Genomic DNA, 58208 nt, shown 5'->3' on the forward strand with positions numbered 1-58208 from the left:
GCTTACTTGCTTGATGTTGATCATGATCATTCCATGCATTCTCATTTATATAACATGCCTACATTTGAAATCAATACAATAGAAATGTCAACTTTCAATCTTGGTACGGATGAAAATCCTAAACTTATACAAATTGCTCAAGAATTAACTATTGAAGAGAGAAAAGAATTCGAGAGAATAATTAAAAAATACGAAATTGTATTCGCTTGGACATACGAAGACATGCCTGGAATCGATCAATCAATCGTAACTCACCGTATTCCAACATATCCCGAGGCGAGGCCCGTAAAGCAGAAACTCCGACGTATGAGACCCGAATGGGCAGATAAGATCAAAGAGGAGGTGAAGAAGCAGTTAGAAGCAGGATTCATCGAAGTGATCGACTATCCCCCTTGGGTCGCAAATGTAGTGCCCATTGTGAAAAAGGATGGTAAAGTGAGGATGTGCGTGGATTACAGAGATCTTAACAAGGCATGCCCCAAGGATGAGTTCGCCTTGCCTCATATCGATGTATTGATCGACAGTGCAGCGTCAAGCGTCTTACACACGAATGTGGATGGTTTCATGGGCTACATGCAAGTTCAGATGGCCGAAAAGCACAAAGCGAAAACCTCGTTCACAACAGAGTGGGGAACATACTGTTACAGAGTGATGCCATTTGGTTTGAAAAATGCCGGGGCAACCTACCAGCGAATGGCCACAGCCCTGTTCCATGACATGATACACAAGGAGGTAGAAGTCTACGTGGATGACATGATGGTCAAATCAGAGACAAGAGAAGGGCATTTTGCCGCACTCGAAAAGTTTTTGGCCCGAATTGCAGAATTCAAGCTAAGGTTAAACCCGAAGAAGTGCTTTTTCGACGTTTCGTCGGGAAAAATCTTAGGCTATGTAATCGGAAATAAGGGAATCGAGGTAGATCCTGATAAAGTAAAGGCTATATAAGAGATGTCGGCGCCGAGAAATGAGAAGGAAGTGAGAGGGTTTCTGGGGCAGGTTCAGTATATCAGCCGGTTCATAGCAAGACTCACCGCAATCTGCGAGCCAATCTTTAAGTTGCTAAGGAAAGACCAACCCGCTGTTTGGAATGATAAGTGTCAGCAAGCTTTGGAGAGCGTCAGAAACTATTTGTCTAATCCGCCAGTGCTGAGACCGCCTAAACTGGGAAAGCCGCTTCTCCTCTATGTAGTGATGGAAGAGCGATCTATTGGAGCAATGTTGGCCCAAGAGGGAGACACCGGTGTGGAGCACGCGGTGTATTATTTAAGTAAGAAGTTCCTAGAGTATGAGCTCAAATAAAACATGATCGAAAAGACATGTGTGGCAGTGGTGTGGTTGACAAAGAAACTGCGGCACTATTTCCAATCGTATAAAGTGATCATTATTTCTCGGATGGACCTCGTGAAGTATCTATACCGAACTCCATCCTTGACGGCGAAGTTAGCCAGATGGTTGTTGCTTTTGTCCGAGTTTGACATTGAATATGTGACGAAGAAGGTTATCAAAGGAAGGGCCGTGGCAGAGTTTCTGGCTAACCAACCCCTGAATGCAGCAGAGGAAGAAGTAAGCTATGATTTCCCCGATGAACATTTGAACGCAATCGAAGTCATACCATGGAAAATGTTCTTCGACGAAGCAGTTAATTCGAGTGGAGCCGGAGTAGGAGTACTACTTATCTCACCGGAAGGAGAAAGAATCCCGATGGCGAAGAAGTTATCCTTCCCCCTTACCAATAATATGGCCGAATATGAAGCGTGCATTTATGGTTTGGAGTCATTAGCAGCACTGGGAGCATCATATGTCGAAATTTGGGGTGACTCCAAGTTGATCATCGAACAGGCACAAGGGAACTGGGAAGTGAGAGAAGAAAGGCTACGTTTGTATCTAGATCAGCTAGGAGGGTTGGCATTGAGATTCAAATAATGTCGCTTCTATCACATTCCTCGAGCTCAGAACCAGGCCGCGGATGCCTTGGCCACTTTGGTGTCAGTTTGGGACAACCCCCGGAACCTTGCTTCGAAACCATTAGTATTGAGAAGATCTCACAAACCGTGCTACGAAGACGTAATGCTGTTAGGGGCAGATGAAAAACCGTGGTATTTCGATATCGTGAACTTCATGAAAAATGGAACATATCCGGCAGAGTCAGAACCTAGGGATCAAGCTGTGATTAGAAGGCTAGCTCGTCAGTTCGTCATCCATAACGACTTGCTTTACAAAAGGCACATTGACGGATTACAACTAAGATGCTTGGATGCGGGTGAAGCCCGCGAAGCGATGGAATCAGTACATTCAGGAATTTGTGGAGCCCATATGGGAGGAGCAGTACTAGCTAAGAAAATTATTAGGCAAGGCTTCTATTGGCTCACCATGGAAAGGGATTGTAACGAGTATGCGAAGAAATGTCACGATTGCCAAATCCACGGCGATTGCAGTCATCTTCCGGCCATGGAATTACACGTGCTAGCACCTATTTGGCCATTCGCTGCTTGGGGCATTGACATCATTGGCGAAGTAAGGCCTAATGCTTCAAATGGACATAAGTTTATTGCAGTCCCCATCGATTATTTCACCAAGTGGGTAGAAGCAGAGTCGTTTAGCAAACTGGGATCCAAGCAGATGAGAAAGTTCATTGAAAAACACTTGATCACCAGGTTCGGAGTGCCTCATCACATGATCACGGATAACGGAGTCCAGTTTCAGGGGGAAGTAAGGAATCTTTTCCGAGAATATGGCATTGAACATCACAGGTCTTCTCCATACCGTCCACAGGCTAATGGGGCAGTAGAAGCAGCTAATAAGAACCTTAAAAGGATCCTCGTAAAGACGGTAGAATCACATCGGAACTGGCATGAGCACCTCCCTCTCGCGTTGTGGGCTTATCGCACGACAGTCAGAACCTCGACTGGGGCAACACCATTCTCTTTGGTGTATGGCACAGAAGCAGTTTTGCCGATTGAGATTGAAAAGCGATCGTTGAGAATCGCAGTGGAAGCAGAAATTCCCGAGGCGGAATGGGTAAAGAGGCGATGCGAGCAGTTGGCTTTAGTTGATGAGAAAAGGATGGAAGCCCTTTACCATGTACAGTTGTATCAAAGAAGGATGGCTCGGGCTTTCAATAAAAAAGTCAAGACCAGCCCTATCAAAGAAGGAGATTTGGTGCTGAAACAGATCTGTGTGACGCACACCGACCCGAGGGGGAAGTTCAGGCCTAACTGGGAAGGACCATTCGTCGTGAAGAAGATACTAAGCAAAGGAGCGGTGAAGTTAACCACAATGGACGGCATGGAATTCTCCGAACCTACCAATCTGGATAGGCTTAAGAAATACTTTTCGTAAAAAAAAAAGAGAAAAATAAAGAAAAATTCCCGATAGGTCGAAAACCCGCAAAGGGCGACCTATGCAACAATAAGGGAAATCCCAATGGGTGAAAACCCGAAAGGGCACACATTTAAAAATTCCGGGATAGTAAAAGGAGAGAAGAAAAATCGCCGGGATCCGAAAACCGAAAGGCGGGTCCTGGTAACAATAGTTATGACTTGAGCAATTACAAAAACAATGTATAAGAGACTAAGTATTTCTGTTGTTTGTAAATAAATAAAGGCATGAATATATTTGACGAGAATGATTGGAATCATCATAATCTACTGAATGCATGGTAATATGAATCACGAGTTATACATTTCCTATCCTACTTTTCACAAAAAGCCTACCTACTATCCACCCCACTCCCTATACATCAGCTATACATCGGAGAAACCCTAATAAAAGCTACAAAGCAACAATGAAAGCTACGAGCCTAATACGGAGGGAAGTCCCAATAGTTCTCAAAATCTCTCAGGTGAGATGCCCGCTCCGCCGATAGTGTCTCCTCGGCAGCACGCGCTCTCTCATCAGAAGCTCGCGCTCTCTCATCAGAAACCCGTGCTCTCTCATCAGCAGCTCGTGCTCTCTCCTCTGCGGCAAGGCGTCTGATCGACTCATCACGCGCCCTCTCCTCGACGGCAAGGCGACCCTCAGTCTCCCATCGCATCATCCCCGACCAGTGGTCATTCCTCTCTTGATACACATGACCAACTCGGGCATCAGCTTCCCGCACTAGCTCACTTTGTCTCCGCTCATGGGCATGAAGATCACTCTACAAAAAAAAAAAAAAAAAAAAAGCAAAAAAAACAGATAAGAGGCAGCATAGGCAAAAACATAAATCATACATACATGCATACATTTCACTACACTAAAGTACAGTAATGATACATACCAGGTGGTCGGTGCAGCGCAAGCTGAGGCAATCTCGTAGGAAGCCGGATAGATCCACGTAGTCTGTACAGGTCTCCCTAGTGGTCAGTGAAGCGTCCGAGGGATCAAACGGGACCCTCGAGGAGAAGATAGGAGGGGCCGCCTCAAATCCCGCATAAGGTGTCCCAGACTCGTCATAGCGGATCGTAGCATAATCCCTCCCGTAGCCTGGTATAGGCACGCCTATGGACGATCTCTCCGGTCGGGCTGCGCTGGAGGACTCACCGATGAAGTAGGGCTGCTCGCGCGCTGGTGTCTGAGTCTGAGTGCCATTAAAAAAATCAGATAAGTGGGCACTCCTCCAAGATCCCTCCTGCCAAAAAAAAACACACAATAAAACCTCCGAGCATATCGTAAATAAAATGAAGGGGGAACAGAATCACTTACCGGAACCTCCTCCTGACTGAAGACTGCCGCGACAGCCTCTCTCGAAAACACGTCCGTCACCGGATCTACCTCCATCGCTGTCGCCGGGGCATCCCTCGCGCTCAGTAAAGTAGACAAGTAAGGCTCGTGGCCCCCGGCGTGAATCCACACCGCTCTACCAACATACCTACGGGTCAGGTCCCGACGAATGACCGATAAAGGCAGGGTCCGTACCGCGAACATAGAGATGGGGATCTCACCCGGCGTCCAATGAGCGTCTCTAACCCCGGTAATGCCTCGATCCCCTAAATACCACGCCCGCACACAGGGGCCGGTGAGCACACACTGCTGTTCCTGGATCATCGACACGTATGCATACTCAGGGCCGAAGTCGAGGTCATCCCACCTGAACTGAATCTAAAGCAAAATACACAAAGAGAAAGTCAGAAAGGCTCAAACCAAAATCTGGCACGATGGGGTAAAACCTACCTGACTCAGGGTCAGCGAGTCGATCCGATCCAGAAGTCGCGACACTGTCCGACTCCTCTCAGCGCTCAAGTCGAAGTCCCTCCATCGAGTCATAAATGGCGGCCTCGGCACTCTCGGTCGAGGTCGAGACCGGCTAGGAAGGATGTGTCTCTCGTATGCCCACACCTGCGGTAAAAACAAGGACTAGGAGTGTGAAAAATGCGAAAAAGATAAGACGGATAAGTCAAGAAGGCGTCACGTACCAGCAGGGCAAAGGTATAACCGCCGAAGTCCTTGCGCTTCCGGCAAGTCAGATCCAAGAACTTGTAAAGAAAGGCTAAGCCTGCCCATGCCCAATCATAAGAAGCCGCTGCATCCAGATCGCTAAGTGCCTGAATGAGACCTGCGTGTACCTTCCCGCCCTTCGTGCGGAAAATCGTCTCACTCAGAGCATATACTAAGAAACTACGAACCGCCAGGTCGGTAGCGTCAGTCTCGCAGAAATCACGTCTACTCAAGAGGCTCGCGGTAGAGACAAACTTCGCCGGAGTAGACTTGGCGCATAGAAGAACTCCCGGTCCAATCAAGGTAGCAAGCCTAGCAGGGTCGACCCGTGGTCGCATCATACCAAAGTGGAAAGGGACGGGAGTGTTGCTCCCTCGCAATCCGGTCAATAGCGAAAAATCTCGAGGCGAGATGGTCATCTCCCCAAAGGAAAGGTGGAAGGTGTGGGTCGAGTCAACCCACCGCTCACACAGGGCCCGTAGGCCAAAAGGATCACACACCCCGTTGGTGCGGGGCAGCGCTGCAATAAAGGATCCGAAGCCCAACTCCTGCACACGGGCTCTCGCCGCGGCACCTAGCCTATCATACCATGAGAGAACCTCGGCGGTGGTCCCCGAAATCTCAATGAACTAAAAAGGAACAAGATAAGAAAATTTAAATACAGCTCCTAAAGCATGCAATTGAAAAGAACGCGTTAAGACTAGGTATTCTTCCATTTTCTAACTTAGAGACATCCGGTCAGTTAGGATCAATTTTCTGCAAAAATCTCTCATGTAGGGTCCTTCACGTAAGGTTGAGTCAATTCTTTGATCCACCCTCGTCTGCGGTGACGAGGAGCATAGATTAGGTTCTACTATTCACGTGCATTAGCTAAGTTTTTACTATTCACGTGCACTATTCACGTTTTTACTATTCACGTCTACTATTCACGTGCATTAGCTAAGTTTTTACTATTCACGTGCATTCGCTAAGTTTTTACTATTCACGTCCACTATTCACGTGCACTATTCACATTTCACTATTCACGTGCATTCGCTAAGTTTTTACTATTCACGTGTACTATTCACGTGCATTAGTTAAGTTTTTACTATTCACGTGCACTATTCACGTTTTACTATTCACATGCATTAGCTAAGTTGTCACTATTCACGTGCACTATTCACGTGCGCTAGCTAAGTTTTTACTATTCACGTTGTCACTATTCACGTGCACTATTCACGTGCACTATTCACGTTTTTACTATTCACATCGTTTTTACTGTCAACATGCATAAATTCGTAGGGTACTATTCACATGCATATAGCGCGCATTCTTACAAAAACAAACAGGTGTTACGTGTAAATAAAGGAATTCACGTTTTCTAGCTAAAGTCCTCTAAGGCAATCTAAGAGTTAGCATGCAAATCATGTTCGTATAGGAATGCTAAAGCCTAGAGTTCAAATCAAATAAAAGTGAGAAACCACTTACCTCGTTGCAGCGTGTCCTGCTCAAGTGTGTTGTAGGGTCGTGGAAGGTATCCACTCTATCCAGGTTTACGTAAACCTCGTCCATGCCTCTGGTGCCATCCCATTCGTCTAAATCCATCCCGAGAATAATCCAAATTGAAGTCTAGTGAGAGAAAGAGGAGAGAGAAGGTGTGGGGTTGAAATGAAACCCCACCACCTTATATAGGAAAAGGGAATGGCATTCCTGTAAATAGTGAAAAAAGTACGATTTGACATAAAGGTAAAAAGTAAATAATTAATTACCAGGTGCACAGACCTCCGATTTGCAGTCCGTTTCAGCCTGCATTTCTCCCAGACAGTGACTAACATTGTCAAAACATCAATTCCAGACAACAACTAATTTTTACAGAACAGTGACACTAGTCGAAATACAGACGACAGTCAACAGAAAAACAATCAGTAGTCTATTTCATTTCGGACTCAGACGTGTGCCCATCGAATCATCGAGATGATAGCTCTAGTGAGAAAATACAGACAACCGTGTGGTAAGAAAATCCAGAAACAGAACCCACTTTTTTGCCATTTGACTCACGGTCGCAGACCGAAGTTGCTTTTTAGCCATTTGACTCACGGTCGCAGACCGGAGTTGCTTTTGAGCCATCTGACTCACGGTCGCAGACCGGAGTTGCTTTTGAGCCATCTGACTCACGGTCGCAGACCGGAATTGCTTTTGAGCCATCTGACTCACGGTCGCAGATCGGAGTTGCTTTTGAGCCATCTGACTCATGGTCGCAGACCGGAGTTGCTTTTGAGCCATATTTACCTAAGATCGTAGACTAGGGTAGCGGGTTAGCCATTATCCCCGTGATCTTGAAATAGGGTAGCTGTTTAGCCATTATCCCCGCGATCTTGAAATAGGGTAGCTGTTTAGCCATTATCCCCACAGTCGTAAATCAGGGTAGCTGTTTAGCCATTATCCCCGTAATCTTGAAATAGGGTAGCTGTTTAGCCATTATCCCCGCGGTCATAAACTAGGGTAGCTATTTAGCCATTATCCCCGTGATCGTGAACTAGGGTGCAGCCCGAAGCAGAGTCTGATGCAGTCAGAGAGCAACGCCAGAGCGCGCAGCGTAAAGGTCAGGTATGTTTCCTCCTACTCGTTACGTGTCTTTTACTTTTATATGTTTTACATTGCATGTGTTACGTTAGCAAAAACGTTTTCGAACCACACACATCACTGTCAAAATAGAAAAGTAGGGGCAACTGTAGACACCGAGTCGGAGGACCTGTGACGAAAACCTGAAACAAGGCGGTCGAAGCGATTGATTCCGGAAGTTTTGAAAAATATATAAAGAATAATAAGCTGAGGAAAATTAACGGCACGACGCGGGCACACAACGGCATCCCGCACGCGGACGACGATGGTCGAACGCCCGCTTGACGGCTCGAGACGTGCGCGCGGCGTCCGTCGGACGCACCGCGAGTGGCACGCTCTCGACGCCCGAGCAATGCCTGGGACCGCTGGCGGTGCGCGCCCTCGTGGGTCGTTGAGCACACGTGCCTGGCAGCGCAAGGCGCGCGTTCGGCGGCCGCGACTTGCGAGCGTCTAGCTGCGCGGAACGCGCACTCGGCGGCCACGGAGTGCACGCGTCCGACGGCGCGGGGCACGCCCCGAGGGTCGCCGGGCGGGCACCCAACCACGTCGGGCGAACGGCCAACGCGTCGGGCGGACGCCCGACGAGGGTTGGGCGCTCGCCCAACGCCGTTGGGCGATCGTCCAACGAAAGTTGGGCGATCGCCCAACATTGTTGGGCGGTAGCCCAACACTAGGTTGGGCGGCCGCCCAACCACAATGGGCGACGCCCAATTTTTTTTGGGCGTCGCCCATTGTTCCGGGATCCGTTTCCCTATATAAGGGCACGGATCCCAAGGTGAAAAGAGGAAGATTTTTTGGGGAGAGCTTTCTCACACTAGATATTTTTCTAGAGAGAGGAAGTGGATTTTTTGGGAAAAAAACATTTTTTTTCCTAAAATTGAAAATCTCTAAATTTTCTAAGTTCAATTTTTACTAAATTTTTCATAAAAAACGGGAGCTCGCGGTTCGTGGAATCAATCGACTTCGACGGTCAGATACCGAATTAAAGGTATTATCCGAGGACTAGACTCTTTATTTTATTTAATTTATTCTCTCCTTCTATTTATTTTTTTTATGCTATAGTTTTTATTCCTTTAGTTATTTATTTATTTTGTCACGTTTTATTTAATTAACGTATTTATTTAATTTTCGTTTCGTGTTAAATAAAATTCGGTTTTGTTTTAAAATAAAAACCTCGTTTTGGATATCCCAATACGAACCATGATCCGATAAAAAGGTAGTTCGGGTATCGAAAATGTTGTAATTATAAGTTTTTTATTTAAAAGAGGTTTCCAAATAACGTTTTAAAATAAAAACTTCGTTTTAGGAGCTTCCGTGTTCGGCTATGATCCATCTTTGGTAGTTCGGAAGTCCAAAACGATTGAATTAGATTTAATTTAAAGCTTTTGAATAAATCTGGAAAATATTGGAGTGCTGCTGTAATTTGCCAATTCTGTCACTAAATGCTGTTTACCGACGGATTTTCCGTCGGTAAATCTGCCAAAATGTAAAAAATGCCATTTCGGTCCCTTTTTCTAAACTTTTAGACTTTTAATCCTTAGCATATATATATATATAATTATGTAATATATTCTTCTCAAATTGTTTTAAAACTTTAGCATATATAATTATTTTAGGAGATTGGTATTCCATTTTCATTCTAATTTTTTATATATGTACATATTACTTTCTTTTTATTATTATTCATTTAAATTACATTAAATTCTATTTTAAATGTTATTTACTTGGGTATTTTGGGAGATAATTAGTAGATATTGGAGGATGAACATATAGTCTTTTTGACATTAGGATTATATTAGTTATGTATATATATAGTTTTTGGGGTATATTTGGGTTATCTTAATTATTGTTAAATAAAATTATTTTGAGTGATAAATGCTATTTTCTTATTTATGAATTTCATTCACTATTTTCTTGTGTTTAAAGTATAAATATATTATTTTCATTATTCTTTCTTATATATGTATTAGATAGTATATTTTCTTTTACTCTTATTTTATGTCTTTTGGGCCAAAATGTGTAAATATATATCTATATTATTTTCTTTATTTAATTTTGGTCATTTATAAGTCCATGTTTCAAATGGGCTTCACTTGGAAAAATTAACTTTTGGGCCTAAATGTGTTTATTGATGTAATTATAATAGTTAGAGAGTCCATTAAATAAGTGGGGAAAATAAGTCACAAAAAGAGAGTTTTCAATTAAATTATGTAAGCTAATGAGCTTTCTTAGATCTCTAATGTAGATAAATAGAGTCATTTTGGTTGATATTTCAAATCGTCTTCAAAACACCACGTTTTAAAACCTTAGTCCGTTCCAACGACGGATTAAGCGAACGTTGTAATCAAAATCGTTTTCTTTGTTAATAATGGAGATTTTGAATCGCTTTCTTAATGAATTTGTACAAAATAAAATTGACTTGTATGTTTAACCACGTTTTCTTATTAAAAGGCTTTTACTTTAACGTTTTCAATTACTCGAGTCGTTCCAACGGCGATTCGGGTAAGCTTCATCAAACGGGGTTTTAAAACGCACCTAAATCGTTCCAACGGCGATTAAGGTGCGAACCATGTAATAAACATCGTTTTGGGAAATAAGTTAATGTAGAATAGACACACAACATAACATTTAAATACGGTTGTAAATAAATCACTTCTTTCTTCCCCCTCTCTGTGTATGTATAAACATAAATGGGTGATTCTTTACTGATGTGGCTTTTCAATATCATATGCTCAAAATGGTTTCCAAAAAGAGAAAGAAAAGGGTTTCAAATGAATTTTAAACTTAAAGAAGTATACGATTAGTCCGTTATCGCCTAACATGCTGAGTAGGAGGCCGGTGGTTCATAACCGGGTGATGTCGGAGTGCCTAGTAGCCTTTCTCCGGAAAGGAGCTAGCCTTCTCGGCTCGTACCTAAGTTTCCCGAACCCACACCGGTCTCCCGCAAGGGATCGGTGTTCATTTTCCCATTCGTGGGTGGCGACTCTTCCATATCTCCGAGCTCCGGTCCTGCCGAGCAGCTTGATTCCGCGATTGGTTGCTTTCAGCACCAATCACCGCTTACGTCGCCATGAGGTTGTCCACCCCCCGGTCCGCCCGGGAGATTAGGCCGCGGCACCTCGTCTAACACCCCTTTCTTCTTCTGATAGCCCTTGGTGCCACAACAAGGCTTCCCCTATGAGAGTTTCTGGGAAATGCTCATGTAACTCACTTTGAGGGAATCCGGCATCATACATATGGTTGCGGAATAACTTTGCATGCTCAGCGGAATCCCGATATCCACCATACTTGGGCATTGCTAACACTGCTTCAGGTGTCTCGTAGGAGGGTGAGTCCGGTGTTTGGTTCGCAAGCATCCATACCGTATATTCCTTAATGAACCTCTTGGTCATCGCGACCCAATCCCACTTGATACGCATCGGAAGAGACATATACCACATCAGCGGCTCCCCCATTAGTGAATTGCAAAACATACTGGTGATCTCTTCTTCATTAAAACCCAAAGGCCCCATGGCCGACAAGTAGAAGTGAAGGTGTTCCATTGGATCCTTATTGCCGTTATACTTACTAACAGCTGGCAACGGACGTTTGATAGGCCCAATTTGCAGCGCAAAGTGCTTCGCGATCCTACCCTTAGCTTTCTTGTACTTTTCTAGGAATAGATCGGACAACTGTTCCTAATCATGCTTGCAGGAGTCGGGCAATGAGTGGAACCACTTCAAAGGCTCGCCTATTAACGAATGGTGGAACCACTGAGCAACCTCGTCCACCCCAAATGATTCAACAAACATGTCATACATATACTCGCGCAAGTGCACATCGGGATTCTCTACCCCACTGAATAAACTCAACTCCGGCACAATAGTTCGATACAACCCTTCCCCGATCTCTTCGGCACTATCTTCATCATACGGCGCTCCACCGTCTAATCCTTCATCCATCGGTTCATCCGCCTGCTCCTTGCCAAGAAAGGACACATATAAACCATTTCCCACATTACTCTTCTCATCAGAGTCCAACAACTCCTATTCGTTTTCCCCGAAGGATTCCATAACCAAACTCTCTTCGAGCCCAGACCCGATCATGCTCACCCTATGGTTAGGCAATGGATTACGCCTAGTGGAAGGGTTCGCTGACGAAGGATCAGCTATCTTCTTCTCCTCAATCAAATCTTGGATCTTGTGCTTCAACCTCTCACAGTTCTCGATATTGTGCCCATAATTACTGTGGAACTCGCAGTATCCCCTAGCTTGTATCTGCGGGGTAGGCTGTGCCTTGTTATAAGGAGTAAGAGCTTTCAACAATCCCTTTTTCTGCAATCGTTCGAAAACTTTTACGTAGGTCTGATCAAACTTGGCAAACTGCCTCTTTTCGATAGCGTTGAGTTCAAGCATTTTCACTGCGGCAGGTTCTGCACTTGCGCTTGGCCCTCCGGCACTATACCCAAACTTCGTCCACTTAGTATAAGCTTTCTTTGGCTCACCGTCTCCCTCAACTATCAATGCGCAACTATACATCTGATTGAAATCAGAAAAAGGCATATACCGCAGCTCATTCTTAATATACGGCAAAGTGTTGCCAATTACCATTCGGATCTGGTCCTGCTCAAGCGGCTTCTGCTTCATAACTGCCGCCTTGGCTCTCCACCTCCTTACAAAATCGGACAAAGACTCCCCAGCTTGCTGCTTAGTGCTCTTTAGCTCTTTCAGAGTAACCTCAAGCATAGTGTTGAAACTATATTGAGCGATAAATGACTTTGCCAACTCCTTCCAATCTCTCTTTGTTACCATCGGCAATGCATGAAACCACACGAGAGCGGCCCCCTCCAGATAAGTATTTAATAATCGAAGAACTTGTTCCTCAGTCAGGATCGTGTGTTTCATCACTGCGACATACTGGTTCATGTGAGCAGTAGGATCCCCAGTTCCGTCGAACTTCTTCATGTCAGGGAGTCGGAATTTCAAAGGCAAAGCAGTTGCCGATAAGCAGTTCTTCAAGTTATAAAAATCCTGACTCCCGGAGCTTCCTCCACGCAAATCCTGCATCTCCTGGGTGATGTGCTGCTTCCACTCCTCTTCCTTAGCTTTTTCCTTCTCAAGCTGTTTCTGGATGTAATCCTGATAGTCATCCTCATTCCCAAAGCGGGGACCAGTGTTCACATCATTCTCAGCGCGCTTACTACCACTCTTGTTATCCTTCAACGCCAGCTCAGCTAGCTGGGCCAAAATCGCGGCTAACTGATCATTAATGTTGTTCACGGAATTCTCCAATTCGACCACCTTTTCGTTGGTCGCAGACATACTGACCGAAGACTGAGTAGACTCGGACGAAGATGATTCAGAAGCCACAACTGCCGACTGTGATGGTTCGGAACTGTCAACCTGTAACTGGTCGAACTGTCTGACTAGCCGACTACTCTTACGGAACCACAACCGCTTAATGATGACGTCTGCGTGAGCGATATCCATTAGCATGTATGCATGATTTTATATGCATGATTCGTGGTGTGTGCGTTTATTTATTTACGAATATATAAGATAAGAAGAACAAACGTTAGTCTAATTACACGTATCACAACATCTCTCTTCCACCCTTATTCTTCCACACACTCGATGGTCCAAGTCTCTTTCCTAGGATTTTGGTTTGGGGCTCACAATGCGGTCCAGGGGACGCGTGATGCCGTCGATTATTGTGGAAAAATAAATCATTCAGCAGACAATACAATTCGTTTTGATGTATCGATGTTTAGTGACTAAGATATCGACCAAATTGGATTGTCCTTTCGGAATAACTCGTCTTTTTGTTATTTCGCAAGACGCATTAGTTCGGGTTTTGACACCCTTTGAGCGCATCTCGGATTTAGACGTGGTACAAGTTATAATGATTCGTCCCCTTTTATTCGCGTGGGTTCGTATCTCGATTTTTGGATTACAACGGGATCTTTTGGATCTATCGAGAGACGTAACCACGTGTTTGTTTAGTGATGATATCACTTTTGGATTTTATTTTAGGGAACGGACTCATCGCGTAACGTGTTTGTTTTTAGCGTCAAGAATCTGTTTGCTCGTTTTGGCAACGTGAAAAGACGGTGAGTCTTATTTGAGCGTACGATAATCTTTCGGCTAATAACAACTCTTTATTTCTTCCAATTTACGGGATATATCATCCCAGCGTGGTTATAGAAAATTAACGTTTCGTTTAATCGCATGCTTATTCGAAGCAGGGATATTACCGTCCTTTTCACTTTGGCACGAATTAAGCAAACACGCAGATCGGGCCATATTTCTTGTAGTTTTGGTAACGGTCGAACTGATCGAGCCATTAGTCAAAGCCACAGTCTCGTCCATATGGCGCAATTTATGCGGTTTAGCTTAATTCGGCTTCGTGATTTTTAAGCGGCGTATATACCAATTCAAGACACGTATTTAACGACATTGGTTCGTTTTCTTTAACTACTCTCGGGATTGACATATATCGTAGATACGGAATGATTTTGGTCGTTTTTATTTTTATTTTATTTTCTTTTTATTTTCTTAGTCACTTTTGCGGATACGTCCATTTCTCTTTAGAACAACGCAAGGTGTAACATAAGAGCTCATTTTTTATTCGGAAGGGACGGGCCACGTTCACGAAACCCTTTATGTTACAACGAGGTCGTTCAAAACAGAAATGTTCTTCATTTTCGTTTTGTCATAATCTCGCTTTATCCCAACGTATTTAAAGAATGTGAATAATGGCTACCGTTAATATAGTCTTTTGAATCGAGATATAACTATCCTTAATACCAAACCGACTTGTACTAATACGTGCTTACATTATAACGTATTTCCTAAACAGGTGCCTTCTTCGGGACACGGAAAGGGACCAGGCGGGTCGCACAAGTTCATTCATACGAGATAACTAAGTCGTCTTTAGTTCAAATCATTTCGATGCTTTGGGATAGTTTATATATCGGTTTAAGAGTATATATTAACGTATCGTTTCATTTTCTTTACACATTTTAGGATTAGACACGTATCATGGCAATTTGAAAACACGAATTGATTCATTTATCACATCAAAAAAAGTAACGGGTAATCCTATAGCAACTTCTAAGGCTACTATATGCTGACACGGCTGATCGCGAGACCTCACAGGACCGCACAAATTCACCCCTAACGAATGGATGGGGACCCTTTGGCGCCTTACTGCAAGGGGGAACTTACACTAGCCTCTTTCGAGCGACGAATGGACTCCCGATAGAGGTTTCGTGGAAATTACCCAAAAGGTTTATAATAATGCTTATGAATGCATACGAAAAGAAATAATACGATCCGTCCCCGTTAAGGGCTTAATACACGCCTTTCGGAATCAAATTTCTCGCTTCCCCAGCAGAGTCGCCACTTGTAGGTGCCGCGGCCTCACCCGGGCGGACCGGGGGGTGGACACCGTTGACGACAGATGCTGTGATTGGCGCCGAAAGCAACCAATCACGGAATCAAGCTGCTCGGCAGGGCAGGAGCTCGGAGTATGGAAGAGTCGCCACCCACGAATGGGAAATGAACACCGATCCCTTGCGGGAAACCGGTGAGGGTTCGGGAAACTTAGGTACGAGCCGAGAAGGCTAGCTCCTTTCCGGAGAAAGGCTACTAGGCACCCCGACATCGCTCGGTTATGAACCACCGGCCTCCTACATAGCGTGTTAGGCGATAACGGACTAATCGCATATTTCTTTAAGTTTAAAATTCATTTGAAACCTTTTCTTTCTCGCTTTGAAAAACCGTTTTGAGCATGTCTAAGCCATTTTGGTAAGGAATCACCCATTTTGCATGAATTTAAAATATATAGGAGAGAGAGGGAGATAGAAGTAAGAATTGATTTGTTTACAGTGTGGTTTTATGCTTCAATTTACATGTTAATTCTAAGCTAACCTCATTCCCAAAAACAAGTTTTTATTTATGGCTCGTACCTTAATCGCCGTTGGAACGAGTTAGGTACGTTTCAAAACCCCCTTGATTTACATGATTTCTACTCGAACCGCCGTTGGAACGGTTTGAGCGTTTGAAAACGCGAGATAAGAAGCTTTTAACAAAAAACATGATTAAGCATACAAGTCCGTTTATTTTTGTACAAAACAATTTGGATAGGAAAACAATTCAAAACTTCATTATTCACAAATAAAAACGATTTTAAGTACAAGGTTCGCTTAATCCGTCGTTGGAACGGAATAAGGTTTCAACACGTGATATTTTGGAAATCGTTTAAAAATGATAAAAAAAACCAAAAACCTTTTATTTACGTTTGGAATCTCTAAAAATCTTTAGTTTAAATAATCAAGTTGAGATCTCTTTTGTGGTTTATTTTTCCCTTTTTCACTCAATTTACTCCTTACTTAAACACAATTACAATAATAAACAAATTAAATCCAAACCCCACCCTAAATACATTTGAAATATATATATATACACAAAAATGAGTAATAATACCCATTAAAACCAAATAGAGAAAATAATACATATTAATAGGTAAAAATAGTGGTGAAAATACTATTAGATATAACATACTTTTATTCAAATTAAAATCATGTAAAACAATGAACAAAGTTCATAAATGTAGAAAAACAACCTTTAATCCAAAATAGTTTTTACCTAATAAACTCTAAATCAAGGTTTAATACCCCTCAACATCATCTATTAATTAATTATCCCAAAAACCCCAAAAAACTATACATATATATATACATATAATTTATCAAAGCTAATTTAGTATAAATGGTATCAAAATAGCGAATGAATAGATGTATAATTGGTATTTAATAGTTATATACCCCAAAAATAATTTTGATAAACATATTACATAGTTACATATATACATACATAAGAATCAATTCCAAAAAGGTAAGAAAAATGTTCAAAAATGGGCTTTTTAAAGTTCCAGCAGATTCACCGACGGAAAATCCGTCGGTAAACAGCCTTTAAGGACAGAAAATGGCAGAATTACAGAAACAACACCTAACTTTCCAGATTTATTCAAACACTTTAAATCTAATCTATTCTATCGTTTTGGGTCTCCGAACTACCAAAGTTGGATCATAGTCTATAACGGAGACTCCTAAAACGATGTTTTATTTCAAAACGTTATTTAAAAATATTTTTAAAATCTATATTTACAACGTCTTAATCCCGAACTACCCTTAAATCGGGTCACGGTTCGTGTTGGGACTTTAAGACGTGGTTTTTATTTCAAAACAAAACAAAACGTTTGTTTAATACGAGACGGGAATTAAATAAACGTGGAAAAGTAAATAAACGTGATAAATAAATAACTAAATAAATAAATAAAACTATATCCTAAAAATAAATAAATGAATAGAATAATAAAATAAATAAATAAAACGAGTCTAGTCCTCGGATAATACCTCAAGATCGGTATTGACAGCTGAAGTCGGTTGATTCCACGAATTATGATTTTTCGGTGTTTTTTGGTGTTTTGGTAAAATATTTGACTTTTAGAAAATTTGGATTTTTTTAGGAAAGAAAATGTTTTCTCCCAAAAAATTGACTTTCTCTCTCTAAAAATGTCTAGAGTGAGAAGCTCCAAAAATCCCTCTCCTTTTCAAATGCATGGGGATCCGTGCCTTTTATAGGCACATATCCCAAAAAAAATTGGGCGTCGCCCGACGGGAGTTGGGCGCGCACCTAACAGCCGTTGGCCGTTCACCCAACATCGTCGGGCGTCCGCCCAACGAACGTTGGGCGTTCGCCCGACGTCGTTGAGCGTTCGCTCGACGTCGTTGGGCGTCCGCCCCAACAAGCGTTGGGCGTCCGCCCATCGAACGTTGGGCGACGTTGATCGTGCATCGGGCCGCGCCCAACGCCCGACGGGCGACGCCCACCGTCCGACGGGCGACGCTCAACGCTCGGCCCGTCGGGCGGGCGCTCGACGCGTCGTGCGCCGTTAGTTACGGAGCAACGATCGTTGTCGGGAGCGACGTTGGTCATTCACCGGCTGACGCTGGACCTCCAGGGCCCTCTCATTTATCGATATGATGATGAACGTGCCCAACCTTACTCAGGAGATGCTGAATTTGTTAGCGGGGCTATCACATGCCGGCTCTCCGAGTTTCCCTTTGATTTTTAAATTTCCTAACTAATGGAATGAATCGCTTTAGCCGTTTGTCGTGGGTTTTCGTCACAGGTCCTCCGACTCGGTGTCTACACTACTGCTTCGACCCATAACTCCTTCGGTAAATTTTTGCTTTTTAACATGCTCCTCACCATGTTGAGCACTGTTCTGTTCTTTCTTTCGACTACGCCATTTTGCTGAGGTGATCTGGGGACTGAAAGGAAATGACGGATTCCATGATCTTCATAAAATTGCTTGAAAGAGATGGACATGTATTCACCGCCTCTGTCTGATCTGAGTGCTTTAATAAAATGGCCACTTTCTTTCTCCACTTGGACTTTGAATTTTTTAAATGTCTCAAAAACTTCTGTTTTTTCCTTCAAAAAATACACCCAAGTTTTTCTACTATAATCATCAATGAAAAGTAGAAAATATTTATTTTTACCCAGGGACTGTGGAGTGATCGGTCCACACACGTCTGTGTGAACAAGCGCAAGTGGCGCCTTTGCTCTTGACATGGACTCCTTTGGAAAACTGGTTCTGAATTGTTTTCCAACAAGACATCCTTCACACAGTTGATGAGGCTGGTCAATGTGAGGCAATCCGTTTACCATCTGCTTCTGTCCCAATAGCTTTAGTCCTCCAAAATTGAGATGACCATACCGTAAATGCCAAAGCCAGGGGGTACTTTGCACACAAGCTTTCAAACATTTAGCCACGTCTGTCTGAATGTTAATTGTGAACATTCTATTTTTCGCCATTGGTACTCGTGCAATCAACTCCTTTTTCTCATTCAACAGGAGTAGTTTTCGGTCCACCATGTGAACTTCATAATTTTTCTCTAGTAACTGTCCCAAACTCAAAATATTGCTTTTCATGTTGGGAACATAATAAACACTATCAATAAACTGGTGAGCGCCATTTTTTAGCCGAATAAGAATGGTTCCTTTTCCTGTAATAGGAACCTTAGAGGAATCTTCAAATACAACATTACCACGAACAGATTCATAGAGCTCCACGAACATCTTTTTGTCACCACACATATGGTTACTTGCTGCATTTTCAAGATACCATATATTATTTTCACGATTTTCTTCACCTTCGTAGGTAAGTAACACAGTGCCAGTTACTTCCTCATCTTGAATATTATTGGCAGTCTCCTCTACCTCCTTAGGCGGACTCCAACATTCTACCGCGTAGTGACCATACTTGGAGCAATTATAACACTAAATATTGGACTTGTCGTGTCCTTTATTCGGCCTCCAGTTTCCTCTTCCTTGACCGCGTCCTCGACCTCTTCCTCTACCTCTGGTGAATTGAGTGCTTCTGTCATTGTTGTTGTTGCCGTTTTCATTTCTGCCTTGACTTCTGCCACGTCCTCGTCCTCTACCATTTCCTCCTCGACCTCTTCCACGTCCTCTGCCAGACTGACTACTTTCGCCATTTTTAAACACAGCCTTTGTTGCTAAGACTTGTTCTGCGGAATCTTCTCTTCGTTTCTCAAATCGCTCCTCGCGTGCTTGTAATGACCCTACAACTTCATCAACGGACATTTCGCTGATGTCTTTGGACTCCTCCATAGCCACCACTACGTAATCAAATTTTGGTAGTAGTGATCGCATAATTTTTTCAACAATTCTGGACTCTTCAATGTTTTCTCCATACTGCCGCATCTGATTTATGACAGATTTTACTCGGGATGAGTAATCACTAATAGCCTCTGTCTCTTTCATCCTCATCATCTCGAATTCTCCTCTCAGCATCTGCAAATGAACTTTTTTAACTTTCTCCTCCCCTTGAGAAGAAACTCGTAGGATTTCCCACGCTTGTTTGGCGGTAGTAGCTTCAGCTACTTTCTCGAACATTAATTCATCCAAACCTTGATGGATGAGAGTAAGCGCCTTTTGATCGCTTTTGTGATTTTTCTGCAGAGTATCTTTTTCTGCCTCTGTCAACGCTGCCTCGTTGCCTGGGACTACGTAGCCTTTTTCGACAATATCCCAGACATCTTGACATCCGAGTAACGCCTTCATTCGAATACACCAACTTGAATAATTGGTTTTGGTGAGCTGAGGGTATTGATAAGGAAGTTTGAGACCGTCTGACATTTTTTATAGGGTCTGTTTGGCGGAAGACTGACTCTCGTAATATGGCTCGGATACCACTTTGTTGAGGAAAGAGGGTAATACTAACAATAAAATAGCATTTAGAATATATATTTCATAACAATAACAACTTGAATATTACATACAAACATTTATTTCTCTGAACACTCATATGCTAAACTCCATACTTCTCACCATTTTCAAAACCTTACACCCTATATAAACTAATCAATTAGAAATATGCACCACATACTTTCTAACAATTAATCAAGTTGTATGGTCAAAATAATGATAAGAAAATATATCCCATATATTTTCTTATCATTATTTTGACCATACAACTTGATTTCCCATGATATGTTTTTTATTTTTTTCTATACCAAACCATCACATTTAATTGGTCAATATACATCCACGTGATCTATCCATGCATTTTTGTGATCAATTTTGTTTTTTTTATTTTAGTTCAATTACTTGGATACTTCACCTTCACATATAAATTAAGTTTATTTATTTTTTAACATTTTTACCGTCTAGGTAAGTGACGCCTAATGGATTGAAGCCAATACCAATAACAATCAGGCTTCTAGCATAAATTGCATAAAAAAAAAGTAAATAAGGAAATTAAGAAGGTACCCGTGCGAATCAGGAGAGGATGAAAAATTGAAGATTTAGTTTCATTGTCATTAGTTGCCGAATAAAGTTGGGAGTTAGGTATCCATGGCTTGAGTTTGCTTTCTCTATCAATCTTGGAGTTCTTGATCGATTGTGAGTGTTGATTTCTATGATCGATGATGCTTTATTTCTTGTCTGCCTATATAAGTCTCTCTTTGGAGTGGTTATTGTCTTCTCATCTGAGAAGTTTTCACACTGGGGTTTTCTAGGTTTTTGTCGCATTTCTTTTTTTCATCTGTTCCTTTTCATCATGCATAGTGGGCATTCCTTTCTTGATTCTTATGCTCGTATGCGTCTAGAAGATGAGAATGAGGAAGGTGTAGTTTTGTCGGTGCCTGATGGGAAAGATGAATCGCGATCAAAGGTTTTTTACATCATCGGCCAATTTCTCAATTCCAAGACTATTCACTTTGATTCTATGAGGAATACTCTGGCGTCAATTTGGCAACCGGTAAAGGGTATTACATTTACTGAACTGGAGTGCACTGGTAGATATCTGATTCAAGTTTATCATGAGATGGACGTTCAAAGGATTTTGAACGATGGGCCTTGGACTTTTAACCAGAATGTTCTTATTGTTAGGAATCTTACGGAGTCTGAACAGGCCCTTCAGGTGGAAATGTCACAGTTGATTATCTGGGTTCAATTGATGGATCTTCCAGTAGGGTTCCAGACTGAAGAGACTTGCGTAGCATTGGGGAATCGTATAGGAATCTATGTTGAATCTGATGGGAGGAATTTCTCTGGCTTATGTCGAAGCTATCTTCGTATAAAGGTTACCATTGATGTAAGGAAACCTCTCAACATTGGACAGAAATTGAAGAGAAGTGGTGGGGAGTGGTTCTGGGTTACATTTAGATATGAGCGTCTCCCATCTTTCTGTTTTTTTTTTTGTGGGATCATTGGGCATTCTGATAAATTCTGTCCAACTCTGTTTAATCAGCCTGAATTCACTACTGATCTTATGTTTGGAAGTTTCCTTAGGGCACCAATTGGTAAAATGACGTCGCAGATTGGGAAAAAATGGCTCCGGGATCCGACGGTGGAAGGTGCTAAGGAAGAATCCTGGTTGAGAAGGTCCGGAAAAGAAGTTGTTAGAGACATGGAAGGTATCCATAAGCCAGTGCAAATTACCCTATTTACACTGCAAATCTCTAGTCAGGATGGAGGTTTTAAGGTTCAGGACTCTTTAATTCTAGGAAATCAGAACTCAAACACTCATGTTGATGAAGTTGCCACTTTGGACCCAAAGAGGCCAAGAATGGATTCGAATAGCAGGTTTATGGATATGGACTGCCAGTCCAAAAATGGTATGGAGGCGAGCCCTGGAATCCAGACTCGCCGGGCCCAATGAGTCTGATTAGTTGGAACTGTCGTGGGCTAGGCAACCCACGTACAGTTAACTTCCTCATGGACCTAGTCTTGGCTCATAAGCCCGTCATTATTTTCCTAATGGAAATAATGATAAAAAAAAAGAAAGAGTTACACAAGTATGTAGAAAGTTAGGGTTCGAAGGTTTTTTTGTGGTTGAAGGCAGTGGTCATGGCGGTGGCATAGCATTGTTATGGAAGTTTCAATCTCAGGTTCAGATTCTTAACTCCTCCCTTAATCATATTGATGCTCTTATATCGTGTCACAATATTCCACAGTGGAGGCTTACGGGTTTTTATGGATTTCCGGAGAGAAACCATAGACGTCTTTCATGGGATTTACTTCGTTCTCTGTGTGATAATTCTGATTTTCCGTGGTGCTGCATTGGAGATTTCAATGATATTCTCCAATGTTCGGAGAAGAAAGGGGGAAATAGACATCCGAATTGGTTAATGGAAGGTTTTAGAGCTGTTATTTCTGATTGCGGGTTGTTTGAGTTAACCATGCGTGGTCATCCATTTACTTTGGAGGTTGGGTGTGGTACTGACAGGTGGATTGAGGAAAAGTTGGATAGAGCATTTGCAAATCTTACTTGGAAAAATATGTTTGTAAGTTCATCTCTTTCTAACCTTACAACTATTTGTTCTGATCATTCTGCTATTTTTCTTGAGCTGCGCTATTGGGTTGTTCGTCCTATGATCAAGAGGTTTAGATTTGAAAATGCCTGGCTCAGGGAGGCTAGTTGTGCTGATGTTGTTAGTACGTCATGGTCTAATTCTCAGGATAAGCTGATTAGCGAGAAAAATTTTTAGTGTTCTAATGTCTTACAACAATGGAGTTCATCACTAGAGGGAAATTTCAGAAAACGCCTTCAAATAATTAGAGAACAACTAAACCGCTTTAAAGGTTGTTCTGATTCATATGGCATCTGTATGTTCAATCGGTTATCTGAGGATTTGACTAAGGCACTTCAGCAACAAGAGGATTTCTGGCGCCAAAGAGCCAAAATTTTTTGGTTACAAGAGGGGGATTCCAACTCTAGATATTTTCACTGTTATACATCAGCTCGTCAAAGGAAGAACTCAGTTTCTCGTCTAAAAAATGATAATGATGTTTGGTGTGGGATGGAGGAGGGGCTTGAGGATATTATTGTGAATTATTTCTCGGGAATTTTCACTAGTTATGGCTGTAGGGATGCAGATATTATTTCTCTTATCACGCCTAAAGATTCTGTTGTGCAGAATGCGGATTTAATTGCTCCTTTCTCTTGTAAAGATGTTCGTGATGCTTGTTTTTCTATGCATCCGGATAAGAGTCCTAGGCCGGATGGACTAAACCCTGCATTTTATCAGAGATTCTGGCACATAGTTGGATCTGATGTTACCAAAGTTTGTCTCTCTATATTAAATTCATGCAGTATGCCTCCTAATCTCAATGATACCCTTGTTGTGTTGATCCCTAAAAAAGATGATGTGGAAGTTATTACAGACTTGCAACCTATTGCACTTTGCAATGTGCTATTCAAGATTATGTCGAAGATGCTTGCTAATAGACTAAAACGTGTGCTGCCTTCTATTATTTCGGAAAATCAAAGTGCCTTTTTATCTGAAAGATTAATCACTGACAACATTATTGTTGCATATGAGGTTCTCCACAAGTTAAAGGGGCTTCGTCATGGAAAACATGGGACGGCAGCTCTCAAACTTGACATGAGCAAGGCATATGATCGTGTTGAATGGGGGGTTTTGGAACGAATGATGGTGGCTCTTGGTTTTAATGAAATTTGGGTAAAATTGATGATGCTTTGTGTGTCAACGGTGTCATATAAAATCCTGCTTGGGGGTCGTGAACTTGGTCCTATTTGCCCATAGCGGGGACTTCGGCAAGGTGATCCACTCTCACCATTTCTTTTCTTGATATGTGTTGAAGGTCTATCGACGTTGTTGAGACAAAAGGAATTAAATGGTTCTATTCATGGCTGTATTGTGGCTCGATCTGTGCCTATTGTTTCACATCTATTCTTCGCGGACGATTCCTTTCTTTTTTTCCGAGCAAATAGGGCTGAAGCTAGTGTTATTCAGGACTGTTTAAAGATTTATGAACGGGCCTCTGGGCAATGTGTTAATTTTCAGAAGTCATCCATTTTATTTAACCAGAATAGTGGCTGTTTGGAGAAAGGGGATGTTTGTCAGATTCTGGGTGTTCAAGAGGTCTTCTCTATGGGTTTCTATTTGGGGGCTCCAATATCTGTGGGTCGGAGTAAGATGCATACTTTTAATTTCCTTAAAGAACGTATCTGGAAGCGGATTAATGATTGGAATGGGAAATTTTTATCGCGTGCTGGCAAAGAGATTCTTATCAAATTTGTTCTTCAATCCATCCCTTCTTACATAATGAGTATGTTTATTTTTCCATTGCAGTTCTGTGAGGATTTGGAGCGTATTTTGAACAAGTTTTGGTGGAAATCTAATGGGGCAAACAATTCTGGTATGTGTTGGAAACGTTGGAGTATATTGTGTACTCCTAAATCAAATGGGGGTCTTGGTTTCAGAAGTATCCATTCTTTTAACCTTGCTCTTTTGGCTAAACAATCTTGGAGGTTAGTTTCTCAACTCGGTTCCCTTGTTTTCCGCATTTTATAGGCAAAATATTTTAGAGGGAATGATTTTTTAAATGCTGAACTTGGGCATAATCCTTCATTTGTATGGCGAAGCATCCTTGAGGGTCGAGAATTATTGAGAAAAGGCCTAGTTAGAAAGGTAGGTGATGGATGTACTACTCATATATGGACGGATCCATGGCTGCCTCAAATTGGCAATTCTTATCCAACCAGTCTGCTAAATGTATCCCTGCCTACTGGTATGGTATATGATCTTATTAACTCGAATGGTCTTTGGCGGCAGGATGTTATTCGGGATATTTTTAATGAACAAGATTCACGTCTAATTTTATCTATCCCGAGATGTCATCCATGTCTTTCTGATTCCTGGTATTGGATTGCTGATAGGAAGGGTATTTTTACGGTTAAAAGTGGTTATCTGGTGGAGCTAGGTGTGTTTGAAAATATGATTTCCAATTCCCATCCTATAAACTGGAAGGTCCTATGGAAGTTAAACGTGGCACCTAAGATCAGAAATTGCTTATGGCGGATATTCAGTAATTACTTGCCCACGGTTAATAATCTGCTTTACCATCGCGCTAATATTCCTGTCTCTTGTCCTGTTTGTCAGGCTGATGGAGAGGACGAATTCCATGTTTTTATGGGTTGCGGTTTTGCTCAACAAGTTTGGTTGCTTTTCTTTAATGATGATCGAATGGCTTATTCTGCAGATTTCTTTGGCTGGTTTGCTGATCTCCTCATTAGTGCTTCAATTGAGCTAACAATATCTGTTGTTTATTTGCTTTTTGCATTATGGAATCATAGGAATAAGGTTGTTTGGGAAAAAATAATTGATACTCCAATTATTGTGCTTGCTAATAGCAGAAGGATGTTGTTTGACTGGAATAAGGCGCAGGAATTAAAGGCAAAGTCTTCTATTTCTTCGCAGTCTATATCGTCTAGATGGTTGTTTCCTGCTGAGTCATTTTGTGCCTGCAATGTCGATGTCGGGGTGTTCATTCTTGGGAACTACTGTTCGTATGCGTTTGTTATTCGGAATCATCTTGGTATTTGCATTGCTGCTAAACATAGTGCGTTGGATGGGATTGTTGTTTCGTTTTTAGCCGAGGCCCTCTCTATCAAGGAAGCTCTTAGTTGGTTGAAGCTTCATAATTTTCACCATGTAGATATCAGGTCTGATTGTTTGGTGGTTGTCAATGCCATTAACAATCAAATTGCTGGTTTCTCTTATCTTTCTGATATTATATTGGTCTGTCGAAGTTTGCTTAGAGATTTAGATTCTGTTTCTATCTCGTTTGTTAAACGTTCAGCGAATCTAGCTGCCCACGGTTTAGCTAAGGCAGTTAGATCAAAGTCTGTTCTTGGAGAGTGGGACTGTCCACCATCCTTTCTTTCTGATGTATTAGCTACTGATCTTATTCAATGATATTTCTGGGTTTGTTTCAAAAAAAAAAAAGGTAAGTGACGCCTAGGCGGTGATCGGAACAAAAAATGTTATTATTGTTAATTTATTATAATTCATTTTTAAACATTGTCGCATGGTTATTGGTAAACTATGTTTGGTATTTTCAGATATTTTTATTTAATTGTATTTTCTACTTGTTTCTATGATATGGTTTATGACTTTAAAAATATTCTTTCTTAATTTTTTGGTGAATTATATTGCTTATAGATATTACTTTTTACTTATTTGAAATTTTTCAATTAATTTGTTGTTGAATTGTTGTTTGCACATTTTTAAGCAGATGTGTTATCTAATATACATATTTTCTATAAATTAAATAAACATGGGTATGGGCCGGTGAGCCCGCCCGCCAGGTCCAGACCCAGAATCCATTTAGTCGGGTTTGGACACATGAAATTGGTGTCAGGTCCGGTCCGACACAAGCCCGTATAAGCCCACCAAAAACTGGGCGGGCTTGGGCTATATCTGTTTATGAGATGATGGTGTGATATTTTAATTGTATTTTTTTTTTAATATAAATTTATTAAGTATTGTGTTATGTGTACTATTTTTTTATTAAGAAAAGTTGGTATGACATTTTAATTGTATTTTTTTTAATATACAGATGGGCTTGGACGGGCGGACTTGGGATTCATATTTTAGGTCCGAACCCGACTCAATTTATTGCGGACTGGGCTGGGCTGGGCTTGGACTCATCAGGTTTTATTAAAAGCCCGACATGATCGGTCCATACCCAGGTCTAATATTAAGTCATTTTATATCATTATTTTTAAATAATATATAAAGGTAAATTCCATGGTTATTTTGTTGGAAAACAAAGTAACCATGCTTTGTTTTAGTATCCAATAGTAATTGGACATGTGTTAATAAAAATAATGTTAATTAAAATTAATAAAAAAGGTAACCTGCTGTAGCAGGTAATATTTAATTATGGAAATTTAAAAGATTATTAATTATAAGGTAAATAATATATGAGTCCCTATATTTTAATCCAATCACTATTTAATCATTATATGTTAATAATACACTATTTAATCCTTAATTTTAGCTCAATTCAACAGTTTAGTCCCTTATAGAGGAAATATTCTGTTCAATAATTTAAAAAATTAAGTGAGAAAACTGTTGATCAAAATAAAAAAAATAAGAACTGATCAACAATATATTATTAAAATACGCGAACTAAATAATATGTTAGATATTTAACATAGGGACTGATAAAATAAAAGATTTACGTAAAATTCATAGGTTTGATGTAAAACTCTATTTTCTAAAATAAAAAGGTTACGTAAATTTAGTCAAACTATACGTAAATTATATCTAAAAATAAAAGATTTACGTAAAGTTCAAAAGTTTTACGTAAAACTCTAATTTTCATAAGATTTGTGGATTTTTTTCTCCTAAAATAATAAGGTTACGTAAATTTAGTCAAACGTTACGTAAATTATGTCAAAAAATAACAGATTTACGTAAAATTCATAGGTTTTACGTAAAACTCTATTTTCACAAAGTTTGTGAATTTTTTTCTCCTAAAATAAAAAGGTTACGTAAATTTAGTAAAACTATACATAAATTATATCTAAAAACAAAAGATTTACATAAAGTTCAAAGGTTTTACGTAAAATTCTAATTTTCATAAGGTTTGTGGATTTTTTCTCCTAAAATAACAAGATTACGGAAATTTAGTCAAACTTTACGTAAATTATGTCCAAAAATAAAACATTTTCGTAAAATTTATAGGTTTTAAGTAAAACTCTATTTTCGCAAGGTTTGTGAATTTTTTCCTCCTAAAATAAAAATGTTATGTAAATTTAGTCAAACCATACGTAAATTATATCTAAAAATAAAATATTTATGTAAAGTTTAAAGGTTTTATGTAAAACTCTAATTTTCACAATGTTTGTGGATTTTTCTCCTAAGGTAAAAGGGTTATGTAAATTTAGTCAAACCTTACGTAAATTATGTCTAAAAATAAAAGATTTACGTAAAATTCATAGGTTTTACGTAAAATTTATAGTTTTACGTAAAACTCGATTTTCACAAGCTTTGTGAATTTTTTTCTCCTCAAATAAAAAGGTTACGTAAATTTAGTCAAGCTATACGTAAATTATATCTAAAAATAAAATATTTACGTAAACTACAAAGGTTTTACCTAAAACTCTAATTTTCACAATGTTTGTGGATTTTTCTCCTAAAGTAAAAGAGTAATAAAAATTTAGTCAAACCTTACGTAAATTTACGTAAAATTCATAGGTTTTACATAAAACTCTATTTTCACAAGGTTTGTGAATTTTTTCTCCTAAAATAAAATGGTTACCTAAATTTAGTCAAAGTATACGTAAATTATGTCTAAAAATAAAATATTTACGTAAAGTTCAAAGGTATTAAGTAAAACTCCATTTTTCACAAGATTTATGGATTTTTCTCCTAAAATAAAAGCGTTACGTAAATTTAGTCAAACTTTACGTAAATTATGTCCAAAAATAAAAGATTTACGTAAAATTTATAGGTTTTAAGTAAAACTCTATTTTCGTAATTTTTTTCTCCGAAAATAAAAATGTTACGTAAATTTAGTCAAACTATACGTAAATTATATCTAAAAATAAAATATTTACGTAAAGTTTAAAGGTTTTATGTAAAACTCTAATTTTCACAATGTTTGTGGATTTTTCTCCTAAAGTAAAAGGATTACGTAAATTTAGTCAAACATTACGTAAATTATGTTTAAAAATAAAAAATTTACGTAAAATTCATAGGTTTTATGTAAAATTCATAGTTTTACGTAAAACTCTATTTTCACAAGGTTTGTGAATTTTTTTCTCCTAAAATAAAAAGGTTATGTAAATTTAGTCAAACTATACGTAAATTATATCTAAAAATAAAATATTTACGTAAAGTACAAAGGTTTTACGTAAAACTCTAATTTTCACAATGTTTGTGGATTTTTCTCCTAAAGTAAAAGAGTTACAAAAATTTGGTCAAACCTTACGTAAATTGTCTAAAAATAAAAGATTTACGTAAAATTCATATGTTTTACGTAAAACTCTATTTTCACAAGGTTTGTGAATTTTTTTTTCTAAAATAAAATGGTTACCTAAATATAGTCAAAGTATATGTAAATTATGTCTAAAAATAAAATATTTACGTAAAGTTCAAAGGTATTACGTAAAACTCCATTTTTCACAACATTTATGGATTTTTCTCCTAAAATAAAAGCGTTACGTAAATTTAGTCAAACCTTTTTTCTCCTAAAATAACAAGGTTACGTAAATTTAGTCAAACTTTACGTAAATTATGTCAAAAAATAAAAGATTTACGTAAAATTTATAGCGTTTAAGTAAAACTCTATTTTCGCAAGGTTTGTGATTTTTTTCTCCTAAAATAAAAATGTTACGTAAATTTAGTCAAACTATACGTAAATTATATCTAAAAATAAAATATTTACGTAAAGTTTAAAGGTTTAACGTAAAACTTTAATTTTCACAATGTTTGTGGATTTTTCTCCTAAAGTAAAAGGGTTACGTAAATTTAGTCAAACCTAACGTAAATTATGTCTAAAAATAAAAGATTTACGTAAAATTCATAGTTTTACGTAAAACTCTATTTTCACAAGGTTTGTGAATTTTTTTTCTCCTAAAATAAAATGGTTACCTAAATTTAGTTAAAGTATACGTAAATTATGTCTAAAAATAAAATATTTACGTAAAGTTCAAAGGTATTACGTAAAACTCCATTTTTCACAAGATTTATGGATTTTTCTCCTAAAATAAAAGGGTTACGTAAATTTAGTCAAACCTTACTAAATTATGTCTAAAAATAAAAGATTTACGTAAAATTCAAAGGTTTTACAGAAAACTCTATATTTTACAATGTTTTTGTATTTTATCTCCTAAAGTAACAAAGTTACGTAAATTTAGTCCAACTTTACGTAAATTATGTCTAAAAATAAAAGATTAATGTAAAGTTCAAATGTTTTACGTAAAATTCTATCTTCACAATGTTTCTAGATTTTATCTCCGAAATAACAACGTTATGTAAATTTAATCAAACTTTACATAAATTATATCTAAAAATAAAAAGATTTACATAAAGTTTAATGGTTTTACGTAAGACCCTATTTTCCACAAAGTTTATGGATTTTAACCCCTAAAATAACAAGTTTATGTAAATTATGTCAAACTTTACGTAATTTATGTCAAAATATAAAATATTTACGTAAAATTTAAAGGTTTTACGTAAAACTCTATTTTCACAAGGTTTGTGAATTTTTTTCTCCTAAAATAAAAAGGTTACGTAAATTTAGTCAAACTATACGTAAATTATATATAAAAATAAAAGATCTAAAGTTCAAAGGTTTTACGTAAAACTCTAATTTTCACAAGGTTTGTGGTTTTTTATCCTAAAATAACAAGGTTACGTAAATTTAGTCAAAGCTTACGTAAGTTATGTCTAAAAATAAAATATTTACGTTAAATTCATAGGTTTTACAAAAAAAAAAACTCTATTTTCATAAGGTTTGTGAATTTTTTTTCTCCTAAAATAAAAAGGTTATATAAATTTAGTCAAACTATACGTAAATTATATTTAAAAATAACATATTTACGTAAAGTTTAAAGGTTTTACGTAAAACTCTAATTTTCACAATGGTTGTGGATTTTTCTCGTAAAGTAAAAGGGTTACGTAAATTTAGTCAAACCTTACGTAAATTATGTCTAAAAATAAAAGATTTACATAAAATTCATAGGTTTTACGTAAAACTCGATTTTCATAAGGTTTGTGAATTTTTTTCCCCTAAAATAAAAAGATTACGTAAATTTAGTCAAACTATACATAAATTATATTTAAAAATAAAAGATTTACGGTAATTTCAAAGGTTTTACGATAAACTCTAATTTTCACAAGGTTTGTGGGTTTTTTATCCTAAAATAACAAGGTTACATAAATTATGTCCAGCTTTACGTAATTTATGTCAAAATATAAAAGATTTATGTAAAATTCATAGGTTTTACGTAAAACTCTATTTTCACAAGGTTTGTGAATTTTTTTTTCTTCTAAAATAAAAAGGTTATGTAAATTTAGTCAAACTATATGTAAATTATATCTAAAAATAAAAGATTTACGTAAAGTTTAAAGGTTTTATGGAAAACTCTAATTTTCACAAGGTTCGTGGATTTTTTTCTCCTAAACTAAGAAGGTTACATAAATTTAGTGAAACCTTACGTAAATTATGTCTAAAAATAAAAGATTTACGTAAAATTCATAGGTTTTTACGTAAAACTCTATTTTCACAAGGTGTGTGAATTTTTTTCTCCTAAAATAAAAAGGTTACATAAATTTAGTCAAACTATACGTAAATTATATCTAAAAACAAAAGATTTACGTAAAGTTCAAAGGTTTTACGTAAAACTCTAATTTTCACAAGGTTTGTGGATTTTTTCTCCTAAAATAACAAGGTTACATAAATTTAGTCAAATCTTACGTAAATTATTTCAAAAAATAAAAGATTTGCGTAAAATTCATAGATTTTACGTAAAACTCTATTTTCACAAGGTTTCTGGGTTTTAACTCCTAAAATAATAAGGTTATGTAAATTTAAACCAATTTTACGTAAATTATGTTTAAAAATAATAGATTTACGTAAAGTTTCAAGGTTTTACGTAAAACTCTATTTTTCATAAGATTTGTGGATTTTTTCTTCTAAAATAACAAAGTTCAGTAAATTTAGTCAAACTTTACTTAAATTATATCTAAAAATAAAAAATTTACGTAAAGTTTAAATATTTTACATAAAACTCTATTTTCACAAGGTTTCTGGATTTTATCTCCTAAAGTAACAAAATTATGTAAATTTAGTCCAACTTTACGTAAATTATGTCTAAAAATCAAAAGATTTATATAAAGTTTAAAGGTTTTACGTAAGACCCTATTTTCAATAAAGTTTGTGGATTTTAACTCCTAAAATAACAAGGTTATGTAAATTTAAACCAATTTTACGTAAATTATGTCTAAAAATAAAATATTTACGCAAAGTTTGAAGGTTTTACGTAAAACTCTATTTTTCATATGGTTTATAAATTTTTCTTCCAAATAAGAAGGTTACATAAATTTAGTCCAACTTTACGTGAATTATGTCCAAAAATAAAAGATTAATGAAAAGTTCGAAGTTTTATGTAAAACTCTAATTTTCACAAGGTTTATGAATTTTTCTCCAAAAATAACAAGGTTACGTAAATTTAGTCCAACTTTATGTAAATTATGTCTAAAAATAAAAAGATTTACCTAAAGTTTACATGTTTTACATAAAACTCTATTTTTCACAAGGTTTTTTGGATTTTTTCTTATAGAGTAACAAGATTACATAAATTTGGCTGCTAATGTTAAGGTAAAACTGCACAATTTTAAAAATTATGGCTAAAATTACTCTAATGTGTAAACAATGGGGGTATTTTAGCACCTTATCCCTTTTAAAAATATACAAAGAAAAGAATATATAGGATTGCCGTTTATTTAAAGCATAATACTCATTTGGCTCCTTAAACTAACGTTTCAAAGTCAATTAGAATTTTAAACTATCAAAATCATCAATCAGGTCCCTAAACTAACCAAAAAGCACCAATTGAGTCTCATTTTAAACAAAAATCATGAATTCAGGTCTCATCGAAAATCATACAGCTGAACAGTTTCAGACCCTCCTCCCCAAACTCATTTTAAACAAATACAGAGATTATTGCAGTCTATATCAAATAGTCACAATTTGTGATTTTGGGATAGAATGTGGACTGAATTGATGATTTTTACTTAGTTCAGAGACTTTATTGGTGATTTTATTAGTTTAGGGTCCTAATTGACTTTGAAGCTATAGTTTGGAGACCAAATGGATGTAATGCCTTTATTTAAGGCATAAAGCCCATTGGGCCCCCTAAATTATTAGACCAAAATCAATTAGCCCCCCAATCTATACAAATCGGCAATGAGGTCCCTAACCTTTGCAAAACTCACCAATCAAGGACAAATTAAGAGATTGGATTAACAATCATTCTTTCTTTCTGCATTCTCGTCCATTTATATCTTCTTTTGTATACTCTTTATCTCTCCGACTCTATAATCATCACATCAGTGTTGAAGTAAGAATCCTTTTTCCCTTCAATTTTAAAAACTCTTGAAAATTCTCTCTCCAAAATTCTTCTGTGAAATATTTTTATGAATTTTACTCAACAATACTCTAATGTCGCTATAGTTTTTGATCCAATTTTATGTAAATTTAGTACAACTTTATGTAAATTATATAAAACTATATTTTTCATAAAAATTTGTAGATTTTCTTATACAATAACAATTTTACGTAAATTTAGTTCAACTTTACCGAAATTTTGTCTAAAAATAAAGGATTTACGTAAGTTCAAAGGTTTTACATAAAACTCTATTTTTTTGCAAAGTTATTTTTTTATTGTAAAAATACAACTTTACGTAAATTTAGTCCAACTTTACGTAAATTTAGTCAAACTTTTCATAATTTATCTAAAATTAAATATTTAAATACAATTCAAAGGTTTTACGTAAAACTCTATTTTTCATGAAAATTTGTGAATTTAATCTTATAAAATAAGTGGTTTACATAAATTTTGTCTGACTTTACGTAAAATATGTCTAAAAATAAATGATTTACGTAAAGTTTAAAAGTTTTAAACAAAACTTGTTTTTTATACAAACAAAACTTTACATAATTTTAGTCCAACTTTACGTAAATTTAGTCAAACATTACGTAGATTATGTATAAAAATAAACGACTTAAAAAAAATCAAAGGTTTTACGTAAAAATATTTTTCACAAAGTTTGTGGATTTTTTCTTAAAAAATAACAAGTTTACGTAAATTTGGTTCAACTTTACGTAAATTATGTCTAAAAATAAAAGATTTACGTAAAGCTCAGAGGTTTTACGTAAAACTCATTTTTTTTGTAAAAATTTGTAAAATTAGTGATTTTAAGTGATTTTTTTCCATAATTAGTGATTTTCACTTTTTTGGTTTTATATTTGAAGCTAGTTTATGAATTTTTGCCAAAATTAGTAATTTTTTTTTCTTTTAACAGTTGAAGCCAATTTGTGAGTGTGATGAGAATAACAACCTATCAAACTCCAACAAAAAAAAATCGAAGGATTAGTGGGGAAGGAAAAGTAATTGAGGAAGGAGGTTAATTAAAAAAAAATATATTGTAACAGGATGAAACAGTTACCCATTTAAAACTAATTGAATCCATCATTACTAAAATTTATTCTAGTATCAAAACAAAGTAAATTTTACTTTGTTTACAACAAAGTAACATTAGCCCACACCAATATATAAAACATTAGTTGCATCTACATAATAATTGGGTAAATTACACCTATGGTCACTGAACTTTACTTATTTTAACATTGTGGCCACTGAACTTCAATTTTTAACGGTATAGTCACTAAACTTTATACTTTTTAACATTGGTGGCCACTCAACGCCTCAAAACCACCATTGACAGACTCAAAATAAAAAATTCAACTAGTTAATGATATTCTAAGGAACTTTAATTCTTGAAAATTTTTGTTTTGAGGTCATTTAGGTGTTATTTGGTTAAGAGAGATAAAGTGATTTTTTAGAGAGAGAAAACTCCTAAACATGTGATTTTGGAAAATAAAAAATAGGGTTTCATGATAAATGTCGTTCTAAACAACTTTAATTCTTGAATATTGTCATTTTGATGTCGTTAACGGTCATTTTGATGAGTTAGTTAAAGTTGAGTGGTTACCAGGGTTAAAAAGTGTAAAGTTCAGTGGTTATACCTTAAGAATTGATGTTCAGTAGTCACACTGTTAAAATGGGTAAAGTTCAGTACCATGGGTGTAATTTACCCCATAATAATTTGTTTTAACGAATAAGAAAATAAAATTACAAATTCGATTAAGTAATTTGCTCTTGTAAGTTCAAAATTAAGTAATTCTCCTCCTTCAATTAGTAAACTTCTAGTGTATGGATTGAAGAAACACCTACTATTTCCAGTTCAAATTTATTTCTTTCCCTTATTTTGTGCCGTTATTTTATGAAAGTGCATCTTAAAATAATCATGAATTGACATCAAATCCTCTGATTTTTCTTGTTCCCAGTTTTTTCATATTTGGGAATCGGATTTTGACGTCCAATGGATCATATTAGTATTGTTTGGATCTTTAAATTGAAGATTCATACTACCAGAACTATGGAAGGATGTTAATTTAAATATGTAACCATAGTCTTTACCTTGAAACACAACACAAAATAAGACATCCGTATTATAGAATTGCTGGTTTGCGTAGCAACCAAAATGAACTAATTGAATTGAATCATTCTGTGTCAAAAATCATAAATGACAACAAATGTAATTACAAATGGTAATAAATGGAGCTATTCTTTTCTATTATTCCACTGATCGATATATGCCAAAAATCATTTCATTTCATTTCCCCTTTGCTAGTGACTTCCGAAGTACTATAAACTCTCCAGATTCGATAAAAACTGCCGATGCGTTCCATGAATTACCCTTTTGCTATTTTGCCATTGACAAAGCTTCTATTGCACTGCCCAGTGGCCATGCTGCTTCAACGAGGGAATCACGGTACTTCACCTTCTTCACCAATGTAATTTCTTGCCATTTATCAAGAGCTATACAACCAAATAACCAAAGGATTAGAATAAATTCGTTACGTTGAGCTTTGACAACTTACTAATGCGAGCGTGTATCACTTACCGAATCCATCTACAAGCAATGTATACTGGTAGACAAGATCCATACATAGAAATGGCAGGTTATTTTCATCAACACCTGGATATGTGGATTGTGCATTCTCAAGTTTGGTTTCACAAGCCCGCTTTGCTGCCTCCTCAAAATCCGACGGACGGACTTTGGCAACAGGTAAGGCAGGATCAATAAAACCGGCCTATAAATATTAATACTTTCGTTAGTAAATCAAATCAGGTCAGTCAAATAGTTGGAGATTTCAACAATTCTGTAAGACAACTGAGAATTATTAGTACCTCAGCAGCCCTGTCAAAGAAAAATGATGCAACAAATAAATTCTTTTGTCCATCCCCACCTCCACCATTCCATACTCCGCCAAATGTGCATTTCATGTGTGTACATGTTGATTCATTAACTTTGAGGGCCCTCAAAGCAAGACTCCTGCACTCTTCCAAGCTTGAACCTGAAGCTGGACCTGAAGCTTTGTAGCTCGTTCCTCCATATTTGTATGTCCCTTTAATATAAGGAGGCAAAAGGTAATTCATGATCAGTTTTCATTAATCCAATTATACTAGAGGTGCACACAAAAATCCGGAAAACCGAAACCAACTGAAAATTGGGTTAACCGAAGTCGATGGACTAATGTACGCTTTTCTATTTTAAAAATAATGGTTAATGTTTACGGTTTAAGTTTAGGCATTTTATCTCTCAAAAAAAATGTTCTGATTTTTTATTTCCAAACTCCAATAGATACGGCTAACTGACCGAAATTTAATATATATAATATCGATAATATACAAGTATATTATTTTTTAAGCAAAATTTGATGAAACTTCATACAAGTGCAAACAATTATATTGAGGAAATTTTAGTTGAGCAAGAGATTAATGCCAAATATGTATAACTTATAATTTTGTTCACAATTTTTTTATCACTCTTGTTTCTAAATTTGTTGTAGGAAATAATTATTGACATTTATTATCTTAATGTTTTCAGAATCTTCTTTTGTAATGGATCATCTTATCATCCTTAGCTTTCCAGGTGCCTTCTATGCTTACTTTGTTTTTGACAAAGTAAGCTTTACTTTGTTTTTAAGACCATTGGATGAGCTTACTTTGTCAAAGTTCATCACCATCCAATGGTGGAAAAAACAAAGTAAGGCTTACTTTGTCAAAAACAAAGTAAGCATAGCCTAACCCTAGCTTTCCAATATAAAACGTATAAGGTTTATGCTAGTTATGTGTAGTTAAATTTATAATGTTCTTTTTGTTTGTTTTTTTTTTTATGTTTTTTTATAAGAGGATGGGTTAGAACCAACAACCTCCTACGTCTGAAACTAGAAGTGTACCAATTAAACTATGCTCATTTGGTTTTATAATGTTCTTTTTATTTTTGTGTTACATGAATTTTAATTTTGATTAATGTTTTAAGGGTTAAGATGTAAAAATACCCCTAACGTTTTGGGTCAGGAGCAATTTTACCCCTAACGTCTAAAATGGTGCAATTTTGCCCCTAACGTTGAAAGTCAAGAGCAATTTTACCCCTAACGTTAATAAATTGGGTCAATTTCAGACACTATTATAAAACACAGATATTTTTATTCCTTATTCAGCACCAATTGCATAACAATTCGTTCTGAAAAAAGGATTTCATGTTTTTTTATAATTTAATAATAGAATTTGAGATTAATATTTATAAATTGGTGAATTTTTTAAATTTATTTTGTCTAATTCGTACAAAAAGAGAGTATATTTTTTTTTATTTTTTTTTTCACATCCCAACGTATGTTTATGATTTGTTAATGATGAAATGACACACGTATGAAGTGTAGATAACAAGATTCATGACCGAGAAGACAGTTTGATGAATTATTTCTCAAATTGACCCAATTTATTAACGTTAGGGGTAAAATTGCTCTTGGTTTCCAACGTTAGGGATAAAATTGCACCATTTTAGACGTTAGGGGTAAAATTGCTCCTGGCCCAAAACATTAGGGGTATTTTTGCACCTTAACCCATGTTTTAATTATATATGCAAGTTTTAATATTGGAATATCAAGATTTGAAGACCAATTTTGAGAATGTTATTTTATTTTTTAAGACCATGTATATCATTAATAATTTTATTATTATTATTATTTTAGACTATATGTTTATAATGTTATTTTTAAATGACTTATTACGTTGGCTCAATACATTAATGTTATGGGTCCCGCCCATATTTAAGGTCCTTCAATTGGTATCAGAGAAAGGTTAATTTTTTGAAGTTAGCTATGGAATCTAATAGCAGTAATAGTTCCATGGTTAAATTGACATCAACCAATTATTCTATATGGAGACCTATGATGGAAGATTTGCTTTATTGCAAAGACTTGTATGACCCAATTGATATAGAAATTAAAGAGGATGGTAGTGTGTCTAAACCGGTTAAACCTGAAAAGATGGAAGATAGAGAATGGGAAAAGTTGAAAAGAAAGACTTTAGGGACTATCAGACAATGGGTTGATATTAGCATTTTCAACCATGTTTCTCAAGAGTCTGACCCATATGATTTGTGGAAGAAATTAGAGGGTCTTTATGAAAGAAAGACTACTCATAACAAGGCTTCTTTGATTAAGAGGCTTGTTACTTTGAAGTTGAAAAGTGGGAAGTCAGTTTCTGAGCATCTTAGTGATTTTCAAGATATAATCAACAAACTTACCACTATGAAGATTATTCTTGATGATGAGTTGCAGGCTTTATTTCTGTTGAGTTCATTGTCAGACAGTTGGGAAACTCTTGTTGTGACTATTAGTAACTTTGCTCCGGATGGTGTACTTTCTTTGGATGTGATCAAGGAGAGTATGTTTAATGAAGAGATAAGAAGAAAGGAGATGGGAGTTGATATTTCACAAGCTCTTGTTGTTGAGAACAGAGGTAGAGGCAAGAGTAGAGGTCCAAAGAGGCGTGGTAACTCGAGAGGCAGGTCTAAGTCCAGAGATGGGAAAGAGCCTATGGTATGTCATCACTACAACAAACCAGGTCACATAAAGAAATACTGCTACCGTTGGAAAAGAGAACAAAGCAAGAAGCAAGATTCTCAGAAGGAGGGAGATGACAAAAATACTGCAGCTGTCACTGCTAAAAGTGATGATGGTGTTGCTTTGATTTGTGCAGCTAGTGAATGTCATCATGTTGATGGTTCAGACACAGAGTGGCTTGTTGATACAGGAGCTTCTTATCATTGTGTTCCTAGAAAGGAATACTTCTTGAACTACAAAGCAGGAGATTTTGGTAGTGTCAAGATGGGAAATCAGAGTTCGGCAAGCATTGTTGGCATGGGTGATATTCGGGTGAAGACAAGTGTTGGATGCATGCTTATATTGAAGAATGTGCGCCATATTCCCGATCTACGCCTTAACTTGTTGTCTGCAAATGTTCTTGATCAAGAAGGCTTCAGGCATACCTTTGGAGATGGCAAATGGAGATTGTCCAAGGGTTCACTGACAGTTGCTCGTGGCGAGTTGTGTTGTTCTTTGTATAAAACATACTTGAATGTATGTTCTGGTGAGCTAAATGCAGTTGAAGAAAAGAACTCTCCAAATTTGTGGCATAGAAGATTGGGACACATGACAGATAAAGGGTTAAAGCTTTTGGCAGGTAAATCTCTTATTCCTGTTGATAAATCTGTTTCTTTTGACCCTTGTGATTATTGTTTAGCAGGAAAGCAACATAGAGCTTCCTTTTCTAAGAAGTCTACAAAGAAGGAAGGAAAGTTGGAGTTGATACACTCTGACGTTTGTGGTCCTTTAGAGGTGGAGTCTCTTGGTGGCAGTAAATATTTTGTCACTTTTATTGATGATGCTACTCGAAGAACTTGGGTTTACATGTTGAAGACAAAGAGTGAAGTGTTTGAAACTTTCAAGAAGTTTCATGTCATGGTAGAAAGGGAGACAGAAAGAAAATTGAAGTGTCTTCGATCTGACAATGGTGGTGAGTACACTTCTAAAGAATTTGAGAATTATTGTTCACACCATGGAATTAGACATGTAAAAACTGTGCCCGGCACCCCTCAACACAATGGTGTAGCAGAGAGAATGAACAGAACAATTGTGGAGAAAGTGAGATGTATGCTTAGAATGTCTAATCTTCCAAAGACATTTTGGGCTGAAGCTGTTAATACTTCAGTGTACTTGATCAATCGTTCACCATCGATTCCTCTTGGCCTTGAGATACCCGAGAGAGCATGGAAGGGTAGAGATCCTACTTATTCACATTTGAGAATCTTTGGATGCAAGGCATATATGCATGTGCCAAAAGAACAGAGATCAAAGCTTGATTCCAAGACTAATCCTTGTGTATTTATTGGCTATGGTGATGAGAAGTATGGTTTTAGACTCTATGATCCAGAGAAGAAGAAGGTAGTGAGAAGCAGAGATGTAGTATTCTTTGAGCATGAGATGGGCTCAGAACTTCTAAGTACAAGGTACAATTCTACTCCTACATTGTCATTTGATACTACTGATGTTTCTTCTACTTCTATTCCTATTCCTATTGAGCAGCCAACAAATGAGAATGTTGAAGCAACATTTGATGGTGTTGAGGAGGTACAACCAAATGAAGATGGTGATGCACCAGAATTTGATAATGATGGTGATGGTGTACCAGAATTTGATGATGTTCCACATGATGATCAGAATGATATAGAGGATGTTCATGAGCAGGGGGAGCAGCCAGCTCCTTTGGTGGAAGAAGCACCGGTTCGAAGGTCAACTAGAGAAAGAAAACCTTCTACAAAATATCCAAGTTCGGAGTTTATTCTTGTCACTGATGAGGGGGAGCCAGAGAACTTTGAAGAAGTGTTGTCTAGTAAAGACAAAAATCTTTGGCTTGATGCTATGAAGGAAGAGATGGATTTCTTGAAAAAGAATGAAACATATGTGCTTGTGAAGCCTCCTAAAGGCAAGAAGGTCTTGAAAAACAGATGGGTTTTCAAGAACAAGAAAGATGGTGACAAGATAGTGAAGCGCAAAGCCAGATTGGTGGTAAAGGGTTGCAATCAGAAGAAGGGCATTGATTTTGATGAGATCTTCTCTCCTGTTGTCAAGATGACATCTATAAGAACTGTTTTAGGTTTAGCTGCAAGTCTTGATTTGGAGTTGGAGCAGCTTGATGTGAAAACTGCTTTCTTACATGGTGATTTGCATGAGGAGATATATATGGAGCAACCTGAAGGGTTTGAAGAGAAGGGAAAAGAAAAGCTTGTTTGCAAGTTGAAGAAGAGTCTTTATGGGCTCAAACAGGCACCAAGGCAATGGTATCGGAAGTTTGATTCTTTCATGACAAAGAATGGTTACAATAGAACTTCAGCAGATCCTTGTGTGTATTTTAGAAATTTCCCTGGAGGTAACTTCATTATCCTTCTTTTATATGTGGATGATATGTTGATAGTTGGACAAGATGCAGGGATGATTTCCAACTTGAAGAAGGATTTGTCCAAGTCATTTGACATGAAAGACTTGGGTCCAGCTAAGCAGATCTTAGGCATGGAGATAGTTCGTGATAGAAAAGCTGGAAAGTTGTGGCTATCACAAGAAAAGTATATTGAACGTGTGCTTGAAAGGTTTAATATGAAGAATGCCAAGCCAGCTCACTTCAAGTTGAGTAATAGAGCTTGTCCTAAGTCAGATGAAGAAAAAACGAGTATGTCTTCTGTTCCTTATTCATCTGCTGTTGGTTCTTTGATGTATGCTATGGTTTGTACTAGACCAGATATTGCACAGGCTGTTGGTTTGGTGAGTAGATACTTATCTAATCCGGGTAAGGTTCATTGGGAAGCTGTTAAGTGGATTTTCAGATATTTGCGTGGTACTTCCAAATTGAGTTTGTGTTATGGAGGTGGCAAACCGATTCTTGAGGGATATACAGATGCAGACATGGCTGGTGATCTTGATAATAGAAAGTCTACCTCAGGTTATGTGTTTACATTTTCAGGGGGAGCCATTTCATGGCAATCCAAGCTACAAAAGTGTGTAGCATTGTCCACTACTGAGGCAGAGTATATAGCAGCTGTGGAAGCGTGTAAAGAGATGATTTGGTTGAAGAGGTTCCTTCAAGAGTTGGGTTTGAAGCAATGTGAGTATGTGACATTCTGTGACAGTCAGAGTGCTATGGACTTGAGCAAGAATACCATGTATCATGCTCGTACTAAGCACATTGATATTAGATATCATTGGTTGCGGAATGTGATTGAAGAGAAAGAATTGTTGTTAAAGAAAGTCCACACAGATAAAAATGCAGCAGACATGTTAACCAAGGTGGTTCCCGGAAGCAAGCTTGAGCTTTGTAATAAGCTTTCCGGGATGAGATTCAAACGTTGAAGAATTTGAGTTTTTTCTTCTCTCCGTGATGGGCTGGAGGGGGAGATTGTTATGGGTCCCGCCCATATTTAAGGTCCTTCAATTAAGAGCCCCCAACTTGGCCGAAAAAGCTTATTGGCACCCTGAACTTACAAAGTGTCTTGTTAGACCTGTCCTAAGTAAGTGGTAGAACATGATTGGAGTTCGAGGGGCCAATAGACCATTGTAAGCAAGTTCAAGGGGCCAATAAGTCACTTTAAATAAAGTAAGGTGGTCAGTGGGTCACTTTAAACAAGTTTCAGAGTTCAGGGGTCAATTAGCTTTTTGGGCCAAGTTCAGGGGGCTCCTGATGTATTAAGTCTATTATGTTTGTGACTTGTGATTTTAGGTTATTACGTCATTATATTATTTTGTGATTTTATCTAGTCAATCGTATATCCTTTAGCTATTAAAAAATTTATAGAATATAACTTATTTATTTTGTATATTTATTATTAATGGTTAAAAACCAAAATAAATGGTTAACCGACTAAAATAATTGGTTAACTGACTAGTGGTTACCGAAACTAATGGACTAATGTATGGTTAGTGTTTTCTAAAAACCAAAAAGATGGTTTATCGACCAAATTTGATTTAATGAACTAACAGAACATGTGCACCCCAAATATTATACACTATATTTTTCCATCCGTATGTACCGTTCCTAGCTGAAGTGTATTTTGAGCGTGAATATGTGGATGGGTAGGTGGTGGAGAGAGGGAGATAATCAAGCCAATGACATGTGAGCAACACTCCCAAACATCAAGGTTTCATGATCACTCTACAGTCTAAACAGATTAACAACATGTGGCTATGGAAAGTAAACAATGATGAGATATTCCAAAAGAGGTCACAAAAGGACTTCCATTAGCATATGAAAACTAGAACAAAATAACTATATCCACACATAGTAAACAACAATTTTTGACAAAATGAAACAAATTTACCTTAGCAAGGCTGACTAATATCCTATTCTTCCCACGTTAAAAATTTTGTAACTACCATCCCACTTTTCCACAAACCATATGAAAAATAAAACAGAATAACTATAACTGCAACATGTAATATACTAAAGAAGTATATTAAGCAACAAAAATATGAAATAAGAGGTTACTCTTTCATAACAGAAGATATAGCACACAAAAATTAAGCTTTTAAACATACCATCATAACCAGTCAAGATGCATGCATTTTCAGAGCCTTCAGAACCCTTCATAATTTCTGCTCGAGCTGCTAATAAGCCATAGTGAAGGTAACTGCATATGCAAATTTTAGAACATATTAACCACTGACAAACAACACTTATGCTTCACAGAATTGTGAATAGCCAAATGAGATTTCTTTTAAAATATCGCAATCTTGAGAAAAAAATTAAAGTATCGGCCAAACCCCAAGTCATGAAAATCCCCATGAATTGAAATAAGGAAAAAAAAAATTCCCAGTAATATATTATAACTATAAAATCAATATTTAAAATCCATGAGAGATAAACCTATGCACATAGAGGTAATAGACAGTCCCCATTAGAGTCATTTCTTTTACATATGTATCCTCTCCATCAGATATCCTGGGAGCCTTTGCAGCATCCGCCTTAGAAATAGCATACGCCATTTGGACAGATCCACCACCAAGATCAACAACACCAACTGTATCAGCATATGTCTTACCCAGTTTGCCTAATAGGTAATTTATTGTCACCTGCAAACCAACAGGCAAGTAAGGAAATAATATATAAGGTAATCGCCCTTAATATATCACACTGATTGTAAAGGCATGACTACTTAAATGCACCAAACAATAGATATTTTACTTCTAATTGATGTATGCTAGGGCTTAGTAATTTCAAAAAGAACAAGAAATGGTTCATTCATTAGGATCGCAAACAAATAATAGGGCACTAGGTAGCAACTCCAGTGCTCTAAAGCCCTAGAGAAGGCATAAACATAATTAGAAACAGAACCAGGGATAGATACAAAGAAAGTAATGACCATGGATAGATGATGCAAAGCTAGTCCAGCAAGCAGTAGTCTGCAAATTGCAATTCAATTTAATTTTGGTAAACCCATTTCTCTTGGCATCAATCTGCTAACTAATTCTATAACTACACTCAACAGGCCCAAAAAGAAGTTTCAAGCAACGGCCTATCCCAAAGAATTAGGATTTGGCATCTTCTTACTAACAATGTATAAGTAGTTCTATAACTACACTCAGCAGGCTCAAAAAGCAGTTTCAGTCTATCCCAAAGATTTAGGATTTGGCATCTTCTTACTAAAAATGTATAGCCCTGGTGTAATTAAATGTAGTTTGTCAATAAGCATAGAGAAATGCCAGACTGTAATCTGCTCTAGTAAGTAAGCATTTGATAAACAGTTCTATTCTGAATCAAAAATGGGTAGAGTCACGCAAATACAAATACAGATACTCTTTTCTTCAACAATGTGCGCTATGGACTCTGTTTGTCGACCAGAAGTTAAACGTGCAAAACTAAGAATGTAAACAACCAGTAAAACGTCTACGGCTAGAGAATTAAAAGGCTGCTATTGGTTTAGAATCTGTAACAAACAGTGGACTTCTCAAAAAGCGTTCAAATATATATGCTTTCACTGGTTACAACACAATCTTCCATGGCTCTATTAAGGATAGGAAACTGAAATAAGCTTCATTAGAGCGATACTAGAAAAGCCATAATAAAATTCCTGACCTGGCTACCACTTGCGTAGTGCCTACAATGGTGTGAAATGCAGAAAAGTTACTTAGGTCATAATATAAGCCCAAATTACTAAAATACAGATAATTTGGGCAAAGCGCAAAAATAGACTAGAAACTTGGCTCAACGTTGATACACTCTGCGACAGAAAGAGGCTGCTAAATAATAGAAAACAGTGACCATCATGTGGAGACAATGCTGCTGTTAAAGGCTCAATACAGGGACACCACACAAATGTACAGTGTCACACAAACTAATCACAGTCTAAAACTAGAAAGATCACCTAAAATTTCCCAACTCCTTATTTATTAGCATATACTATTGTCCCATAATTCAATCATAGAATAAATAAATAAATAAGTGTTGGACATTGATGTAGAAATTTGAGCAATGAAGACAACTGTTTTAATAACAATGCAGCATCAAGCATACCCATTCATAAGAGCCTTCTTGGGAGCCATCCAGAACAGAAACTCCATCTACCTCAGATTTCAGGGCACTTCTCTCTCTCAGAAGATCTCTAACCTTCAAAACAGGAAATTCAAATGGTTATAAGGGAAAATGAACACTATAATTATACGAGCATGATAACATAAGAAACATGCAGAAAATCATGTAAAGGCTTACTGCATCCAAAATTCTATCGGATGCATCATTTCCCAATGCCCTCAATCCTGCAGTAGCCTACATAGTCAATGGAAAAACAATAAAGCAATGAATAAAATGTCAATGGCTTTCACATTATTAGTTTACCAACATTTCTAATAAATGATACCACAATAACAAATCTGAATATAACTTACCCCAACTCTGACAGGTGTCTTTGATCGCAAATCTTTGGGGACAACACCTTCTGCTTTATCAAGCAATGACAGTAAAGAATTCGCAGCAGCTCTTGGGTCACTTGCATATGCGCTCAACCCCGGCTTAAGCTATAAGAAGATGTTAATTTTAAATTAAGTGCCAAAGAAATAACTTAAAGAAAGGCCTAATCAAACTGGATGCAATTTTTAAAACTAAACTACCAATCCCGTTCTGTGCAACAAACAAACAATCATTTCCAAAAAGTTAAGCTAAATAAGCTAACAGTTATGAAGATCTTTTACTATAAGAAAATTCAATTGCTAACAGCAATGCATATACTATACTCACTCTTACACCTAATTACCAACTAAATTGCAGAAGAACGAAGTTCAGATCTAAGCTAAACCTACCTATTGCAAGAGGGATAAAGAAATACTAAGGAAAGAGCAGAATTAATCACCTGGACAAAAAGCTCGAGATCTTTTCCCATGGGAACAAGATCCGTATTTCGATCGAAACAGTAAACATGCACTCTACTGCCTGAACTTCCGGCATCAAAAATAACAGCGTATCTCTTAGCATCCCTTAAATTGGGCGACACCTTACGGCTATTAAACTCAAACTCTTCCAAGACGACCGAGGGAGAGCGACTAGGCATGAGAAACAAGACGAAAGCAACCAAGAGAAGCGGGATCGAGATCACCAAGAGAATGCCACGGTACCTATGGATCTTATCAGACAAGGATTCATGTCGTGGCACAGGGCGCTTCATCTTGTCTGAGGGCAATTGATGGAGGATGTGGTCAGGTTGGGCAGGAGAAGTAACAGAGGCAGCAGCAGAAACGCCGGTGCCGGTAGAACCGCCGGTATCAAGAAGTTCAGCAGATGAAGGAGTGCGGTAACGGATCTGACCGTTGGCGGCGGCGGTTGCCTTCAAGGACTGCGCTGGTTCCTGTGATGGATCCAGCTCTCCTTTCCTCGGTGAAGAATCTGAATTGTATTGAAGAGAAAAGTTATAAAAATTGAAGTATGGATATGGCGTGTAGAAATCAAATGAAGAAAGATCTAGACATACGTATAAGGAGTGAGGGGGAAGGGGAAGAGGAACAAAGAAACGACAATGTCGTTTGTAGTGGCAGTTGGTGTTTCAATATAGCGGTTTGTAGTGTCAGTTATACAAAAGAAGAGCTCTAGATGCAGAGAGAGAGAGAGAGGGAGGGAGGGAGAAGAAGAGGGGCGACGGGGCCTGGGCTGAACTGTTTAACTGTCTGTTTATTTTATATTTTAAAGCGGAGGTTTTTAGGATTTAGTAGTGTAATGTTTAAACAAAGTGGCATTTTATTTTGTTAGAATACATATTTCCTTTCTCTCTCTTTTTTTTTTTTTTTTTGAAGCAATATTTCCTTTCTCTTTTATACTACTAGGAATGAAAACGTAAATAAATTGTTGAAAAAAAACGGGTGAATTACACCCATGGCCACTGAACTTTACCCATTTTCACATTATGGTCATTGAACTTCATTTCTTTCCGGTATGGCCATTGAATTTTACACTTTTTAACACCAGTGGCCACTTAACGCTTCAAAACGACCGTTGACGGCTAAAAATAAAAAATCCAAAGCGTTAATGATATTCTAAGGAACTTTAATTCTTGAAAGTTTTTGTTTTGAGGTCATTTGGGTGTTGTTTTGTTAGGAGAGAGAAAATGAATTTTTAGAAAGAGAAAGCTCCAAAAAATGCGATTTTCATAAATAAAAAATCTGATTTCATGGTAAATGTCGTTTTGAACAACTTTAATTCTTGAATATTTTCATTTTGATGTCATTAACGATCGTTAACGGTCATTTTAAGAAATTAGTTAAAATTGAGTGGCCACCGATGTTAAGAAGTGTAAAGTTCAGTAGTTATACTGGAAAAAAATGAAGTTCAGTAGCCATAATATAAAAATGGATAAAACTCAGTGGCCATGGGTGTAATGTACCCAAAAAAAAACGTACATGAATGAAAAGAGGAAAATCTATATAAAGCTGCTATGCCATTAGAGGTGATGTGGCAGCTCTATATTTTTTCACTCCTTAAAAAATAAATAATTGCTAATTTAATTATTTTATTATTTAATATTTACATAAATATTAGTATTACTTACCTTCTTATTTTTATTACTATTTTCTATGCTCAATATCATTTTTCTTTTACCGGGATAAAGGATATGTGCCTGAAAGCCCACGTTGAATGTGGAGCAATCTTAAATTTTGGGAAAAGTTCAAATAAAATCCATGTAGTTTACTTTTTGTCAAAACGAGGACTGAGGTTTCACACTTTTAATAATGCTATTAAAGTTGTTCAATGTCATATTTTCTATAGAACTACATTTTCGATTTTAGAAAATCATCTTTTTTGGAACTTTCTCTCTCTAAACATTAACTTTCTCTCTCTTTACCAAACATCATCTAAATAATCTCGAAATAAAAAAGTTGAAGAATTAAAGTTGCTTAGAATATTAGTAGTTCTTAAAATATGTATCAATTGAAAAAGTCCTTATTTTGCTAAAGTTGAAAACCTCAATCCTCGTTTTGACAAAAAGTAAATCACAGTCCTTTATCTGAAAATTAGTGAAATCACAGGGGTTTTATTTGAACTTTACCCTTAAATTTTTGGATCAGTTTTCCAATCCATTTAAAGTATTTACCAACCAACGAACACTGATTAGTCTGGATGTGAACATGGTTTAAAGGTGTTGTGGTAGTGGTGCAGACCCTCTAGGATTATCTCGTGATTCGATGAAAAAAAAAAGATATGTGCCTGAGGTAGAATTTTAGCCCAACACAAAAATCCTAGCACATGTGTTGAACCGGTACCCCTCATAGTCAGCATGATACGGGAACTATGATGAGATCATCAGATCAAGGACATTTATGATATTCCTTCGCTCACCAAGAGTTGTCTATAAATAGGAAGACCTTTTTCCTCATAAAAGACTAACATTATTCGTCTTTCGCTCTTCTCTCTACTTTCTCTCTATGTCTCTTACTGTATTTAACTGTTCCTCTACTGACTTGATCGTCGGGATGTTTCCAAAGGATCGGTCTCAACGCAGGTACAGAAATCCAAGCCCATCGATCCCAACTTCTCATTATTTGGTGCAGTGATTGTCATTTTGTAAAGAAAACGCATCGAGAAAGAGTTGTTCATCCACTTGCAGTTTCACAACACACTAATTCTGTACTTCGAAAGGGTAATAAAATATTAGGGGTTGTTTGGTTAGACAAATTTTTAGTAGGGAATGAGAATGGAAATGATTCATTACCTTTCTTAATGTTTGGTTTCATCGATTTAATTTAGTAATGGGAATCACATTTCCCTATTTGTAGAACTATTAATTCCCCCCTCTTTTCTCATTAATCAAATTGCATTCTCATTCCTTTTAAAATTTAACTTAAATAAATTGATCCCTCCAATTCCGAAGTTTGAACCAAACGCCCCCTTAATATAAGTGGATTGCTATACGTCGCCCCTATTTTACTTATCGTCGCCTCCTATTTGACATTTTTGCCCTTTCATTCAAAAAAGTGAAATTCTCTCAACCCCGAAGAACAAAACGAAGAAAAATCATGCCTCCAAAATAAGGAAAAATACTTGAACATCTAAGTTTCGTATTTACCAATAATCTGAAATTTAACGAATTGAACTTGAAACGAAATTTTTGTTTCGTTGCATTTGCTCTAAACAGGTAGCCCATACGGTCCGGTCCATGGACCGGTAGTATGAACTATTTTATTTTACCTAGGCAAAACGGGTAGGCTACCCTATTTTACCTAAAATAGGGTAGCCTACCCGTTTTGTCTAGGTAAAAACGGGTAGGCTACCCGTTTTCCTTTAGAGAAAACGGGTTTATTTATTTATTTATTTTAATTATAATAAATATTAATTATAGATAAATTATGTATTGATTGGAAATAAAAAATACGTATTGAAGTGTCCAATTAATTTTTATTTGGTAAATTATATTTATTTACCTTTTAGAACGTAAATTTAATTATACGTAAATTATGTATTGACTGGATAGAAAAAACGTATATATAAATTATTGATTGGAAATAAAAATTACGTAAATTATGTATTGCACGCGTTAATACGTAATTTATCTATAATTAATATTTATTATAATTAAAATAAATAAATAAATAAACTCATTTTCCCTAAAGGAAAACGGATAGCCTACCCGTTTTTACCTAGGAAAAACGGGTAGGCTACTGATAACTGGTGATGAACTTTCGATCGGATTCCTTCCTTGCGGGGGGCGTCGTTGGGTTCGACGAGGGGAAGCTCCGATGCCAAAGTCAGTCTTGGTATAGTGAATAAACTGTATTGACAATGTAGGGTTTAGAGTGAGAATGTGTGTACCTCAATAGCTTGGGATGCAAGCTATTTATAGTCATGTAGTCGTAACTCCTAGAAACTAGAGAGTCTCCATTAATGCCTCATTAATGGCGGTTACTGATCTCATTCAAGTATGACCATTAGCTCATTAATGGGTTATTAGTTGCCTTTATTGGGAATCGGCTGCAACCGTTCGACGGGCGGATCGAGGCATGATGGCGGGTCTCCCGTAGGTTTGACTACGGATGGCGTGTGGCGGAATCTAGGTGATTCGCCACTTGGATGGATTGCTTGATATGTCATTGCTTCCCGGATTGTCTGAATACGCGGTCGTTTTGGTAAATATCCTCTTTGATCCCGTGGGAAATATTTCGATGTTATCAGAAGCCCCCCCAAAGTTCCGTTAAAGTCCTTTAGGGCTTTTGCAATTCCTGGCGCGCCGTCATGATGAGTCGCATTAATTACCGCTCTGTTCAAGGCCATTCACTGCGTGACAGGTGTTCCGGACGCACAGCTCGAGGTAAGTGACGGTACCTTCTTCAACCTCTCTCTTTCTCTTTCTACCTCACTTGCTAATTTCCTCTCCATTTCGCTCGAGTTTTTCCAGAGCTTTTCCGGCATCAAGAATCTTAAAAGCTTCCGATTTCCATGTAAGTGAACCTTCTCGTCCTGTTCTTATTGTCATCTGGGTTTTTATGAGTTCTTCTTTTGGCTCTACCATTGAACTCTTTGATTTGACCACTTCTTCTGAGCCTTTGTTTAGTTGGACCTCTTCCGAGAGTTCTAATTCCTCTAAAAGTACGCCTAGTTGCGATTCATCTGAGTTGTGCAATTTGGTGAGGGAGAATAGGAATCGTTGCCCTCGTTTAATTAGAATCTAGAACCATTCTGCCGTTGTAGCTCATATTGCTCCGGCGATAGATCCTAGGACCCTTTCGGGGATGGAAGCTTCCCCTTCAACTCCGATTAGGAAAAAGAATCCTCGTGCAGAGATTACTTCATCTCGCATGAGCGCCGCAGATCTTGCGGATTTGGCGGATCGCTATCCGTGGATCAAAAATTACGAAACCGAGTTGGCGGTTGCCCATCAGCGACCCGCCTGTCCCCCTAAGGGATTCCTGTCCGTGTATAGCAGTCATGTGGAGAGGGGATTCCGCCTTCCTCTTCCCCGGATGATGGCGAATATTTTGGAGTTCTTTGGGATCACAGTCTGCCAGCTGCACCCAAATGGCTGGTTGGACATAGCTCTAGATTGTTATTTAGCTTCGAATCTGGGGGTAGTCTGTAATCCATGTGTCTTCCGATCTCTTCATAAACCTTCGAAGCGTCAAACCGAATCTTTCTATACTTTTGCCAAATTCAAAAATTATTCGCCTTTTTGCGACAAGATGTCGAACGTCCATCTCTGGGACGAAAAAAATTTCTTTGTTAAGGTGAAAGAGGGCGAACCTTTGGGATTCCCGTTGAATTGGAACGCTAATCCTCAACACATGGCTGGGGACTTGCGTATACTGATAGACAGTGATGAGAAAGTGGCAGATCTCCTGAAGATCATCAAGACGGATGCTTGGACGTACGCCGATGCTCTGGAATTCATGATGAATGACATTCCTCTGGTCCGTCGCGTGGGGGATGTGATTACTTACACAAAGTTTACACAACTTGATGAAGGTAACTTTGTTTCTTCCTTGAACCTTGATTATTATCTTTTGTTCCCTTATCAGGGGTTTGTCTGAGGCCAGTCGTGCCCTTGTAGAGAAGCGTAAAAAACAGAAGGAGTTGGAGGCCCAGAAAGATGCGCAGGTGGCGGATCTCAGTAGGAGCTCCGGGAAACGCCCTGCGGAGGGTGCCGCGGATCCGCCTCTTAAGAAGAAGAGATCAACCGCTGCTGGTGGAGAGAAATTACTGGTGGATGCCATGAAAGCTGGGAAGCCTAGGACGGATCTGGTGCAGGTATGTTTACTTTACCGTTTTTCTCCCTTCTACTATGGGTCCTGATTTTGGCCTTTCTTTTTCTTACGTAGGTGGTTAAGCCCGACTTGGGGGGATATTGGCTCGCCAAGTATGGTGATAAAGGGTCCCTGGGGAACGAGTCGGTTATCAATGACCTTGACGAAGCCCTTGGTCAACTCAGCGAAGTGCGAGAGAGTCAAAACAAGTTCTCCGGATCAGCCCACGCCAAGATGGGGAAAAGGGATCTCCTTTCGGTAAGCTTTATTTTCCTCATTTTACATTTTTGGATGAAAGGGTGATCTCCTTTGGGGAGATTTTATTTTTAAATCGCCCTTTGCTTTGTCAGGCGTATACGCACATGCGTGCTATGGAAGCGGATCTACTTCAAGGGGTGGCGGATAAGGCCACCATAAAAAGACTTGAGAAAGAAGTTGCCGTTGCAAATACAAATGCTGTTGCCGCCATTGCCCTTAATGAAAGCAAAGACGAGGAGATCCGCAGCCTGAAGGAAAAGATGGAGGAAGATGCCAAGAACCATAAAGCCGCCCTATCGAATTCGGAGATTATGGCGAGTAACCGTGCTTATTACTATGGCAAGCGGATCATGGCCTATGTTAGGCTTACCTACCTCGAGATTGATTTTGTGGATCCGGAATACGTGGTTCCTGAGGTTGAGGATTACATTAGGTATAACAGGATACTGAATGTTAAGGATTTCATCCATGATCAAATTCGGAAGGAGCTAAACGGGTCGGGCGAGGAGAGCAAGCCTGTAGTCGACCTTGAATTGGATGATCCGTCCACCAGCGAAGCATCCAAAGAGGCGGACGACAAAGCTAATGACGCGGTGATTGATTGTATGGCTCCTCAGGCGGGAATTGTCGTTACAGGGAATGAGGTTCCTCTAGAGAGTGCATCTTTAGAGAAAGGCGCTAAGGAGGATACCACTGTGAACGTTTAGTTTCTTTGTGTAACTAAGTACAATTGTTATTTTTGATTTAATCCTTTTTCAACCATTGACTTTAATTTATGCTTTATATCTTTCAGCAAGTAAATTTCTAGGTTTTAGGACTTATTTTGTTGGTTCAAGGCAGGTGGCCAGCCGTACCTTGCGAGCCTTTTTGAAGGCTTTGAAGCTTTTGTTCCTTTTGAGGAAGTTAAGCTGCCTTAGGCGATCGATTTGCTTCCTATCTTTGAGGTGAATCGATCCGCCGCCAGGTCTTGAGACTCTTCTTTGGGAAGAGTATTTGAGAGTGTAAAGTTCTCACGCCTGAGAAATGTTTTAACTCTGTCTCTGACGGTGATCAATTATTTCCTATCTTTGAGGTAAATTGATCCGCCGCTGAGATTATTGTTCTCCTATCTTTGAGGAGAAGGTAGTTATGCCATGATGGCATTATTCTACCGTGGGAATGCGTTTGTTGCCTCTCCCTTTTGAATCTGGATTATTTATATTGCTGCAAGAAAATACTTAAGATAGAATTTGCAAGAAAAAATTTCTCTTTATTAAATGGCGATTCGCCTTATTACAGCAAATTGGTCTTATGTGTGAGCCTCATTAAAACCTTTAACAAGAAAAACCACATGGGATAAAACCTTACTAAAGTAAAAAGAGTACTCAAGACCTTGGTTACATTTTATTCTCTGGCGAAATATTTGTGGAGGTTCTGAATATTCCACGTCCGTGGCAATGTGTTCCCCTCCATATCCTGGATCTTAAAAGTGGCGGGTCCGATTTTGGTGACTATCTTATATGGCCCCGTCCAGGTGATTCCCAACTTTCCTTTGCCCTCTGTGGATTGAACTTTGTCCGCCTTCCAGAGCACTAGATCTCCTGGGTTCAGATCCACGAGCTTGGCGTGTCTGTCATGATATGCCGCTATCCTCTGTTTGTAGGCGGCCATTCGTACATACGCTTTCTCTCTTTTTGCTTCCAGTTGGTCGAGACTTTCCCTCAACCTTTGGTCATTCTTGTCCTCACAATAGAATAAGACTCTGTCGCTAGGGACCTGAATCTCAATGGGGATCACAGCTTCTACGCCATAAGAGAGGGCGAACGGTGATTCACCTGTTGCTGTTCGAGGAGTGGTTCTGTATGCCCATAGGACATTCATTAGTTGATTCGCCCACTTTTTGTTATGCTCCTCTAGTCTCTTTTTTATGCCTTTAACGATCGTTCGATTTGTGACTTCAGTCACCCGTTGGATTGGGGGTAGTAAACAGAGGCGAACCTGTTCTGAATGCATTGACTTTCGCAGAATGTTCTGAACTCTCCACAATTGAACTGCGTCCCATTGTCAGTAATAATCGTGTGGGGGACCCCGAATCTTCCGACGATATTGTCCCTGACAAACTCGACCATCCGCTCTGCGTTTATGGAGGAGACAGCTTCGACCTCTACCCACTTCGTAAAGTGGTCCACAGCTACTACCACATATTTCCTTTGTCTCTTGGTAGGAGGAAAAGGACCGACAATGTCGATTCCCCAAATGGAAAAAGTTCGTCCTTCGATAATGGGCTTTTGCAGGTGCTTAGCCGTGTGGGACTCGTTTGCATAGACTTGGCAATTATGACACGTCTCTACCAGCTTCTGTGCATCGAGTTCCGCCGTAGGCCAATAAAATCCGGATAACTGGACTTTTTCAGAATGGAGGCGGATGCTTCATGGGCTCCGCAAGCACCTTCGTGTAATTCCTTGAGGATCTCTTGTCCTTCTTCCATCGTAACACATTTCAACCAGGGGTGCCCAAAAGATTTTCTGTACAGCTGATCATTTATTATAGAGAAGTATGCCGCTTTTCTTACCGTCCGGCTGACTTCTTCTTTGTCTTGAGGCAAAGTCCCATTTGTGAGATACTGATGGATCGGTGATCTCCAATCTCCCACGTTAGGCGAAAGAAGAGCTATGACTTCTGGGGTGAATGCCGGTCTGACTTTTACCTCAAATGGGCACTGCAGGTCCGCCCACTGATCTTTGCTTGAAGCCAGTTTAGCCAAGTGATCCACTTCTGTGTTTGATCCTCGCAATACGTGAACTAGCTCCCACTTGGTTTCTTTGATCTCTAGATGGTTTAATAGCTTTTTGACCTCTTCTACATATTTGACCAGAATTTCATCTTTTACATCAAAGTTTTTGATCACCTGATTGACCATTAGCTTAGAGTCGCTGTAGATCACAACTTGCTCTGGTGTGATCTCCTTCAGCAGGCGTAGCCCCAATATCAAGGCTTCATATTCTGCGGCATTATTCGTTGCTGGGAACTCTAACTTCGCAGCATAATGTAACTTGATATAGTGAGGTCCCTTGATTACTACGCCTATTCCTGCACCTTCCACTGAAGAAGCGCCATCCGTGTACATCGTCCATTCCTCCACTTTTGGTTTGGGAAGGTTTATGCCCTCTTCAGTGAATTCATTTACAAAGTCTGCCAAGACTTGGCTTTTCAAGGCGGATCTGCCTTCATAACGAACATCAAACTTGCCCAGGCGGATTGCCCACTCTATCAGCCTCCCTGAAGTTTCTGGCTTTTGTAAAACTTTCCTCATGGGTATGTTGGAGCGAACGATGACTGTGTGTGCTTGAAAATATGGTCTTAGGCGAATCGAAGTGGTGACCACGGCCAAAGCCATCTTATCCAATCTTGAATACCGGGTTTCAGCATCTTTTAGGACTTTGCTTACATAGTAGATCGGATATTGTTGGCCATCTTCTTCCCTTATCATGACTGTACAAAATGCCTTGTCAGTAACAGAATCATACATGTACAGGTTCTCACCTTCCAAGGGTCTGCTCATTAGGGGCAGTTCTGAGAGGAAGCGTTTGATCCCTTCGAAGGCCTGCTTGCAATCCTCATTCCACTGGAATGCTTTCTGTTTTTTTATCACTTCATAAAAAGGTTGGCATCTACGAGCGGAGCATGAGATGAATCGACCAAGTGCTATGATCCGCCCATTAAGGCGTTGCACCTCTCTGACATTTTATGGCGCCTTCATATCCAGTACTGCTTTGATTTTGTCTGGATTGGGTCCTACTCCTTTCTGGCTGATCATGTATCCCAGGAATTTTCCATAAGTCGCCCCAAAAGTACACTTCTCAGGATTTAGCTTGATGTTGTGATGATGAAGGACTCCTAAGACTTCCCTTATGTCCTCTGCATGCTTCTACATGGTGGTGTTTTTAATGATCATGTCATCCACATAAACTGAGAAGTTGTCACCTTTTCTTCCTTCGAATATTTTGTTCATCATCCGCTGGTAAGTAGCTCCAGCGTTCTTTAGCCCAAAAGGCATGACCTTGAAGCAGTAAGTTGCCTAGTGGGTTACAAAGGAAGTTTTGATCCTGTCTGATGGCTCCATGAGGATCTGGTGATAACTCGACTTCACATCTGTGAAGGAATATACTGCATGTCCTGCGGTTCCGTCAATTAGGATGTCAATGCAAGGCAAAGGGTAGTTGTCTTTGGGACAAGCCTTATTAAGGTCTATGAAATCGATACACATGCGGTATGATCCACCTGCCTTTTTAACTAGGACCACATTCGTCAGCCATTGCGTGTAAATAACTTCCTCGATGGCATCCGCCTTTTTCAGTTTAGATATCTTTTCCTCTATTACTTTCTGTCTCTCTGAATATGATCTGCCAGGATTCAATGTAGAGTGAGATCCGCCAATCTGGGTCGAAGTAGATACAATAGGTAGATCCGTCGGAGTAGATATACATCGACAGAAATACAATGAATAGATAGGCCAAGGTAGATCCACACATGTAGATAATGGAAGTAGATACGTCGATGAGTAGATACGCCAATGTAGATATGTCGAAGTAGGTCCGCTCAACTAGATACCTGAAGGGGATACATCAACGTAGACACATCGAAGTAGATCCGCCCAAGTAGACACCTAGAGGAGATACATCAACGTAGACACATCGAAGTAGATCCGTCTAAGTAGATACCTGAAAGAGATACATCAACGTAGACACATCGAAGTAGATCCATCCAAGTAGATACCTGAAGGAGATAGGTTGAAGTAGATCTGCCTAAGAAGATACTTGAGGAGGATACGTCGAAGTAGATCAGCCCAGGTAGATGCTTAAAGGAGATACGTCGAAGTAGATACACTGAAGTAGATACGTTGAGTAGATCCATCGAAGAGATCCGTAGAGTAGATCCGTCGAAGAGATCCGTTGATGAGATCCGTCGAGGGGGATCCGTCAAAGGAGATCCATCAAAGAAGATCCGTCAAAGGAGATCCATCGGAGAGATCCATCAAAGGAGATCCGTCGAAGAGATCCATCGAAGAGATCCTTCAAAGGAGACCCGCCGGAGAGATCCATCAAAGGAGATCCGTCAAAGGAGATCCGTTAAAGGAGATCCGTCTAAGAGATCCGCCCAGGTAGATACACTTAAAAGAAAAAGATATACTAGAACTTTAAGTGTGTCTTCCTCCTCTTCTGAATCACTTTCCCCACATACCTGACGAAATTTGTTACCTTGCTACTTCCCTAACCTGGACTTGGAATTTGTTGAAAAGATGTCCGCATCAATAGTGATGACAAGAGCGTCCGCATATGGGGGGATGGCTGGGTCAACATCTGCAAAGGGGCAGTTGAGTGATGCTCTATCTAGAGCGATGGTTTTTGCCTTCTTTACTGTAGGCTGGTATCCTGTTCCGCCAGCGATAACATTAATAACCCCTTTAGCTTTCTTCTTCGGCTCATCTCTGGGTTTATCGCCATCTCCCTTCTTGTCATTCTGGACGAACCTGTCCAGTTTTCCTCTCTCGATAAGCCTTTCAATCTCCCTAGCCAACTCCCAACATGCATCTGTTTCATGACCATTCCTCCTGTGGTACTTGCAATAATTCTTGGGGTTTCTCCCTGTGTTGGTGTA

At 38.3% G+C, this 58208-nt stretch overlaps 1 protein-coding gene across 2 annotated transcripts; it reads right to left on the minus strand.

Moving 5' to 3' along the window:
- Window positions 1–35633: 35633 nt before the first annotated feature.
- On the minus strand, window positions 35634–47282 carry LOC136205618 (apyrase 2-like). Of its 2 annotated transcripts, XM_065996295.1 has the most exons (10): window positions 47060–47282; window positions 46445–46974; window positions 45984–46112; window positions 45808–45864; window positions 45613–45705; window positions 43966–44171; window positions 43638–43729; window positions 36394–36611; window positions 36107–36296; window positions 35634–36021 (listed from the first exon to the last, which is right to left on the minus strand). In XM_065996295.1, exons 2-10 carry the CDS (start codon window positions 46754–46756, stop codon window positions 35906–35908), a joined length of 1413 nt encoding a protein of 470 aa, XP_065852367.1. In that variant the 5' UTR covers window positions 46757–46974; window positions 47060–47282; the 3' UTR covers window positions 35634–35905. The 2 variants fall into 2 exon arrangements, with proteins under 2 accessions (XP_065852367.1, XP_065852368.1); XM_065996296.1 differs by having other exon boundaries at window positions 46445–47131.
- Between the last annotated feature and the right edge of the window lie 10926 nt (window positions 47283–58208).

The sequence above is a fragment of the Euphorbia lathyris genome, chromosome 9, assembly GCF_963576675.1.
Source record: "Euphorbia lathyris chromosome 9, ddEupLath1.1, whole genome shotgun sequence".
Taxonomy (NCBI): domain Eukaryota; kingdom Viridiplantae; phylum Streptophyta; class Magnoliopsida; order Malpighiales; family Euphorbiaceae; genus Euphorbia; species Euphorbia lathyris.

Coding starts and splice junctions, on each gene's coding strand:
- LOC136205618 (XM_065996295.1), bottom strand. CDS start 46,756: ATGAAGCGCCCTGTGCCACGACATGAATCCTTGTCTGATAAGATCCAT. Junction 43,730..43,965: donor TATTACCTCTATGTGCATAG/GTTTATCTCTCA, acceptor TTGCATATGCAG/TTACCTTCACTATGGCTTAT. Junction 36,297..36,393: donor TCTTTGACAGGGCTGCTGAG/GTACTAATAATT, acceptor TAATATTTATAG/GCCGGTTTTATTGATCCTGC.